We start from the raw sequence: 72,089 nt of genomic DNA, 5'->3' as shown, positions 1-72,089 counted from the left end.
AATATGGTTCAGCATAGACCCTGCTATTTGTGTATGGCCCTGAATCATTTGAGACACATTCAGAGAGTATGTAAAAATGTAGATTATCTAGATTAGGTATTCGATTATAGTTATAATATTCAGTTTAAAGTTTACTTCACCTACAATTGTAATATCCTTACGTTCAAACAATAATTCCCTGCTAAGTCAGATAGGTGGATGGGAAAGAGTAATTCATTGGTGGGAGGGTGGTATAACAGCAATAGGAATTCAACCATCCAAACGGTCGGGGGGGTCGCCTGGGCTTTTTTGAAATTTTAAATGAAATTGAATGATAGTAGGTCAACCTCTGGAAAATGTTTGGGGCTAATCTGCACACATTTTCCTATGCTCACTGCACAACATACACATAGACCTGTGTACTCTGGGTGGATTCAGCCTACAGGCGCTGTCCCTCCTGTCATATTTAGTTGGAATATGACAACCAAGAGAACATCATGGCATCTCATAAGGGGGAAGGCAAAGCCTTCCTCCTGCCATGGCCATCCTAATTAACTAAAAAAGGCTCCATGGATCCGCCCTGTTCTTTGTTGCTGCTGGTGGCAGCTTTAAATAATAATCAGAGTTAATTCAAGCAGGCTCCTGGGAGGTGTTGTTGCAGAACAAACAAAAGACAGGAAAACCCCAACAACCTTTGATATGCACTGTGTCAATCTGAAGCCAGCTCCTGCCTCTCAGTATCAAGGGCAATGATCTGTCATGTCTGGGACTCTGTATTTACAGCAGTCATCCCGCAGGGGGACACCCATTCAGAAGGTATTAGTATTTGTTTGGCAGTAACCAAAAGTCTGGTCTCACCACAGCTTCAAGGGAGATTTGCCGCTTTAATCAGGAACCACTGAGAGCTCAATTACCCAAAGAGACCCTATGATCCACAACAGACAGGACGATGGTGGGTACCCAAGATTGGTTCATTAAGGTCGGCTTACCCTACACCAATCACTGGGGCCCATTCGGATTAAAAGAGGGCCAAGCCCCTCTTTTGGCAAATCATCTGAAGACTTTGCAAGGAGCAACAAGAAGAACTCATGTGAACCCTAGTTGAAGGTACGGTCTGCCTTACAGCTTCCACCAGTGAAGGAAGGCTAGGGTTTCCAAAGAGGGAAGCGAAATCCCTCCCCTAAACATCTCCAAGGGTACAAAGGGAGATACTGAATCCAGAGGACCCTTCCAGCAGCTGCAGCACTGGTACCCATCAGCAGGCAGCATGCCCGCTAGGCTCTGCAAGCAAGCTTCCCAGGTAGGAAGTGCCAGAGAGTCTCTGAACCACACCCAGGATAAGGTGGTTGCCTGCAACACTCTCCTCAGCTTTGGGCCAAACTCCTTAAAGGATGACCCTGTGCCAGTGAAGAAGCTAGATGAAGGGCATCGACAAACATCGACCAGCATCCACCTTAAATGACTTTTTTGAGCCAGTTGAGCCCCTCAAGCTTCCACCGACTGCACCGTTGACTGTGTCACACTACAGTCACTAACGTCATCCAAGATGCCTTGACCAGTGATTCAGACCCGCCAACCAGCACTGAGACAATGATTCCTCACCCCGATCCACTGTGTAGGCCAGCCTGCAGCTGTCAATCCAGCCTTGCTCGCCAAACTGCCTGCCACCTGATACCCGCAGCTGTCTCCCATCTTGAACTCTGTCCCTGGAGCTGCAAAGCGCCCTGAAACTGACTTGACCCGATCAAACACCAAGAACTTCTACAAGCACAAGGTACATTGTGGTTGTGTACCCTTGGTCCTTTTCTGAAGGTCCCTAGTGACATTTTTCACGACCGATTGCTACCTTTATGGTGAAAAGAAGTATCCTTGAACTATTGCGATCAATTACTTTACTGAATACCCTCCGGTCAGTATACAGAGTGCATCCCTTTTCCTTCTTGAAACTGTCCTCTGCATCCCTTTACAAGGTGGGTTGTATTGTGTAGTGTGCTAGAACTGTCTGTTGAATAATAATAAAGTAGATATTTGTATACAAGCTTGACTGGACAGTCCCTATTATCCTTGGGTAATAATTCTATTTCAGCTGTGTTGCAACTAACCAATGATCCACGAACTTGCGGAGATAAGCCTGCCATTCCGTCAATGTTAACAAAATTGGACAAGGGGGTTTATAGTTTGTTTGTGTTTTAAATCTGTTCGGATCCCTTCTGGTGTATTGGATGCGTGGGGCTGATTGATGGTTTAGAATTCGTTATTCATCCCTGGACCACTGGTGCCCAGAAGTTGATTTGTCACACTCAGTAGATAGTAAATAAGAGCATGGATTGCCATTAAGGAATCAGCTTGTTGAGTAGGACGCTTACAGTATCATTGATGAAAAATAATAAATGCAAATCCTCCCCTATGTGAAGTATGATGGCTGGCCATACTTGTCTTGTAATGAGGAGGAACCAGATCATGAATAGATGCCCTTCAGTTAGCCGCTACTCTGTTTTGAAAAGCAGGTTGATTTTGTAATCTAATCAGTGCAAAAAGTTTACGAAACTGAGGATTTTGAGGGGTATTAATATATTCTATATATTGAGCACCATTTAATAAAGCATGGTATGACAAATGAAGGGAATAAGACCCTTCTCCCCAAGAGGGAGCCCCTTCCTGTGAGGCTAAGGAGGTGAGCCTGCTCCCCAATACCCCCCTGAGGGTTCTAGGCAAGATGCATCTCACCGGGAGAGACTCCCCCTTTGGGGAGAAGGACTCCTGTTCCTGTGAGGAAATCCCTACACCTGTACAACTTATGGCCTACACAGGACACCTTAATGAATCTGAAACCTGCTTATATCAAAACTGCGATGAGGAAACTCAGCAGAGACGCCATGAACTTACTAGAAGGGAATGTGTCCCTTTCAATAATAATAACCAATCTACTGAGATGAATACGATCATGAAGGGAGCTTCGATGAGGCACAGGAAGGAGAGATAAAAGATAGAGGAACACATACATCGGCTTAGGGAGATGCCGAGTGGCGTGACACCTACAAGAACTAGGAATCATAGAGACCTCAAGTTTCAAACTCAATCAAGTGAACAGAGACGAACACCAGAGCTATGACGTGTTGGCAGCTCAAGAACCCCAACGGTGAGAAACCAAGACGTCAGTGGTGGCAAGAGCACCGAAGGTCACCTGTGGTGGACTGCAGGTCAAACAAATCTTGCAGAGACCATCAAGACTGCAAAACCACAGGGTGGCCTGTCCCGAAGCCAAGCACCATAGTCCTGGAATGAGATGAGAGACGAGATGGAGAGAAGAGGCTGCAAGAAAGCTGACACCCATGAAGGAGAGGCATCGTCAGACAGGGCTCAAGTCGAGGGTATGCATGGGTGGACAGAGCCACCACACTTTTTTCAGAGGGTGGACGCTGTCCCCATGGTATTTTAGTGGCCTTGTGTAAAATAAGACACTTTTGTGCTCATTAAAGGTTTGCTGGTATCCTGGTGGTGATACCACCAGGATACCAGCAAATGAAAGTTCCCTTACCGGGACTTGGTCTTGCAGAATTACTGCCAGATTACAAGTGCCAGTAAGGGCAGTAAAACCCCATTCCATGGAGTCCCATAGAACTCAATGGGGGGATTTAGTAGCATTACCAGCACAGGTAATACACGTGATATTTGCCTGTAAGGCACCTCAGGTGCCCCACTGGCAAACTTGTACTTTGCTGGTGCAGTAACATGCCAGTAAATGGAATTACATTATAACCACACCAGCAAAGTCATAATGAGACTCAAATGTGACTGTATTTCAAAATTAAGATTTTAAATGTGACCAGGGGATTTGAACCACAGTCACCAGGTTCACAGATCAGGCACTTCACCACTACACCAAATAATCTGGTAAGAAATAACAAACAGCTAAAGGTGAAAAGTCACATTTCAGGACCACATTCACTATGGAAACCAGTGGCACTGATTCTTGGGGTTTAAAACATGAACATAACCTATGCCATATGCATAACCTTTTCAAACCTTATTAGAAAAAAATATCCTCTGTTGGCTTTTTGTGTATGTTTTCTATAATTTGTATGGTTATGCAAAGCCAATAGAATGAAATTTGCATCTGTCATCTTGATATGCTAATTCCTGGTGACATCCCATCATATATGTTAATGAGTCCCCCCACATTTATTTTAGGACTGGTCCCTTGTCGGCTGTCGAGACCCAGAGAGAAGAATTCTGAGGAACCTGGCTCCTGAAGACATACCCCATCAATACCGAAGGTAACCGGGAGTATGAGTCCCTGCTTGGCTGAAGAGAAAATCATTTTACTGCTCAGCCAACTCGTCCCAGTGTTAACCAAGAAACGAAGTTAAGATTTAAAGAAAGTGATTTCAAAATTGATAACATGAAAGAGCAAATGGCGGAAAATCTGAATATTAGAAGGGAATCTGAATATTAAAAGGGAATAACCAGTAATCGAAATACCCTGGAAAAAGGGAAAATAATGTAAAGTAACTTTAAAATGTGATAACTTGAATGAGCAAACCATTGTAAAGCTGAACAAAGAGAGTGAACAATCAATTATAAAAATACCCTGGAAAGGAAGGCAGGCATTATCACAGGGGCAGGGTTAGAGAGACAAAAGTGAATTGAAATATAACAAACCAAGAGTGGTAGTTAACCTAAGCCCCGAAAATATCCAACAGGACACTCTAAAAACCAAGCAAGAGGAGAAATACTATAAGGATCCCTTAAGGGAAGAGCCTAAAGAAAGAGGGATACTCACAAGATCAATTGAGGAATTACAGAGACTGATCAAAGAAATAACAAGGGAACATGTAGGAATCATATACTAAACTATAGACTGATACTAGAAGTATCCTGAGGAGAAGGGAGCCATTCTCTGAACCTAAGTTAGTTTATATAAAGGCAGGTCAGTTAGGGTAATTTGGACAGCAGACTTTATTATTTGGACTTTCACGACAGACTGACCAGCACCTTCGTTATTCAGTTAGGTAGGAATCCCCCATAATGATAAGCATAGTTAGGCCTTTAAAGTGTCTTCAAATGTTCCATTTGATAGTCTGCATCCTTCTTTTGATCCGGCGCACTGGTCAAATGATTTCTTTGCACTGAAATGTCAAGTCGTTAGTATTTGGCAAAACACAGTGTTCCTAGTCACCTAATTATAATTGAATACGTACTTGTGTATTACAATGAATGAACAATTCTAGGGCAGTTGTGTGTATTAATCTGCACTATTTATCAATTACTTCATCAATACGCAATTGAATTGCTAAGTGAAAAACAATTGTGCAGAAGTCACAGAATGATTGACTTCATGGGTAACCTGATGCAAAAAGATACATTACAGATTCGGCTTTTTGTCAGTCTGACATTCACATTATTGCCGCGTGCAGACAAGACATAAATAACCTATAGTAATGAAATAAACATTCACAGGGCAGATTCTTTCTGGGGAAATTTTCTTTCGTTTCTTGTGCATAAAACAATGTGAGTTAAACAAACTGAACTGATTGAGAGGACAGAGCTGACTCAAGGCTGAGTGCCAGTGAAGTGGTTGTGCGCCCTGAAGCAGGGTCTAGGTCATAGAGTAGCTCATGAGCTTCAGATGTTCGTGGATGATTGCAGACGTTTCAGCGATGGTGACTACATGGAATCGCCTTCGTCAGGACCGGAGGTATTTAATTTGACCGTGTCCACAAAGATATTAACAACGGTTCAATTAAAAATGGAATGAGAATCTGTTGGAAACATTAAGAACTGCCAACGAGAGTTATGGAAGAAAAAAGACCACCACATGTTGGGTGGTATTGGGGGGACCTGCTTGCCTCTGCTCAAAAGTACTAAATGTAAAGAGGAAAGTCTGGAATACTGACATGGTGTGTGAACCCTACACCCTAAATGGCTGTGGGTTATAAATAATGAGTTTGAAAAAATATATCTAAGTGCCCATTTAGGAACACTCTATGAAAATCTGCCGCCAATACATGTTTAAATGGCTCACATGTCCACATTTTACCTGGCTCACATGTCCCTTGACTGGAATTAGAATGTACATCTCTATGACCAGCCCTACGGATAAGCGGCCCAATTCACGGAATTCTTTGCAGGATTCAAAGTGACTTTGCACTGCTGAAAAGTGACTTTGCACTGTCGACACAAACCCTGATTCATGGAACTGTGCAAAGTGCATTTTTCCAGTGCAGTCAGTGCACATTTTTTTTTATAGTACAAAATTAACTTTGCATTGACTTTGCTCTGTAAACAGGTGACAGAAAACTAGAGTTTCGTTTCTGACTTACTTGAAAAATCTATGAGGTTTAGACTCGTAGAAATTCAGTGCAGTGCAGAGCTCGGGGCAAGACAGAGAGTGTCTGATGGTCGACGTCGAAGTTTGTTGTATACTAGTTGCTACGGAGCCACTGAGTTCCATGGCCTCTAGCATCACGGTGTGAATGACGTGGTGACGTCATTAGTGGTGTGACACATCGGCACATAAGAGGACTTGGTAACATGAGGTGCCAAAATGAAAAAGAGCCTAGCGTGTACACTCCTATTGTGCGATACACTTGTAAACAATGCGGGACGTGTCAGGAAGGCTAATAGATGCCTCCAATCCTGGATTAGTGCAGCTATGTGCTGGAGGGGGTCATGTCCAGATATGAGGTGAAAGAGGGGGAGAGGTGGGACCTTCTGCGTCCTAAAAGGGGTCGGGCTGGCAGTGAATGATAAAAGACTTCGGTAAAAAGGGGGGGACTCTTAAAATACCAGACCAGTTATCTGACGGAATAAGAATTATGTATATGAGTTGGTGTGTGTAATAGCATATACAACCTCTGAGAGGACCGGTGGGGTAAAGGTACTCTGGTATTCTTGTTCTTAGTGAAAACATATCAAAAGAATTATCCCAAAAATGTCAGAAACAACTCCGCCCCCCAATATGATGACTTGGTGGTGAGGACCCAAAAATCGAAACTTGAGAGAGAGAAGCTTATTATTGTATGCAAAAGTAGCTGATCATTAAGGCCAGATATGTGTGTACATGTGGTGGATGCTCCATGCCTCTATAGTCCGGCCTTTAATAACTTCCAGGGTCCACCAGAAATTGTTGTCTTGTGTATGTTGATGTTCCACGTAGTGTGCTACCAGTCAGGTTTTTGCACCTGGTTCACGAGCGATGTTCTGCTGAACGTACATGAATTGCTCTGCTGGTTTGTCCAATGTATCTTAATCCTCAAGGGCACTGGATGCAATGCACAACTTTGGCAGTCTTGCAAGTACAAAAGCGTCTAATGTGCCAATCTTGGTTCCCTACTTGAAAGGAACTCCTTTTTGAAGTGCACTTGTATGATTTGCAGCTGCCCCACAGGAAACGGCCCACTAGCGGGCACAGATCTCATCTCAATTGTCTCAAAGTTTGAATGTACCAGATACAAAGATTTTTATCATGTTTAAGAGTCATTCTGGGTATCGTTTTTTTTTTCTGGCATGCTGTGCTATACAAGCGTCAATATTTGTTGTTGGGAGAGATGTGGTCTTTCCCGCCCCTCTCACCAGTCCTGTATATACAGATCTCACTTGTGCTGAAGGGGGGAGACGTCCCCCCTTCCCACCCAACTGTAATCTGTGCTAATCACCTATTAATTACTAACAGGGAAAGCATTTAACCAAGCCGCATTGAAGTGCAGAGACTCAATTTTCAGTAACCCACGAGTTGCTATATTTTACTAGGCCTGAAAATGATCTCTAAAAGCCTATCTCTCCCTCTGCCCTCTACCTCACACCGCCAGCCCAGGCGCCCACCCCACTGCCTCCACTGCCTCCTGCCAGCGTCACACAAACCCTGTTCTCACAGAAGCTCAGCCATACATTGTTGCAACCTTTAGTGCCGTCCTTGCGCCATGTGAGACCAGAACAGACCCCCGCCTGAGTGCCCATTCATCTCCACTCACCTGCCCCTGCCAAGCTTCAGTCCACCAGTTCCATGCCCCTCTGCTCTTTGATATAGATACTCATTTGACCTCTTGTAGTGACCAAATGAAGACACCCACGAGAGACCTGACCCCAGACACTCATATATTCTTTCTAATCTAACACTTGTATATTCATATCATGAGGCATTGGGTAGATCAAAACCTCCAAGATGGGTACCTGGGTCGGGGACTCTTGGTTTATGGGTACCGGGGTGCAGAGGGTAGAAGACATACCTGTAACTTGTCAATGAACTCTGAAAAGCACCCACATTCCCACCAGACTTTTATGATTGTCATTTGTCTCATGCTCTCAGATTATGTCATTGTAGAATAGCTAGTCAGGGAGTGTATCATGTTCACCTCACGGAGATGAGCCCTGCTGACCAACATACGGCGGGAGTGACACCCAAGCAACAGCCAATCCTACATGGTCATCACCTACACATCTATACTGTACTAACGACTCAACCCAATTGTATTGTAGAATTGTGTACTTGTAACGTGACAACATCAATGACGATTCTCTATCTTATAATGTGCTGCCCTTGTAATGTTTGGCAGAGCACTCTCTGGGCAGCAGAGTTCTCTGCGTGCACAATTTATCTTACATAAAACTTTGTTCTACTTGCAATCTATCACCTGGTCTCATTCCCTACTGGGGTGTGTCCATTGTTCTGAGTATTGGATATTGTGTTGGGGAATGGGCACCTTCATTGTTTATCACTTTTTCTGCAGTACGTGGGCCATATATAAGAGCACAGGTGATTCTGATCTGTCTCTGGGAGTAAGAATTTTTTCCCTAGGTTTGTACCTAGTGTGCTTTCTTGAGTTACTTAATAATTACTTGGGGTATTCTTTTGCATGGAGTCTGGTGAACAAATCATTGGTTTTGAAGTAAAAGTCAGACATGTCTGTGCAGTTTCATCTCACCTATAGAAATTGTCTGTGAGGGCCATTTTCTTCATACTTCTCAGGTACTAACTGTTGGAGTTAAGCACTGTGTTTCTATTTGTCGATTTTCTGAATAGTGTGCAACTCAAGGAGCCATCATTGTTCTTCAGTGTACGATCTACAAAATGAATCTGACTGGAGTTGTTTTAAAGTGTGAATTGTATGCAGGTGTGCAAGAGTTTCATAGTATGCACGTTTGCAAGAGTTTTATAATTGGATAAATGAGGGCCCCCACATTTCCCCAACTATGAAACTCTTGCAGTTTCTCTGGTTTTCCATTACAAATGAAGAGGGTATCATCTTTGCATCTTTTCCATTGTTTTATGTAAATCTAATACAGGTTGCATTGATGATAGGCATATAGATTTTCAAATATGGCCATGAAAATGATGGCCATACTTGTAGCAAAGACTGCTTGCAAGGCTGTGCCTTTGGTCTGGAGATAAAATTGGTTGTCAAAATTAAGGAAGTTGTGTTTCAGTGCAACAGGCATTAATTAAGTAATACAATTGGTGGGGGACCCCATCCTGGATGTTCTGATGTGTGACATGGTCTAACACACTCTGCTGAATCTTCCTGGTGTAGGCTGGTGTAAAGTGCTTCTATGTCCATGGTAAACAATATTTCATTACTGGGGTCAAAAGGTATGCCTTCAAAAATGTCTATGCCTGCAGCAGTGTCTTTCAGGTATGAGGTAGTGGTCTGGCTTAAGGGTCTGACGAGGTAGTCCACACAATTGCAGAGGGGTTCTAGGATAGAACTACAACCTGTAACATATGGTCCCCCCAGGAGTTTGTGTGCAACTGTGTGTATTTTTGGCATAGCTTAGAACATAGGATTACACTCCTCAGAATTGTTTAGAAATTCAAATTCCAGCTTTGTTATATAATGTCTTTGGTACCCAAAGAGGGTGGCTTCTTGAATAATCTGTTTGATGTCTTAGGAGGGATTTTTCTCAAACGGGTTTAGTTGTCGGTGTCCCGCAAAAGCTCTGTGCCACCTGTCAATATTGTTCAATGTGAAAGACTACAAAGCCACCACCATTGTCAGCTGATCTTATAACAATGTTGTTGTTAATGTTAGACAGACAGAATTATGTAAAAGAAAAATCAACAGACATTCAAAACATGCCATTTTGTAGGCTATAATGAAAACAAAATAATGCAATGCAAATGAGATTCTGTATGTATATTGCCATGTTCCACAAGGTAAAGGACCGAATGTAAAGTGATTTACCAGGTTAGAATGTGTATTATAGTTCACACCATATCCACACTTTGTTAGATTGCAAATACAAGTAAACATGACAACAAGAACAATTCTTTTGTGCATCTAAAATAGCAATTGTCAACTTAGTTGTTTTTGCGTATGTCAGCTCTTTTGGGGAGCAGGAATTAACAAACCCATTCGCCATCACTTTGATAAATGTGTAAAATAGTTAATGGAGTCATCTGTGCTTATTTACGATAAATTTACCCAGAAAATTACATTCAAATGCCTGCATTGTGCATTCAAAAGCAAACATCAATGTGCTTGCATTTTTAAAATAGTTTGACTATACAGCAATTCAGTGTGAGTATGCTAATTACTGGTTACTTCAAATAAGTAGATGCCTAGGCCAGGTCATTGACTCTAAACCTTGATAGAGCATAAGGCCTCATGAAGAATGTGTTTATCCATTAAGCTGCCTATTAAAATGATTCCTTTGTTAAATTGAATGTCTTTCTCAGCTGGATTCTGCTAAAAAAAATGGGTCAAGATAACACAAATACAATTCAGATAGAAGCAATTACATGAAGTCAGTGTTAAATGTGCAAGACAAAATGACCATAAGATATCCATTTTCAGCTACAACGTCTGAACCCTTGGTTCAGTTTGAAAGCCGAATACAGATTTAGATACAACATACACACATGGATCACATGTATATAAACATTGCATTGAAGATTCCAGATTTTGAATATTCTTATGACTCAGATTGTCATTTTCAATACAAGCACCTATCCATACATAGCGAATGATAAGGAACATTAATAATCCAGTCCAATATTGATCCATCATTACTGAGGGACGGTTAATTTGTAGCTGGTGCATCCCCTTTTGACACAGAAACTGTACTGTTCCAATAAAAGCAATGATTAGTGGGCCTGGTGGGTTCGGAAAAAAAGCAAACCATTGCAGACCCTTTTCAAACCAGAAAATATATGTCAAATGATACTGCATGAGTAGTATATTCTGGGTATTTAAGCTCAAACACATAGGAAAAAGAGGTAAGTTGCTGGTTTCCTAATGCGACTGAAAGCAGAGGCCTTTTCCCAAAGCAGGTCCAGTTTACCTCAGAGCAACTTTGAGATCAGGTGCACCTGTTGGAAGGTAGGGCTTAGATGCCGGAACAGCCTGAGCCAAAGAGAGACCTTATGTGTTCTGGTCCTTTGAAAGACAAACAAGAAGTGAATGCAAGGATCCCAAATTATTTAGAAACATCTCTCAGATATTCATTACATTGCAGATAGCAATTAACATATTTCAGATAACTCTTTTTAACAGCTACATCACTGAAAAGGGGTTTAATTGTGTCAATGCCCAAGCAAGGGACACATCAATGTCATTGGGCCTCATTACGAGTTTAGCGGTAGCCATGCCTGTTTCCCAGGCATGGCTACTGGCAAACTCGCTACCAGCACCGCCACCCACGATTGGGCAATAAACAGCCCATTATGAGTTGAATGGGCCAGTAATTGCCATTCGCGGGTGACGGTACTGCCGGGCTTCCGATCCCCATTCTGTCCCATAGGGCAGAATGTGGGTGGGGAGCATGGTTGAACCGGCACCGTTGGTAACGGTGCCAGTGCAATTATGAGTTATGCTCTCGGGTGCCGCACAGCCCGCCAGGTCAGACCTGGTGGGCTGTCAGGATCCCGCAAGCAGAACTCGTAATTCAGCTGCACGGTATGAGCGGTGCCGGTACCTTACTGGCACCGTCAATACTGTGTCCACCTACATCATAATGACGCCCATCGTCTCAGACAGTGTCCAACATTTTACTTCAAATCAGTCCTAGAATTGATGAACTGTACTGAAAAGAGCAACATATATTTATAATTCCAAAACTTGTAGATGGTTTCAGTGAAACCAAGTAAATTGTTTGTTTCAAAGTTTATTTTGAAGTTTGCTTTACCTTTTATTTTCAGGAGGAGTTGGACACAGGTAGACATAATTTCGTATGCTGTAGATTGGGATTTCCAAAAGAAAGTTAAATCAAACAATCAATGTCAGTTTGTATGCCTACTTTCTGAAGTAGTGGAGGCTGTTTTCTAAAATAGTCTTGCATATTGGTTTTAGATGTATGGATGTTGGTATACATTGGTGCAAACTGGACTGAACACATTAGTAGACAAAAAAGGCAAGTTGCATTTTCCTTTCTGCGAACAAGTTTCCAGTATTTATTTGAAGCATTGTGGGTGATTTGCCCAGCATTTTAGGGTAGGGAACCATCTCAAATTCTTTGATTGCTTTTAAATAAACCAATATATTAAGATTAAAAACAGTGTGTTTTTTGTCCCAGAATGTGGTGTGGGAATGGTGTGGTTGAGTGCAATTAATGGGTGATATTTCTTTATAGCAAAACACTAGAAAAGTGAATATGTTCCATAGATAGATGTCATTACAGTGTAAAGTGTGGGGTTTTCAGCTCACACATTTGTTGTGATAGATGTATAACTCACAGTTTAATTTGGGAATTCTACTAACTACTAATTAGAATATGTCCTGGAATCAGACTGCCACTTTTTCTCAATTTAAGTGAAGAGTAGGACAAATTTGACAGTGGCAGTGGTCTCGAATTGCCAATATGTGAAGCCCTACCGGCAGTGGAGCCGACTTTCAAATTTCCCTGGGGTGCATTGACTTTAGGCCGGAATAGCATGTGTGCTGGGGATGCCTAGAAGGGGCAAAATGGTGTTGTTGGGTCAGAAAGTAAGTCTGTCAGTGGGGTTGAACTATCACCCAAGATTCTAGAGATGGCACGCACCATAGATTGTGTTAATTAAATGTGGCATTTGCATGCATCTATAAACATGCATACATGTATACAGTCCTTGTCATGTGTGTTATATTCCATTGAGGTGGATACAAGACCACATTTTTCCATTTATTAAAAAATGGGTAAAATAATATTTTACTGCATTTCTGTGTTGGGGAGCCAATGGTTTATAACATGTTTTATGTAAAAAAAACATGTTTAGCTTTTACTGAAACAGCGAAATACAGATGCATTGTTTTGGTTGTCAGAGTTTCATTTTTTACACTTCGAGAAAAACATCTTAAAATATTTCGCCACAAATATACAAACATTGCAGCATTAGTAATTTGCAATTTCTTGTATTCATTACTTTGATATGGTTGGGAATGCGTTTTCCCGGCATTTTTTAAAATGATACATTTGTTTTCTATTAATATGCAGACTTTGTGATTTCGGCTGAAAATCCTAGCAAAAGAGAGCGCCAGTATTTTCTTTTAAAGACATTTTTGTGCTATTATTTTTTTTTACCACAGACGATCTAATTAATGTGTATAGCCACAAATACAGAAGATTTACCAATAACAACATATGCAAGCATGAACGAAAGGGTGAGAAAAAGCTTTGAGTATTGGAATGATGGCATCTGAGGCATGCCCTGGCCTTGTTTTTCTGGTGGGTCCCCAAACCCCAGAGTACACGTGTACTTGGCTTCCCTTGCTGCCAGATAATGGTCATCGGCAAGCACTGACAGTGTGGTCTTTGCATGCCACCTATGACACCTCTAAAAGCATACTGGGTCTATGGATCAGTGGACTAATACAGCCACTAGAGAGGGACCTGTGTTATACCTCATAGTCACAGGTTCGAATCAGGACAAGTCCACTCAACCCATAATCTTTCTGAGGTCAATGAAATGAGTACCATTCAGTTGGGTAACAATATACATCTGTTATTAGTGCCAAGATGCCCCTTCAAGGGTGAACGTGCGCTTTGCAAATACGCCTGTAATGTTATACCTGCACAGTTGCGACATTATCACAATTTATACTCCAATATTTAACCAAACATGACTGCATTACGTACGAAGCCAGTACATATTTGAGATCAGGGGTGTGGCAAAATGTTAGCCACTCGAAGTGGACAATATCGCCATACTTTTCCATGTTTATACAGGACTCTAACACTATATAGCTATTTTTGAATGTTACAGTATTCCAAAACAAAATATGCTTACAATAATCATTTTGGTGCTTTGAGGGAGGGCTGGGTTTTGATGTGGAGCTCCATGTTGGATCATTGCATAAGGGCAAACAATTGGTGAGTGGAGTGTTTAGTGAACGTTTTGTAAAAGTAAATAATGAAGCTCACTTGACACTTAGACGGTTTTTGAATGTTGAGTGCCTTGCTGCAGATCTGGAATGCTGTCTTACATTCAGTGTGGCAACTGCTAATGCTCTCCCACATGGTTTCCAGTTATTCACATACTTGCCAGCCATCATGGTCCATGAAGCCGCTCAACAAATTCCTGATGAATATCATAATTCCTTTTGGAGCAGTTGTTGAATGGCACAGATGTTGACATGCTGATTCTTGTGTCTGGAACTGGCATGTTTAGGCAGAGCCAAGAATGACCAAGAGTGGCACATTTGACTTTTCAGCAGAGACACAGAACAAACTGATCATTCAATGTACTGGGAACATCTCTTCATCTCATACACTTGACTCCTAGTGGGGCATAGAGTGACCTTTAAGGTTGTCCATTTCACTCTCCTCTATGAATCTTATGTATTCCTTGCACACAACCTTGGAAATGGCTACATGCTTCAGAGGACCTGGGCTCCCCTTCTTGACATGTGCAGCTCTAAATCTGAACTTCTAGACCCTTAGAGACATTCCTTAGCTAGTGGCTCATCAAAACTTGTTTTTACCTGTTAATGCCAAATATCCTTTCATTTACTTCCAAACATATCCTTTGTAAGGGAAAGATGTAACTCTTAAGTGAACAATATCTTCAGAAGCATGTATGTATTTATGTATGTATGTATATAATTTTATATAGCGCCGGAAGCCCACAGGCAGCAGGGCGCTTAACATAAAACAATACAACCTATAACTTGATGGATATCACTACTCCTATGCTGACCCTAACAGAGCTGGTTCCATTTCCTGCGGAATAACCTAATGAGGTGTGTCTTCAAACATTTCTTGAAGAAAAGAATGTTTTCTTCTAGTCTCAACTTAATAGGGAGACTATTCCACTTCTGTTCAATAACACTCTGGTCTTGTTTCAAATTATGAATCCTTAGCTACCACCCTAAACTTCTAAACAATTTTGCACATTCATATGATATGCAAGTAGAATCTCTCCCCCTTAGTACACTGTCTAATTAGATTTTATAGTTGATATGTTCTAGATTCTGGATGAACTGAATGTTATTTCCTTTTGATATATGAATTTGTATTCAATCTATTGATATGTAACGATGTAATGTGAGGATGTTCTTTGATGACTTAATAGCCAAATAAAAGATTACAAAAGTGGGAAAAAATCATAATGCCTGAATTATCTCACATACCCACAATATGTGACTTACAGAGATCCTGGACTGTGTACGGGTCTAACATGAATCTGAATCTTGCAGACTTTTTTTGGAACATTTGTTCAGAGTGAGGTATGCCATGTGCAGTATTTTCACATGACAGGCCATGCTCCAGGATCTATTGAAGTGTGTTTAATGTTTTCAGATCACTTTGAACAATCGTCAGCTGTCACCTCGATGCCCAGCTCTCTACAACATGCCCTCAGCAGCCAATCCTCTGTGCCTTCTTCCTCTGTTAGCAGCATGTACATTAGGTCTGTGCAATAAGGCTTGTCCTCCATCAACTTCAACTCGCTGTGATGCGCATGGGTATTAAAGATCAAAGACACCACTAACCAGGATACCAACACCCTCTTCAATGCTCTATATTCATCAAATGTACTCCCCTCTAAGCCATATTTCTGCAGCAACACTTCAAATGATAGCCATCCCTTTGTCTCATATATTTTGCCTAAGTATCTGCCTCCACAAATGTACCAATTTGGCCAAAACAGTTGGTTCCCTTCCAGTGTAATCACAAGATTCAACCATAAAAAGTTCTCAGTGAACCGGATGGGTCACATCCCTATGTTTTAAATATCCCTGACCAGCAGTTCCTTAAAACCTTTGTTAACGAACGTCTTTCCTTTTTTGCATGTACAGTGCTGCCCAATACCTGCAAAGATTGCTTACCCATGTGGGAAGTCTTGCATTGCACCCAAAGATCTTCACTGATATCTGAAAAACATTTACATATGTGTCTCAATTAATAGGTGATGTGGTGCTTCTGAAAGTCAGTGAGTCCCAGACTCTCAATAGATTTTCATTGCTGAAGCTTCCTCAGTGCAGTATGTACAGGTTTCCAGTCCATATGAATCCCAATATTATCCCATGAGATGTTTGGGAAATGCACGAAGTACCGGCAAAGGCAGCATAGAGAGCGAATAATTCAGTTCTGCGGCTAAAACCATCTTAATCAAGTTAACTGTACCCCCATAGGGACAGTTTCAGAAATTTCCTTTTTTCAGATCATTCTTAGCCCTGCCATTAAGATGATCTGTCTTTGCTCTTACTATTACAATGATGTCATATGTAATTCAGATCCCTAAGTATTAGATCTCCATATGTCGTAATTACCGGCAAAACATCAGACCTGCTTCTGTCCTCTTTATACCTTGAAGTAACTCTATCCTCCAAAACAAATTCTGCAGTGAAACAGTCACATCTTTCGAGGCTCGGATGAGATCATCTGTATAGTGCCATCATTTTTGAATCTCACCACCAACAGATATTCTCATAATTAAATTACTGTTTCATATCCTGGCTGCTAAGGGTTTGGTTGTGATCATGAACAACAGAGAGGAAAGATCATCCTTTCCTTGTTCTCCTACTAACTTTGAATGGTCCTGATATCAGTCCAATTGTGAGTGAAGGGGTCATTTGGGAGGCATACAGTAATCTGGTAATCTTTATCAAGGCCTAACAGATACTCAGGTGAGACATTGTCTGAAATAGCTTGTCCTATTCTATGTTATGAAATGCCCTTTCACTATCCAACAATATCTCTGCCACAGGGTACTTCTTGGCATGATTCATCACTAGCTTGTGTAGTATCTTCAGCATAATTTCTATCACATTCTGACCCTTGACAAAACAGCATTAGTCATGGTGGACTTTCTGGGGTAAACCCCCTTCCAAACATCTTCCTAGAGATTTTACAAATATCTTGTAATCTGTATTGAGAAAACTAAGAGGCCTATAGCTGCCTTTAACTAGTCACCTGTTTACCTTGTTTCAGGGGGAGACATATTGTGGCATGATTCAGCAGTTAAGGCAGCCCCGCTTGTCTTATGGAGTCAGTAGAATTGCATGATGTGGTTCTGCAGCAGGATCTTGCAACATCTTTTTACATTTGGAGGGAAACCCATCTGAGCCCGGTGTCTTCCCATTGTTCAAGGAACTTATGGTCACCTATACATCCTCCAAGCTTATTGTTTAACCTTGTAATTATTGATTTTCCCTCTTTTAAGGTGTTAATTAAAGGTCCCCTATGATGGTTATCTGCACTTCCTCTAAAGAGTGCTGCTTGGACTCATATATGAATGAATCAAACTCTTTTTAAACAAATCATTTATCTTTCATGGAAAACAGGATATCCCACCGTTACTCAGTAAGCAGAAATAAACTGTTCACTCTCTAAGCACTTTTCTCCTTGTTAAAAAACTAGTATTCAACTAAAAGAGATTGCACTCCACCTGCTACGAGAGGAGTTTTTTAGATTGAATTTAAGTGTCTCTGGTATCCTCCAGCTTTCAAGTATTTTGTACACATATATAGCCCTTCCGCCTCCTTTACTTGCTTCTCCAAATCAGACAGCGGTCAGTTCATCTCCTTGCATTTCCTTCTTGTAGGTTCTATCAGGAATCCACCCCTTGTAGCATTTTAATGATTCAACATAGAGTTCAATAACTGATTTTGCTGGCGCAATTTTCCCCGATGAAGTCAGCTATCTCTTCATTAATGTGATCTCTGGTAGCTTCATTATCCATGAAGGGTATGCCCAGTCACCGTTGAATAATTTCTTGAGGACATGGTTGAGACCTAGGACCAGAGATCCCAGATCATGGTTGGAGATCAGGAAGTTGCCTGTGACACAATTACATAATGCCTGAGTCACTCTCAGGGATATTAACAAGAAGTCTAATCTGGAGCAACTGTCATGCACCTTCAAATAAAAGGCATCTTCTCTTATGGTTTGATATTGTAGACTCCCGAGGTCTGACACTGCATGCTCTCTGATTAGCCACAAAATGGTTCTAGGTGGATTGTCTCACTTTCTGACTGTTGTGCTATACAAATGGTCTATCAATATCATTATTCAGTACCTCAATAAATTCACTACCCAAAAACAGGGAGTCAATATATTTTGTGACTCTGTTAAATTAATGCAGGTCCCCGGATGTGGAAGCATAAATGTTACTCATTACCCTAGTATGGCCTCAGAACATAACCAAGGCAGAGACAATCCTCTGTCAACCATCATGCGCAAAGGAGAGTAGAGTCAATTGTAATGTTTGCACATCAAAATGGCAACAGCACTTTACTTGGAATCATAACTAGAGTAATAAACCTTACCCATCTATTCATGTGGCAACGTCTGTGCATCCTCTTTCCGTAGGGTGGTCTTCTGAAGAAAGGGCCGTATCAAAGCCCATTTTCTTTAGGTATGTTTAGGTAAGACCCAACTTTCTTCTTTTTCTAACGCAGGTCAATCTCTTGACATTCCAAGAGAAACATCCTATTTGACATTTAGCTGGGGCAGAAGCTGGCATCCATTCTGAGGCCCTGCAGTCACAATTTCCATTATGGCCCCAGCTCATCTAGCAAAGCACCCACTGCAGGGCCAAGCCCTTGCTCCCTAAACACCCCATTGGAGCACAGTAGCTAAAGACAGTGCAACAAGGATACTTGTGTAAATAGAATATGATTCAGAATTACATACAGTGGGGCTGCTCCACCTATCAGGCAAGTAATCTAACAACATGACAGCTTGTATGAAAGCAAGGAGATCTGTTTCACTAGATTATTTGTTAGCACTCCAAAAACACTTTATGGCTCTCGGTGATCACTGAGAACCTTAGACCAGATGCCCAGAGTCCGAAACTAAGGCTGCTGCTGAGCACTGCGCAGGATCCTGAAAGAAAGGTTAAAGTGAACAACAGCCCCGCCTATTCAAATTATAATCAATTAAACTTTAGTATAAACATTTCTAGACTTGACCCAATTAACCACACACCCTCATATTGCTTAGAAGAGATAGCCTGTCAACCATGGAATGGACCACCACCTCTAAGACATATATAGAATAAAGTGGCTGGAGTAAAGACTAAAACCATTCAGTGTCCAGTATCCAGGTGGATACTGAACACTGTTCAATATTCATCCATGCAGATGTCAATTTCAAGAATTGCCAGGGTGCTGCAGGAACACTAAGCAGACTAAGCTCAGCGAGCAGATATCAGTCTTGATACATGACTATCCTGGGTGACAATCCCAAATCCCTTAAAAATACCTACTGGCCGTACATCAGAAGGTGTAGTTTGTTTTTATAATACAGTGAAATTCAAACATAAAAATATGCCCACCCCAGAGATATTCTGCCCTAAACAGTCTCCATTTATCTATTGATCCAGTCAAGCACCACAATGATTTTCTGCCTTACGGTCACAGAGCCTAACGTCTGCAGTCGGATAGCAAAGAGGGAGAGAGAGAAAGAGAGAGAGAGAGAGAGAGAGAGAGAGAGAGAGAGAGAGAGAGAGAGAGAGAGAGAGAGAGAGAGAGAGAGAGAATGACACTTATTGCATATTTTCCATGATGGGCCTATGGTACATATACATACTGTAGTGAAAGTGTGTAGGGTATACCGGGGGGTGGGGGCAAAGAATTAACTGAGGAAACATATACAGCAGTCATATATTTGTAGAACCTCTAATCCCTACCAGGGAAAGCATTACCCACTTCAGAATCACACATGTGACAATAACACAAACGCAGAACTGAATGGGAAGTTAAAAGTGATTTTTGTAGCTTGTGAAGACTGGAACATTGCCATTATTTGGTGATGATAAAAAAGAGCATTTATTAATGTATTGCTTGACTGGAGCTTGATACCTTGTAATGTTGTTCATTACAAGTTGGGTGGTAATACAGCAGTTATTCTGCCGCAGCGTAATTACTGTTACTGCCGTGATGTCAGGCGTAAGCACCGCCATATTACAATGTGGCAGAAGCACGAACGCACCATTGGCAATAACATTATTTCTGTCTTGCAAAATTATTCCTGAAACTGGGTCCACAGAGGTAATTTGGTCCATATTTGGTGGACTCACTGTTACCTCTGTACAGTAGGTACTATTTCCGCTGACGGTAATTCCTCTGACTGTAATTCTGCTGATGGAAATAGCATCATCGCCAGAACAGGAAGCAAGGCGATGGCCATCTTTAAAAAAAAATCACTCTCAAGCTCCCATTTCCTGTTGCCATCCTAACACACAGGAGTTGTAAAAGATGTCACAGGAGAAAGTAAAGGGAAAGGTGTGTGATCAGAGGCTCTGAAAACAGAAATTCTGTGAGGCAGAGCTTCAGGTCCTCATTGACGAGGTGGTGGCTGATGCAGAGGATTTTTATGGCTCCTGGCACCACAAAACCTCGGTGCAGCCTAAGACCACCATCTGGGATGACATCTGCAAGAAGATGATGGTGTTAAAATGTATTTGTATAATACTGCCTTGTTATGAATACTGGCCTAAGCCCATTCGCGTTGCATGTAAAACCACATCTGAAATGTTTCGATTTTTGATCAATTGTGTTGCCATTTTAAGAATCATCCACCATTTTCATTTTGACTCTTGTCCTAAAATGGTAGACTGTGTTTTCAACTGCAGCCGAGCCAAACAACCTTTGAGTTGTGTCAACATCTAGACTAACCAAGAGCAGACTGTTTGTTCTATGCAAAAAAACCTTGTTACTCGAATGAGCTGCAACCAAAGTGTTGTCTGCACTCACAAGCCTCATCCTCATATAAACAATGAGACAATGTAGAACAAGCTCAGATTGTGTTTTTTTGCTGAACTGCATTGTAGCGATTCTTGAAACAAGGCTTACTTTGGATCAGAGAATCAATGTCACCATTGTAACTTCATGGGCTTGCAAACTTGTTAAATCTGTTGTACAATATTGTAATATTTGTCATGTGAACTGGACAAAAACTCTAGCATGTAAATTATTGGTTCGGAGAGGGGCTGGACAACGTTTGGAAAATTCTATAAAAGTGTCCGCATTAAGATGTCTGGCACTTTCACCCCTCACTGTGTCTGCTGGTACACACTGTGAGGTGTTGGGAGCCAGATAGCTATCTGTTTGCTTTGAATTCTGTACAAAAATGAAAGATACTTGTATCTTTTCGACCCGTGATTGGCTTTTTTCATTTTGTGGTACTAAACCTCGATATTTCTTTGGTCTTTCAGATGGAGCTCAAATAGGGACCCTCAAGATTGATGTCTCCTCGCTGAAAAGGAGACACGGCTATCGGATTGGGATCGGAGAGTGAGAAAAGGGGGCCCCCTTTGTATGAGACACCTCGACAGTACTGCATGATCCGATCCCTGAACAGTGAGCACGCGGTTCAAGAGGACATCTTGACGAGGGTCCCCATATCGAGGTGGGCTCTTTGCTCAAATTACTAACCACGAGGATCCTTTGTAATCCGATCGGACCGCCTTTGTATTTTGTAATCAGGTGAGTCATGCCCTGATTCCTAAGTATCCTGATATTTGGTTGTAGATTTGCACTCGTGAATTCAAACAATGCCAGGTAACACCAGCGATCTGACATGCCTGGGAAAATGTCTGCCTGTTTCAGGGGTTTATTCCGCATAGACAGATAATCTTTGGAATACGGCCGACCGGCGCCACCTGAGGATTCGCTGGCATGTACTATGTACTGTAAGTACAGCCTAGGTAGTTTAGTATTCAACGATATTTGGCACAGAGAAACTAGACATGCTTCTGAATTTCAGTGGCCAGTTTATGGTAGTTTTGAAATTGCCCGTATAGAGTATTTAGAGTCTATATTTTTAAAGGAAAAGGCTAGGCCTGCAGCATTTGATGTAATTAAGAATTGGAGAAAGGAAGCTATGCAGCAACTTAAGAGTAAAGAGAAACACACACATCGACATATGTCTAACTGAAAAAGCATTCTTGTATGATCAACAGAAACAGTCATAATCTATTAGAAGCATGTATAGGGCTTTTCAACTTGGGGTACAGTTGCTGTTCCCTTAATTCCATCTTTACCGCCAGTGGTAGTGTCTCCACTACCTATTTTACAAGATTTGTCTGAACATTCTTTTCCAAGTGGTTCTGCTCAACTTGCAGCAATTGAAGGGGCGACTGCCAATTCAAAAGTAGTGACTCGTAGTACAGTATCTAAAGCTAGAAAAAGATAATTTTATGCACGGGCTAAGAAATGTATAGAAGAAGGTGAAAAATCAGCTGTCTTGACTACAATTTCTGACCAAGAAAGTATTCTCGAACAAAATACTTTGAAAGAAGGGATGGGAATGCATTTGGCTGAAATGTGGAGTGATTTGACGGACATGGATGTCCCACAAGGGTTGAGGGATTTGAATGTCTAGGCTTACCCAAGGGACACTGCGGAGAATGTTCATGAGTATGTTGAGAGGGTTTTTGAGTTTAAGAGGGAGTTAGATCAGTTACAGAATTATGATATGGATGGCGATAGACTGGATGCTTTGTATGTGCAGAAACAATTTCTTCCTTCTTGTAAACCAATTAGTGAAGAGACGCGTATTTGCACAAGAGACTTGCTTAGATGGATTTCGGATGTTTCAATTTCTCTCATTGAAGTATATGACACGTTTAGTCAGTATACTCCGGCTATGCAAAGGAAAGTGTTACAGGTAATGGTAGAGTACCTAGAGGATGAGTTTATGAAGAAAAAGATTTGTTGTCCCACAGATTTGATGGTCATTTATAAGAGAGCATTTTCGCCCGATACTGCTTTGACTACTTTGTCACTTGATTTAGCCCTGTTGCTTAATGAACGTTCAGAATTGCCTACTTTTCAATTGCCAATGAGGGAAGTTCCTCCGATATTTGTTCCTAAAGTAGAAATTCCAGCTAATGCTGCTACAGACACAGCAGCCACTACTACTGAAGCTCATTATGTTTCACAGTTTGTTCATGCTCCATTTTCTAGACAGGAAGTGAATACCATTAGACAGACGAATCCAGATATCAGGAAAAATCCAACAGGATTTTATAAAGAAATTGAATATGTCTTGCATTCGTCAGTTTTCACGCTGGGTGATATCGACTTGTTGTTCCCTGTGATCCTACCTGCCGATTTATGGAAACAGATTGGAACTATAGATGATCTGGTAGGGCTGGGTGACACATGGCTTAACTTGATACGGATAGATGGAGAAAGGAATGCTGGTGAGAGACCGCCACAGCTGATATTGACACTGCCAGACAGAATAGTAACTAAATTGAAGACTTTGGTTCCAGAGAGAAGAATGGTTTGGGACAAGCTTACAGCTTGCATCCGGGGGAAATCTAAGGGCGCTACTGAATTTTTTAATCGGTTCTAACAAGTGTTTTCGGATTTTAGCAGTCAGGATTTGAGTACTGAGTCACGAAAAAGGCTGTTTGTGGACATATTGGTGCGTGGATAGTTGCCTGATATCCAATCACAAATTATGACTTCCGAAAGTGCCTGGCAAGCAAAATTGCAGTCTGAAGTATTGCACATAGCTTAGTGTTATGAAAATAGGGTCACTAATGAAATAGAGAGGATAGAAAAGAAGAAGGGAGACTTGAAGACAAAAGTACTGTTGCAGTAAATAGTAAGCGGAACCAGAGGTGGAAATACACAGTTTAGAGGTCAATTTGCCTCACAGAGTAATGCACAAATGGGTCCTGTACACATGAACCAATGTGCTTATTGCAGACAAGAAGGTCATTGTTGAGCACAATGCCCAATCCTTCAGCAGCGATTGAATAACACATATGGTACCAGGGGTAGACAATCCAGAGGCCGTTCCTGGGCTAGGGGTCCTGGTAGAAGTCAGTTCACTCAGAATTAACAGTCATTTTCACAAGATAGTCAGCAGCATAGTGTTGATAATAGAAACATTTTTGATAATCCTTCGGCTCTCTATCTTTCTGAGGACCTTGCATTTGATGATGTACTGTTCCGTTAAGACAGCCCAAATCAGAGTCTGGAACCAGTACCTACTCACGTCGATCAGAAAGGGGCCCTACGTAGAAATGAAGGTGGGGAATAGGAAGCATTTATTTTTGATAGATACAGGAGCACAGAAGTGTTCCGTTGATCATTTATGGGTTCCAGATATTCCACTGTCAGGGCACAACAACATTTCTGTAGGGTTCTCTGGTATGACAGCGGTTAGTCCGGTCTCTCTGGGACCATTCACCGATTCATGTCCATTTCTTTTGACAACGAATTGTGGCAAAACATTTTTGGGGTTGAATCTGCTGAAGGAATTGAATGCAGTAATGTATTGTTCTCTGGATGGAGTGCATTTGATGATTTCACCTCAACGAACTTCTGTTTCACAATTCTGACTAGGCCTTTACCGACTGAATTGGATAAAGTTCTAGTATGTTTATGGGTGGTTGATGATAATGACGTTGGTATTTTACAAATTGAACCAGTTAAATTGTGTTGGAACCAGGTGTTAAACAACCACGTATTCCACAGTGTAAGATTTCAGTTGACGGTGAGCAAGCTTTAAAGAATATAGTTTCTAATTTTGTACATCAAGGAGAAATTGAAGAAATTGCAGTAAGATTGTCTAATAGTCCAATTCTACCAGTGTATAAGAAAGGGGATAATGTAATTCCTTTCTGTTTTAATATTGATTTACGTGCTATCAATAAGATTATTGCTCCACAATTTCCAATTGTGCCTGATGTGACTACAATATTAACAATGATTCCAGCTTCAGCTACTCATTTTAGTGTTGTTGATCTAAAGAATGCTTTCTTTAGTATTTCTGTACATGTTGACAGTAGATATTTGTTCGCGTTCACCCTAGGGGGAAGCTCATTTACTTTTATTCGTGTGCCACAAGGGTACACTGAGAGTCCAAGCATTTACAGTAGAGCTTTGAAGGAACAGCTTGATACACTTGAGTTGCCTTCCACTTGTACGTTGTTGCAGTATGTTGACAATCTTCTTTTAGCTGCAGAATCAGAAGTTGCTTGCAAGGAGGGCACCGTTTTGCTGCTTATTCATCTTACAGAACATGGGCATAAGGCTTCATTGAAAAAGTTTCATTATTGTCGACAGGAGGTTGTCTATTTAGGCTATCTCCTGTCAATAGATGGGAGAAGACTAACACCTGAATGGATACAAAGCATCAAAAGCATGGGCCTCATTACAAGTCTGGCGGTAACCGAGTTGGAAAAACCGGCAAGTTACCGCCAGACTCATATTTCCATTCCACATCTGTGATTCCCGGAATTACCGGGGCATTACGACCCTGGTGACCCGGGAATTCCGGAGGCGGAAATCTGTAAGTCCTCATTCCCATGGAGTCCTATAGAATGGGGAAGTGGAAACACTGGCACCATGTTGTAATGGTGCCGGTGTTTCCATGTCCGCCTGCAGGCAGGTTGTGTTAAACCCACCAGGTCAGACCTGGTAGGAGTGACCCCTCCCTCCTGCAGAACTCGAGATCAGCCGGTCCGGAAAGAACAGTGGTGGCAGATTAACCACCACCATTCTTTCCGGACCGGCTGACTCGTAATGATGCCCATGTCTATCCCAAATACACAGAAAGAGGTCAGAGCCTTGATAGGCATGGCTTCATACTGTAGACAGTGGATCCCTAATTTCTCATTAATGATAAAACCCAATTTTGGCATTGACAAAGAAGGGTATTTCTTTGCCTTTACCATGGAACATGGATTGCCAGAAAACTTTTGATCTGCTCAAGGCTTTGTTGTGTTCAGCACCGGTTTTGGGCACACCAAATTAGGACAAGGCCTTTCTGTTGCATGTGCATAAATGTGACGGATGCGCTTTGGCTGTGTTAACGCAAGAGCATGGAGGGAATAATAGACAGTGTGGTTATTCTTCTTCCATGCTTCACCGTGTTGAATGCACTTTGCCAAGATGTTTGAGAGCTGTTGCTGCTGCCGCTGCATCAGTTAAACAAAGTGAGGGTATGGTTCTGGTCACTCCTTAACCGTGATTGTACCTCACTCTGTAGAAGTTCTATTAAACAGAACGCAAACACAATATCTCACATCAGCATGATTAACAAGATACAAGCTGATTCTATTTGCACCACATATCCAAATTAAGAGATGTTGTGCATTAAATCCGGCCAAACTATTGTCTCTTCCGCAAGAAATTGCTTGCAGTGACAAGATGTCACATGACTGCCTCTATTTCGCAGAACAAGAGACTAAAGGCAGAATTGGCTTAAGTGATACACCGTTAAAAGATCCACAAGGGGAGCTGTTTTACAATGGCTCCTGCTTCCAACTTCCGGATGATACATCCACTGCTGCTTATGCCATCACTACATTAAGCACTATTGTGGAAACCAAAAGAATTCTGCATAACTCTGCGCAGGCCGCAGAGATTATTGCATTGACTCGAGATTGTGAACTTTCTGAAGGGCTTATAGTGTGAACATATTTGCAGACACTCAGTATTCCTTTGGGGATGTTCACAACTTTGGTCGATTATGGGCAGAAAGAGGTTTCCTGACCTCGCATGGAACTAACATACAACATGGCACTTTGATAGTTCAACTTCGTTCAGCACTTGCACTTCCTACTCAGTTAGTGATAATGAAGTGCGTAGCACACCAGAAAGTAACAGATGATATGGGGAGAGGAAATGCTTTTGCTGACAGAATAGCCAAACAGACTGCCACCGATTTGCATTCCGAAATGTACATAACGAAAGAAGTCACTAACACTTGTGTGATAGACGTAGGGATTGGGAGCATAAAAGACATTTAGGCTCATGCCACTCCAGATGAACTTAAGCAATGGGCTGAGGGTTCAGCAAGTTTAGACGATGAAGGTTGTTGGGTAGATAATGCGAAACAAAGATGGATGCTGCCCAATGCTTATGTCACTGCTATGGTTACGATGGCTCATGGTCCCACTCACATATGCACTAAAAAGATTTGTAAATTGTTAGAACCTGTCTGGTTGAATGTAAATATCTTGAAAACTGCTGAGCATTTTGTCCAAAATAGCATGTTATGTTTGCAGCATAATGTGGGGAAAAGTACATCAACACTGAGGGGTAGTTTTGGTCTGCCTTTGATGCATTTTGAAGCTATACACTTCGATTTCATTGAAATGGAGTGTTGTCAGAATTACAAATATGATCAGGTAGTTATTTGTGCTTTCCGCAAATGCATCAAAGCTTTCCCAATAAAAGATGCCACAGCAATGACGACGGCGAAAACCATGCTGAAGGAATATTTTCCTAGGTTTGGTTTGCCGAGGTGTAAGCGACTTCAATTCAACACTACAGCTAAGTCAATGCCTAGTCTGGGATGCTGATGGAAGCCCTTATTGATGTATTTTTATGTCCAGTTCATTTACTCTGGATGACAACCCTTATATAACACCCCTCTCTCAGAATCCCCCCGACCCCGCTGAGCCAAGAAGTAGGTTTGTTTTGCAAATTTAAAAGGTTTATTTGAAAATTAAACAATATATATCTATCACACTTTTATAGTAAATTAATATTTGATAGCACACTTGTGAGGATGATAGTGATCAACAATGGATAATGTTACAGTGGTACACTCTTTTTGATGGCTTAGAAGTGATATAGAGAGGATGAAATAGCTGAGAATGCTTTTATGGCTTCAAGGACAATGCAATGATGAATGAAAATGCAGTACAGAAAATAAACTTGATATGACTTCAACAAAAGACAATGTAATCATTTTTCTTTGACAATTCACCGCCCCCCCCTCTATGCAAGGTAAAGAGATGGGAGGAAAGCACACAGTTCTCAGGAATGCAATCAAATATAATTCAGTTACCCCCTAGCAAGCTTAGAGGAAAACAGGTAGGAGTTTTAACATAGGCAAGATACTTTGATGTGGTTGCAATTAAGTGAAAAATATGTTAAAAAGGCGTTTAATTCCCTATAGGAGGTTCAGGGTGAGTGAGAGATACTTCAATTAATTCAGGATCCCTTTAGCAATGCTCTATGATTGATTGTCAGGTTGCACACGAATTTCAGCAAGGAAAGCAAGGACAAATATTTTTACATGTGGCTGAAATTAAGCAAAATGTCAAATCGCGGCAAATTTAGTCGCGTGCGTCGAGCGTAATTACGGAGGCACTATAAGGAGTAGGGAGTCGGTTCTAAGCTCGTTGGAAAGCTTAGAATCTTAGCTTTAAGATGACAGTTAAAACTAGCACAAACGGTTCCGGAGAAACGACCGATTTAATAAAGGTAGGTTTTCGGATTTGAAATTTTAAAGCTCAGAATGACAGATGACAGTTTTCAGTTTTAAAAATGACCGAATTACACGATTCTGGGAGGCAGTTCTAATAGGCTAAAATAGTTTGGATTAGATTATTTTAAACTAAGAGATTGGTTTTGGCACAGTGCTAGCTGGGTACTCACACTAGATTTTGGACAGAATTGCGACTTCGTCACCGATCGGGTCAGGATTGGCTGGACTTCTGCTAGTAGTTCTTCACAGCGATCTGGTCTCTGGTTCTCTCTGGTTCCGGATACAGCACTGCTTTCTGGATACTGCTACAGGTTCTTGCAAAAGTTCTTGGCAAAGAATTCAAACAGCTCGCCTGGCTGTTGAATAGTTTGGTTGGTTTTGAGGCCTGCTGAAGAGGATTCAGCTTGTGGATTCAGGCCTCTGCTACAAATTCTGGAGTTAATTTCTGGTCTCTGGAGATTGATGGATTTGAAGTCTGGATCTCTGGATGTGAAGTCTGAAGTCTCCCGGCAAAGCGTCCCGCAAGAAAGTGGAAAGTGAATGTCTCTACCTGGATTTCAATGTTCCTTTTATGTGTTTTGAAAATGGGTGTGTGCCTGGGCCTAGCTAAGCCTGCCCCTCTCACTTATCATTGCCAAGCTTTCCTCTCTCCCTTGATTGGGGGAAAGAAATGGAGTGTCAGAGTGATGCTGTAGGTTTTATGGTCAGAGGAACCTCCCCTTGTCAAATTGCACACAAACCTATTTCTGACTCAAATTCATATTTATCTATGTACCGTTTTTCTAATATTATAGGTCCAGTTAACATATTTTCTGTAGCACCAAACCATCCGATCCCTGTCTTTGTACGATGTTGTGTCCACTTATGACAGAATTCTCCCCTTTTCATCCAGATAACGACCTCTAAACCTTTCCAGATTTTACACAAATGTGCACCAGGGATATGGGTTTCAGATGATAAAGTGTCAGATTTTTAACATGCATACATTTGGAGTAACAACCTTTTTGTCCGCTACTATCCCCAAGAACATACCATAGGGTCCTAACACCTCTTGAAATGTGCACAGAAAAATCACAAAAATGATGACATTATTTATATAATTCTGACAAGTCCGCACTGTGAATTATCCATCTTTTTAAAATCATGCTCTGGCCCCAAAGGGTTGTGGTTTTCCAAAGCACATGGTGGAATTTCTGGTTTATCCACTTCCCCTAAGCTCAACTTGCTCTCACAGGCACTGCCCCTCCCAGTTTCTCCCAAGAGGAAGCCATTTTACGACCCCCCCCAATATAACATTTGCCTGAGTCCAGGACAGGGCTTTGTTCAACTTCCTGCAGTCTGCAGGTACCACTCCCCTAATTCAATCAGAGAGGTGTCACCTCCTTTTGGTGGGGGCAGCAGGATGCAGCCAGGCATGGGAAGAGTTGTTGAGCCAGTTCAACTCCTGTCGGGGGTAGTTGTCAGGCAGAAGTCAGCTAAATGTCACTTTAGTTCCCAGTTTTCTACATTCAAATCCAACTTACAATTTTTGCACATGCAGCTAGAATGCTGATTCTAACTTCAAAACTATGACATTTAAACAATTGCAACCTATGTGACACTCACAAGTAGGTCACTCATTTATTCTAAACATTTCTATTTTAGTGGCTTTAAACCCAAATTCACTTAAGCTGCTGACATCCCCAGCTATTTTTTATATATACATTAAATAATTACTTCCTTCAAGTCATTTCAGAATATAGTTTTACATTGTATCCACCTCTTAGCAAGTCTTTCCTTGGCCTGGTTTGGGTTCATTTGTTCAGTTTTACACAAAAGTCTGGTGGTTTGCAGCTAGAATGCTGATTCTAAGTTCAAAACTATGACATTTAAACAATTGCAACCTATGTGACACTCACAAGTAGGTCACTCATTTATTCTAAACATTTCTATTTTAGTGGCTTTAAACCTAAATTCACTTAAGCTGCTGACATCCCCAGCTATTTTTTATATATACATTAAATAATTACTTCCTTCAACTCATTTCAGAATATAGTTTTACATTGTATCCACCTCTTAGCAAGTCTTTCCTTGGCCTGGTTTGGGTTCATTTGTTCAGTTTTACACAAAAGTCTGGTGGTTTTAAAAAGCCGGCTTTCTGATAGTGGTGGGCACCAGTATTACATCCATTTTGACATTAAGAAAATGAATTCCCCACAGTTCTGGGTTGCTTTTGGCAATCAGCATTGCCATTCCCAATGGTTTCAGGCTACTGTGTGTGTAGCCCAATGGTGGTTTTAGGCAGTGCCCTCCTGTGCTCACAACATAGGCAAAATTGGGTGGCAGCCTATTCTTCATGTTTTCCCTGTGCACTCTCTGGGGAGTTCTGGCCATCATGATGTTTTCAATGCTAGTAATGCACAGTTTTATGGTAGGGCTTGGATGCATGGGTAAAAACATCCCACAAGCCCCCCCTCTTGAGATGGCCATTCTGATCTTTCACTGATGGAACTCGCAAGATTTGGGATGTTCGCCTCATCTTCTTCCAGTTCCGTAGATGGCACAGTTCAGCATCTTTTCCTCCATCCGGTTGGATCGATCGGTTCTCCTCGCCTGTCCTGATGGGAATATTGGGCTGTACCCCGGGCCCCTCGGATCTTTGCTCCCGGTCTCCGGGTCATTCTCCTTGGTCAATCTCCGTGGTTTCATCTCTCCGAGGATGATAAAGCAAAAGCGGCAATACCTATTCGTAGACATTTCTCCACCACTATTAATGGTGTGGCCAACACATGCATTTTATACATCCGGTTACATTTTTCAGTCTTGTTTTAAAAACAAGATATAACAAGAAATATTTTTGCAAGAATCATAATATTTCAGAGACTATCTACATGGGATAATTTAGGTTGGAACTGGATTAATCTGGAGCGGTCCCCTCTGGGATTCCAGAGGATTCCTCCAGTTGCTGCAGAGTGTGCCTGGGATGGCAACACTTTAGCTGATTAATATGGACCCACTTGTCTTCCCCTTCCGCCAGACTACCTTTGGGGATGCGGATCTTATACGCTACTGGGGAGATTTTGTCTATAATTTCAGAAGGTCCCTTCCATGTAGGCAAACATTTTTGCTGTTTGGCCTGGTTCCTTTGGAAATTGTATAGATAGACCCGGTCTCCCACAGTATATTCCTTCCTGGTGGTCTTCAGGTCGTAGTGGGTTTTCATGCTATCAGCTGATCTTTCTAGATTCCGCTGAGCATAGGCAAAAGCATGCTGAAGGTGTTTCCTTAAATTCTCCATATACTCATCAGTTGTGGAGGCATTTATCAATGTCTGCTCTTGGGTCCTGTAGAGCAAATGCTGGGGAAGCACCATCTTGCGTCCGGTCATCAACTCAAATGGTGACATTTTAGTTGCAGATGAAGGGGTAGATCTGATGGCCATTAGGACCAGAGGTAATGGGATATCCCAACTTGGCCCAGAATCTGCCACAAACTTTTTTTAATGTGCTCACAATGGTTCGGTTGTATCTCTCTACTGCGCCAGAAGACGCTGGCCGGTAAGCAATGTGTAGCTTCCTTTTAACCCCCAGTATCTCCCACATCTTTGTCATTACCTCGCTGGTGAAATGGCTACCTCTGTCTGACTCAACCCTTTGAGGTAGACCAAAACGGGAAAAGATGTGGTTAATCATCAGGGCAGCTGCTGTTTCTGCCTTGCAGTTTGGGGCCGGGAGATATTCCACCCACTTGGTAAACAAGCATGTGAGGGTCAACATGTACTTGTTTCCTCTAGACGAGCGGATTACAGGGCCTACAAAGTCGATATACAAATCTGACCATAGCAGTGTCATCCCCCTCTTTTGGAGAGGCGCCCAGTGTGTGAGGGATGTTGGCTGAAATTGTGCACACACAAGACACCCCTTCAAGTATTGGTCGAGATCCTGCCCCATGTGTGGCCAGTATGTAACCTCTCTTAAGATTTCAAGTGTTGTATGAAACCCCCTATGACCGGCGGTGGCCGCATCATGGGCGTGACTTAACATCAGGCTTCGGAATGAGGTAGCAACCACCCACTGATCATGGCCAGCTTGGGATTTCCTTACCAACAAACCATCTTGGATTCGGAACCTTTTTGGACATTTCATCAACACTCTTAGGTCCTCTTTCCCAATGTAATCGGTATCCGTCAGGGGAAAGTTCTCAGGGTCCTCAATGTGTTGGTAAAACTTACCAATTATTGGATCCCCCTTTTGAGCCGTAATTAAATCAGCATCAGGGGTCTCCTTACTCCATTGTGCAGTCGAAAGATCATTGTGAGCATTTGTCTGGGACCTAGTGATAGCAGTGACCTGGATTTCCCCCAACAGGGACTCTATTTCTATTAGATCCCCTTGAATGGCCCCGGTTTTGGCCAGCTGATCAGCTAAGTCATTTCCAGTTTTATCTGGTCCCTCTACTTTGGAATGACCCTTGATCTTTTTCCAGTAGATGGTCATCCCATTCGAAGTGACCAGATCATCAATGTTTTGAGTAAACTTCCCATGTTTCAAAGGTTTGTTATTAGCACATAACATGCCTCTGGTTTTCCAATTAACCAGGTGCTCCACGAACCCGTTCCGTACATAATCCGAATCTGTGATTATGACCAGTTCGCAGAGTTGATGTTGGACAGCAGTGAGGATGGCTTGATGCACAGCCATCAATTCTGCCACTGACTACTTCGGGGACCAATTTTGTATCCAGCGGAAGGTTCTGGAAACTCCTTCACCCATGCATTCCCTACGCCGGCCACCAGTTCTTTCTCCCCGTTGTTGTCAACATGGTAAGAGCATCCATCCACATAGACAGTGCGCATTCCCTCACACTTGTCTTCTTCAAAGACTTTGTGTGGGGAATTAAGGTATGCCTCCATGTTGTCCTCGAATTTTAGACTTTCGTCCTCGAGACAGTTTTCTCTGGCACAATCATGCAAGTCAGCCAGACCTTGTGCGAGGGGACTCTTCTTGTTTTGGCCATATCTGACCTCCACAGGAAAGCCTTGCATTGACAGAATCCAGGAAGTAATTCGGGAATTACTCACATTTCCGGCCCGGATTCTGTCACTTTGGAGATATTGCAGAGGCTGGTGTGGAGTCTCCACTATGATGTGTTCCCACTAGATAAACGGGTGGTAATTCTTCAATGCCCACACCGTTGCCAGGAGTGCCTTCTCACAAACGTAGAATTTTTCCTCCACAGAGGATAAAGTTTTGCTCGCATAGGATATTACTTTATTGACCTTGTCATGCTTTGGTATAATACTGCCGTCAAGCACGTGTTAGAATATCCTGTCTCCAGGAAGAACTCATTGTTTCTGACAGGGTAAGCTAGGCAAGGTGCTTGTGAGAGGCTTACTGCCTCGGATTTTTCTGGACCCCATTCCCACGTGACCCTCCCCTTCAGGAGATGAATCAGGGGTCTGGTGATCTCTGCGTAGCCCTCAATGAACTTTCTGCTGTAATTAGTCAGTCCAAGGAGGATCCTTAGTTCGCGCAGAGTTGTGGGATCTTTCAGTTTCTGGAGTGCTTCCATTTTCTTTTCCTGGGGACAGAGACCCTGAGGAGTAATCTCATGCCCCAAAAAATTAACACGGTTTCTACACCACTGTGCTTTCTGAAAGGAAAGTTTTGCTCCGGCGGCCCTCAACTGTGTCAGAACATAACGGATCTCCGCTATGTGTTCCTCCACAGATGAACTTTTGATGAGGACATCATCTACATAAGCCAGGTTACCCCTCGCACCCAGGTCGGGCATGGCCTTGTGTGGGAAAATGTTGAATTCATTGCCGGAGTTGATGTTAGGGAGAATTCTCTGTTTAGGCTGAATTTCCTAACCTAGTGAGTCCCCCAGCAGCTTTGCTGGATTTCTGGAGTTTGTTTTTTTCCATCCTGCCAAGAGTGAGACTCTTTTCTCCCACTCTTGGACATGTATGTGTGTAATTCCTTTTGAAATGTCAATGTGTTCGATGGTCTATGGGGTCTTTTACTCCATAGGGTCTCATATGTTTTTCTATGTGTGTTACACCGCACCCTACGTGCCGTAACACGGGGGCGCCCTAGCGGATCCCCCACCATAGACTCCATACCCGGGGACTGACTACTGTCTCCCCGGGCATGTAAAGTCACCATTGGCTTTACTAGTCCTAAATTTACTAACAGAACTAGTACAAACCATCTTATTGTGGACGTACTAGTAGGGGTAATTCGATTACTCCTGGATCTGTTACTCGAGGGGGCACTGTCCCGTCCCCCCTCGTCGAGTTTTGGCTGGTGGCAGTGGAAACTACTTGTTATGTTCGTCCCCGAACATAACCCTATGGGACTCGTCCCATTGTTGGAGATTGATACTTTTTCTCATTAATCTCTGACGTACCACCGATCCACTTATCTTAAATAGGTTTATCGAGTGGTATTTTCTGCCAGAACTCGGTTTGTAAAATGGCGTCTGTGTTCGTCTCTGTGACTCCTAAACCAAAGGTCGAGCCCTTTGTTCCACTTTTGGCGGGCTCTGTACAGAGACCCTCCAAAGTGGTGCCATTCTGTCTGGGTTACCACAGGGGTGTGGGAGGGGGTTTAGGCACCCTGGACCGAGTTGCCTTGCCAACTCCGGTCGCACTCTGGAGTTATTGGCCCAGGTGGTGAGCCTTCCCGCTCACCACTTAGCATGTGTTGATTGACAGCTAGGCTGAATGAATGGGGGTTTTCTGCATAAAAGCAGGGCTTTTGGGACTGGATCTTCAGAAGTCGCCACAGGACCTAAGAATCCGACGAGGGTAACGCTGAGCCGACCTGCACGACGACACCTCCGGTGGAGCCCTGCGGAATCGACTCACCACTTCCAGACGACAGAGGAGATCTCCCTGCCGGAGAGTCTCTTCGCCTGACTGGTGGGAACAACCAGTCCCCTTTGCTTTTTATTCACCTCAGGACGCAGTGGTCGAATTGTCCGTGCAGAGCACCTCGGCAACCGGATAGCCACTACCCCTGAACCGCGACCAAAAGGTGGTGCCTTGTGACGGAGCACTTTGCGGCTGGTCTCTTCCCTGGTGGTGCACCGGACTTCCTTTTCTTCGACGACGAGATCATCTCTACTCTTGGCAAAGACCCGACGTGCATCCACCACCAGGAACAACTGCCCCCGCCGGAGCTGCCCTCCACAACAAGGTACCGTGTCCGCCTGGCTTCCCTTTCGATCGGTTCGAGTGAGGTGTCTTAATCCTCGCCGTTCCGTTGGGTCGCCTCCAAGCTTTTCTCATTCGTTGTTCTGAACTGGTTCAATCCACTGATAACAATTTGCAATACAGACTTGAATGCATCTCCACTAGAGACTTTTTGGGACATCGCGCCTTGCCTCTCTCCGAGTGGGCCTGGCCTCTGAACTTTACGATCTATTGTGATTCTTGCCTTCCTGCCTTGCGTTTTATCCGCTAGGATCGAACTGTGTTGATTTCGTAACCTGCCTATCTTTTTCTCTCCCGTCCTAACTAATATTCGAGTGTCATCTGGGTTGAGGTATACACCTCTGTCTGAAAATAAGTGGTACCAGTAGAACCTAGAGTTGTCGATATTGCTAGGGGGATTGATCGTCTACTTCGTAGAGTAATTGTGTTTGATTTGTTTGCCGTGATTTGCCTTAGTGTTTTTCATAGACGTTTTGTTATAAATACCTTAATATCTTTACACTAAGCCTCGTTGCGTGTTTGCTTGTCTTGCTGTGAAGAATTGCCCTATTTTGTATACTCCACATACTGCTCAACTTTTCTTGAGAGAAGTCTGACTGCTCAGCCACAGCTACCACGTGAATCTGTGTGGTGCAGACTGCTACCAAGTGGGTTCACCGCCAACGCCTGTAGTCCTAAATCTTTTGCAGTGGTCCCAGAGGGAACTGCACAGGTTTCTGTCTAACACTGGTGTACAGCGGTGGGATTTGTATCGAGTATACAGTTTAGAGTGCTTTTCGACACTGTAGGATAACTAACCACAAAACTTTGCACAAAAAGCAACTTTCAAAAAACATGTCTACGATGGAAACTTACAGTCAAGAGTCTTTGTCAAGTGAAAATACTGAGAGTCTGCGAGCTCTCTGTAGGCAAGAGAATCTTCCTGTAAGAGGCAAGAAGTTAGAACTAATCGAGAGATTGCTGGCGAACCAAAGTCTGGGTACTGGTTCAGAGGAACCAATCTCTCCAGCAACTGTAGATAACAGTAATGGTGTTGATCTGAATCGTGATTCTGATGATAGCGATGAAGAGGCTGACAAGGACGGAGAGGCTAACGAAACTGTCTCCCCTGCTCCTCTACCTGCCTTACCAGATGTGGCTACGGGGCCCATACCAGGTCCCACAAGTAACCCTGCTTATTTTGAACTTGAAAAAATGAAGCTCGAACTAGAATATAAACGGTTCTTAGCTCAATCTGAACGAAACCAAGAGCTCGAGTTCAGACGGATGAATGCCCAGGCTGAGCAGAAGCAAGCTGAGTTAAGACTCAGAGAAATAGAACTTAATCACGAGTTAGAGATGAAAAAGTTGTCTATGGAAAATGCTTCTCTCTCCTCTGGTTCCTCTAGGAGCTCCAGTCCCAAAAGACCCCGGAAGCCGAAGGAATTAGCGGGTATGTATGAACCGAGATTGGATGTGTTGGATTGGTTAAAACTGTTTGAATACAATCATGGGATCCAGGACATCACAGGGAATGCGCTGCTCCCCTGGTTGTTCTCTAGGCTCCCTCCTGTTGCGACTGATGTGGTAATGGAGTTGGGGGAGGCGGATAAGACGGATTACGAAAGTGTGAAACTAGCTTTAATAGCTAGATTTGGGAAGACCCCTTCCCAGTATCTTAAGAGGTTTAGAACCCTCAAAAAGCATGATGGTACCCCTTGGCCTACCTGGGTGAGTGAAGGGTTGAAAAACTTAGAGGGATGGATTAAGGGTTACAAAGTGAACACTTATGAGGGTATGAGAAATCTTTTTATGTTGGAGTCTATTTATGATGCCTGTTCTCCTGAACTCAGACAGCACTTGGCTGATTCGAAGGAATTGGATTCCAGGGAGCTAGCTAAGGCTGCTGACTTGTGGGTTGCCAACAGGGCTACTCATAAGGATTCTGGGGCAACCCAGAAAAAGGATGAGGGAAGACAGCCTAAAAAAGACTCAAAAGAGAATTCTAATAACTCCCATTCCAAAGAGGGCCCCAAACAAAACCAGAAGGGTAAGCCACCGGGAAAACCACAGCAGAATAGTGTGTCTTCTGGTGCCAAACCGGAAGGAGGTCAGAACAAGCCATCATTCCAGAAAGCATTCAGTAAATGCTTTGTTTGTGGCTCGACTGATCACGTGAAAGGAGATCCCAGATGTAAGGGTAAACCTTCAGGGGTCCAGCTTGTCTCCTTAGCCTTCGCTCCAGAGGAGGAAGTCCAAATGGCAAGTGGAAACTTTCTACTGCTAGCTGACAAACCCATTGGAGTCTCAGCCAGCATTTCTTTAGTATCTCTGGGGTTGTGGGAACAACAGAATTTAGATGTCTATAATTCTATCCCCGATAATACTAAAGAGTATTATAAGGACAGTGTCCAGGTGAATGGTCAGGAGACTCCTGCCATTAGGGACACTGGGGCCAGCATAACTGTGGTGGATAAATCGTTTTTTCAGGCCGAGGATGTTGCTAAGGCACCCAAACGCCTCACCAAGTTAGCTGGAGGGCCTGTGCAGATGCTTCCCCAATTACCAGTTCTCATCCAGTGTAACGACATGACTGTGAAGATACCTGTCAGCATACAGAGTGAGGTACCAGGACGCGTACTGTTAGGTAACGATTTGAAAACTCTCTGAGTTGTATCGCCTACTCCCAGACCTCCTAGTAAACGGTTACAGGAGCTAACCAGACCCGCAAGAGAGAGGACCATGCGCGTAACTCTCCAGGAGATGATGAAGAAAGATATCACTCCTGCTCCACTGGAATTGTCGGCCGCTGTCTCCAAGAAATCAGAAGCGAAAGGGAAACCTAAGACTTCTATCCCGAAACCAGCAGCCAGCATTCCAGTGCAACCAACACGGACTTCCCCTCGGTTGTCCAAAGTTACACCCGTAACTCCACCTCCAGCCGAGGCTGAGAGGGAGGTACAACCCTGTGTGGTAGAATTAGACTCTGAGGAAGAGCTAATGGAAGGCCAGGAACTCATTGGAGATCTGGATCCTGTTGACCATCCTGAGCTGCAGTCTTTACTGGCAGAAGGTGGACCCAACAGGGCAGACTTCAGTAAGGGACAGAGAGAATGTCCAACTCTGGAAGGTCTTCACCACCAGGCAGAAGCTCAGGTTGAAGGGCAAGAGCCTGGGAAATACAGGTTGCACTGGGAAGATGGCCTCTTCTACAGTGAACCGACCGAGTCTGCACCTGGAGACTACAAACGACTTGTAGTACCCCAAGAGAACAGACCACAGTTCTTGCAGTTAGCCCACGAGATTCCTTTGGCTGGTCACTTGAGTTTCAAGAAGACTAAGGAAAGGCTCTCGCTCTACTTCTATTGGCCAAAGATGGGGGCCGAAGTAGAAAAACACTGCAGGAGCTACCACACCTGCCAGATCTCTGGTAAGGTTGGATCCAAGAATGTGGCACCGTTAGTGCCTCTCCCAGTTGTGGGAGTCCCATTTGAGAGAGTAGGGATTGACATCGTTGGTCCCCTTGATCCTCCAACCTCCTCAGGCAACAGGTTTATGCTTGTTGTAGTAGACCATGCTACTAGGTATCCTGAGGCAATTCCTATGAGGACTGTTACAGCTCCGGCTGTGGCTAAGGCCCTCCTTGGTGTCGGGTTTCCTAAGGAAGTAATCTCTGACAGGGGGTCAAACTTTATGTCCCACTACATGAAAGCCATGTGGAAAACCTGTGGAGTTACTTACAAGTTCTCAACAGCTTACCACCCACAAACCAATGGGTTGGTAGAACGGTTCAGCCGAACCATGAAGAGCATGATAGGTGCTTTAGAGGAACCCCTTAAGCGTAAGTGGGACCTTCTACTGCCATGCCTTCTCTTTGCTTATAGAGAAGTCCCTCAGGAGGGAGTAGGTTACTCTTCCTTCGAACTACTCTATGGTCATCCCGTCAGAGGTCCATTGGCCCTGATTAAGGAGGGGTTGGAGAGTGCTCCTTCCCCCAAGCCAGTCAGAGTGACTGACTACGTGATAGGTCTCCGGAGGAGAATGTCGCACATGATGACGGAAGCAAGCGATAACTTGAAAGCTGGACAAGCATTGGTCAAGCACTGGCACGATCAAAAGGCTAACATGGTTGAGTTCGCTCAAGACCAGCTCGTTCTCGTTATGATCCCAACAAGGCAGAGGGCCTTGCAAGATAAGTGGATGGGACCCTTCCGAGTAGTGGGTAAACTCGGAGAGGTTAACTATCTGGTGGACTTGGGCAATCCCAAGGAGGCTCCGACAGTCTTTCACACCAACCGACTTAAAGCGTATGTCTCGCGACCTGATGTAAGAGCATTGCTTCTAGCGTCATCCGAGGAAGAAGAAGAGAGTGAAGCTCTTCCGGATCTCCTCAGAGGCTTACCTTTAGATGAAAAAATTGAAGGAGTGAATCTCTCCTCCAATCTGACACCCGAGCAACAAGAAGAGTGCAAATCTATGTTGAATCAGTTTGCCTCCCTGTTCTCGCTTTCACCAGGCTTGACCCCTTGGGGCCAGCACGACATACTCACTGGTGACTGTCAGCCAGTCAAAAGCAGAGGATACCGCATGTCAGAAAACGTACGAACCAACATCAAAGGTGAGGTCAGCAAGATGCTCGATCTCAGGGTAATAGAGCCCTCTACTAGTCCATGGTCTAGCCCAGTTGTGTTAGTATCAAAGGCCGGATCTAAAGAGCTTAGATTCTGCGTGGACTATAGAGCTCTTAATGCAGTCACCAAGACTGGTGCCCACCCTTTGCCAAGAACAGATGAGTTGGTGGATAAACTTGGTGCCGCCAAGTTCCTCAGCACATTTGACTTGACGTCAGGCTATTGGCAAATAGCCCTGACAGACCATGCCAAGGAGAAAACTGCATTTTCTACCCCCGTTGGCTTATACCAGTTTAAGGTAATGCCTTTCGGACTGAAGAATGCACCTGCTACGTTTCAACGGATGGTAAACCAGGTTCTAAATGGGATGGAGGACTTCTGCATGGCATACTTGGATGACATCGCAGTGTTCAGCAATTCCTGGGAAGAACATGTAACCCACCTGAGAGATGTTTTGCAGGCTCTTGGACGAGCCAATCTGACCATAAAGGCAAGCAAATGCCAAATTGGACAGAGTAAGGTAGTCTATCTTGGGCATGAGGTAGGCGGTGGAGAAATAAGGCCTTTGCTCAGTAAGATTGAAGTTGTGCAAAATTGGACAACACCGACTACTCAAACCCAGGTGAGAGCCTTCCTAGGCCTCACTGGGTATTACAGGAATTTCATAGAGAACTATGGGACCATAGCTTCTCCACTGAATGTAATCTCCTCGCCCAAATTTCCTAAAAAGGTTAAATGGAACGAGCAGTGCAATCAGGCTTTTGAAAACCTGAAAAAGGCTGTTTGCCAAGCCCCAGTACTCAGAGCTCCTGATTACCGCCAACACTTCATTGTGCAGACAGATGCTTCAAATGTAGGAATAGGTGCCGTACTCAGTCAACTGGATGGGAAAGGTAGGGAACACCCCGTTTGCTTCATCAGCCGCAAGCTGAAGGATCCTGAAACAAGGTGGGCAACAATCGAAAGAGAGTGCTTTGCTATCGTGTGGGCTCTGAAGAAGTTTAGGCCGTACTTGTATGGTTCTACTTTCGTCATTCAGACTGACCACCAACCCTTGAGATGGTTAATGCAAATGAAAGGGGAAAACCCAAAACTACTGAGATGGTCGATCTGCCTGCAAGGGTTTGATTTCACCATTGAACACAGGTCAGGGTGTCACCACCAAAATGCTGATGGTCTCTCTAGGATGTATGTCATCGACTAGAGGTATGAGATTCATCCAGGAGTGGATTAAATCCTCCTGTCCTTTAGTCTGGGGGGGCGAGTGTTAGGGAGAATTCTCTGTTTAGGCTGAATTTCCTAACCTAGTGAGTCCCCCAGCAGCTTTGCTGGATTTCTGGAGTTTGTTTTTTTCCATCCTGCCAAGAGTGAGACTCTTTTCTCCCACTCTTGGACATGTATGTGTGTAATTCCTTTTGAAATGTCAATGTGTTCGATGGGCTATGGGGTCTTTTACTCCATAGGGTCTCATATGTTTTTCTATGTGTGTTACACCGCACCCTACGTGCCGTAACACGGGGGCACCCTAGCGGATCCCCCACCATAGACTCCATACCCGGGGACTGACTACTGTCTCCCCGGGCATGTAAAGTCACCATTGGCTTTACTAGTCCTAAATTTACTAACAGAACTAGCACAAACCATCTTATTGTGGACGTACTAATAGGGGTAATTCGATTACTCCTGGATCTGTTACTCGAGGGGGCACTGTCCCGTCCCCCCTCGTCGAGTTTTGGCTGGTGGCAGTGGAAACTACTTGTTATGTTCGTCCCCGAACATAACCCTATGGGACTCGTCCCATTGTTGGAGATTGATACTTTTTCTCAATAATCTCTGACGTACCACCGATCCACTTATCTTAAATAGGTTTATCGAGTGGTATTTTCTGCCAGAACTCGGTTTGTAAAATGGCGTCTGTGTTCGTCTCTGTGACTCCTAAACCAAAGGTCGAGCCCTTTGTTCCACTTTTGGCGGGCTCTGTAAAGAGACCCTCCAAAGTGGTGCCATTCTGTCTGGGTTACCACAGGGGTGTGGGAGGGGGTTTAGGCACCCTGGACCGAGTTGCCTTGCCAACTCCGGTCGCACTCTGGAGTGATTGGCCCAGGTGGTGAGCCTTCCCGCTCACCACTTAGCATGTGTTGATTGACAGCTGGGGGTTTTCTGCATAAAAGCAGGGCTTTTGGGACTGGATCTTCAGAAGTCGCCACAGGACCTAAGAATCCGACGAGGGTAACGCTGAGCCGACCTGCACGACGACACCTCCGGTGGAGCCCTGCGGAAACGACTCACCACTTCCCGACAACAGAGGGGATCTCCCTGCTGGAGAGTCTCTTCCCCTGACTGGTGGGAACAACCAGTCCCCTTTGCTTTTTATTCGCCTCAGGACGCAGTGGTCGAATTGTCCGTGCAGAGCACCTCGGCAACCGGATAGCCACTACCCCTGAACCGTGACCAAAAGTTGGTGCCTTGTGACGGAGCACTCCGCGGCTGGTCTCTTCCCTGGTGGTGCACCGGACTTCCTTTTCTTCGACGACGAGATCATCTCTACTCTTGACAAAGACCCGACGTGCATCCACCCCCAGGATCAACTGCCCTCGCCAGAGCTGCCCTCCACAACAAGGTACCGTGTCCGCCTGGCTTCCCTTTCGATCGGTTCGAGTGAGGTGTCCTAATCCTCACCGTTCCGTTGGGTCGCCTCCAAGCTTTTCTCATTCGTTGTTCTGAACTGGTTCAATCCACCGATAACAATTTGCAATACAGACTTGAATGCATCTCCACTAGAGACTTTTTGGGACATCGCGCCTTGCCTCTCTCCGAGTGGGCCTGGCCTCTGAACTTTACGATCTATTGTGATTCTTGCCTTCCTGCCTTGCATTTTATCCGCTAGGATCGAACTGTGTTGATTTCGTAACCTGCCTATCTTTTTCTCTCCCGTCCTAACTAATATTCGAGTGTCATCTGGGTTGAGGTATACACCTCTGTCTGAAAATAAGTGGTACCAGTAGAACCTAGAGTTGTCAATATTGCTAGGGGGATTGATCGTCTACTTCGTAGAGTAATTGTGTTTGATTTGTTTGGCGTGATTTGCCTTAGTGTTTTTCATAGACGTTTTGTTATAAATAAATACCTTAATATCTTTACACTAAGCCTCGTTGCGTGTTTGCTTGTCTTGCTGTGAAGAATTGCCCTATATTGTATACTCCACATACTGCTCAACTTTTCTTGAGAGAAGTCTGACTGCTCAGCCACAGCTACCACGTGAATCTGTGTGGTGCAGACTGCTACCAAGTGGGTTCACCGCCAACGCCTGTAGTCCTAAATCTTTTGCAGTGGTCCCAGAGGGAACTGCACAGGTTTCCGCCTAACAGTTGAGGTATCCGAAAGGAGTTCGGGTCCATGTGTACTGCTGGCCCCCAAAGGTAAAAGCCAGTTTGTATTGGTCCTCCCTACTGACAGGCACGGTCCAGTATCCATTGGTCGGGTCTATTTCTGTGAATACCTGTGACCCCTGAATCTGGGCCAGCCCTTGGTCAATGTAGGGCAGAGGCCATCGGGAAGTATGGACCCGTTTGTTGAGCTCCCTAAGGTCGGTACAGAGTCTCCACTGGCCGTTTGGCTTCAATATTCCCAGCACTGGATTATTGAAGGTGCTGTGTACTGGACGGATTATCCCACGGGACTCAAGGTTCTTAATTATTTCAGTAAGGGACTCCATGGATGCGAGAGGCAAACGATATTGCTTCACAAACACTGGAGTCATTCCAGGGTCCGTGGGAATGGTTGTTGTGCGGATGTCGGTGCGACCACAGTTATATGAGTCTACTTGGAAATCCAAGAAAACTTGTTTCAACTTTTGCTTCTGTTCCAGAGTCACACAGGCATCAGCTAGGTTGACTCTCTCTTCCACCATCTGCCTGAAGCCTGGAAAGACTTCTGGTTTGGCTATCTCAGCGGACTCCTCCAGCTGGGTGGAGAAGTCCTTGGTCAGAGTGCTGATTTGGACTGGAGGCTTCAGGTGGGAAAGGCAGCCCTCATGGACCTGGAAAATCACCTCATCCCTCCTGAAGTCACAATTCACATCTTCCTTACCATAAGGGCAAGAAGTGTACACCAGGAAGTTCCCCACACGCTGGGTGAAAATCCCTTCTGGTATTGTATTGTCCTCACTGTCACTGTCAAAACAGTTCTTGGGGATTGGTCCTAACAGTTCATTTCCTAAATCAATGGAGAAATGTCAGACATCAACCGCCATTCCAATAATGGTGCCTGCGGCTAGAGTCTTACTCTGTAAGTCGCTGTTATCCACCTCTATTGGAATGGTGTCATATTCTATGTTCACTAATGGTGTTGGGTTTACCCCTAGCCCTTGTTGTTGGAGAGAAGCATTTAGATGAATATACGCATAAGGGTTTTTCAATTTTTGTCCTCTTTTAACTTTCACTTCCAGGGAGAATTGTCAGGTCCTTTCTGGGATGGGGACTTCCTCTTTAATCTGAATTTCAACTGCATAATGTAGCAATTGAGCTGACCTAAATGCTTTTTCTGAATCATCAAAGCCCATGGGATTATCCGCTAATCGGGACCAAGCTTTGAAGTTTATTAGGTCCAAACTAATGGCAAATCGATTGAGAATGTCACTGCCTAAGTAAAAGGCGGCAGTGACGTCTCGCAGGACCCAACAATTATGGACTATGCTCTTGTTGCCAATAGAGATTTTGAGCATACACCTGCTTGGCAGGAGATGTTTCGAATTGGGTGTTTCCAGATCCATTTCCCATTTGTCTATCAGTTTGAATGTGGGAATGGCTGGATATTTTGAGAGTTGGCAGAACATGTCTTCGCTGATGAAGCTCTTACCGTGGTTCACACACACTCGAGCGAGAAGAGTGTCCTTCCCATCATTTAACTGAACAGGGATGAACAACTGCTCTCCAATCTGCTGAATATCAGCTAAGCTCTGAGCTGATTTCACATCTTTCTGGACTATAGGAGTGGGAGTGTCTGATTGTGGATTGGTAAAGAATTTCAGAGAGTTTCTTTCCAGTGTGGAATACCACCTTAAACTGGAAGGAAGGTTGATTTTCAGAAATAGAGAGGACCCCCCATCACCCGCCTGTTTTCCGACTGCTATTACTGTCACGTCTGGAATTTGGTTGTTCTGGAAATGAAATTCTACTTGGTCAGATTTTTGTTCAACCATGTGGCAGGTGCCATTTAAACTAACATGGACACTCTGTTTTAATTTTATTGGTCGGCTAGTCTGGGTCCAGAGGACCTTATTTACACAATCTATTAGGGGTGACAACCTTCTCAGGAGGTCATTCCCTAGTAAACAAGGGGTGCCCTCTGGAGTCACTACTATGACCGGGTGTTTTACCTTGTGTCGCCCAATATTGATGTCCAAGTCTGCAGTCCCCTCGACAGGAATTTCCTTCCCATCAAAGTTCTGCAGTTGTCCAGGAAGAGAGGTGAGAGGAATACGGTAATTCTCCCCCCTTCCTGCATTCCGTTCATCAAAGGCCATTTTGGACAGAAGGGTAGCTAGGGATCCAGTGTCCACCAGTGCCAAAATTGTACCCTGCCCCTGTACTTGTACCGGGGCATAGTATCTTCCCTCCTTCTCCTCAAGGGGGCACAGATAATGCACATTTTTGGACAACTGGTGGGCTAATTTTCTGGTTTTGGACATTGCTAGCGAAGATATTTGGGCAGAATTCTGTGAAGAGCCTGGGGAATCTGAAAGAAAAAGTTGGCAACTGGAAATGGTTTCGGGTTCTGGGCCGCCCCCCCCCCCCTTCTTTTTGGAGGCAGTCATCAGGATGGGTTTGAACCATGGGATTTTGGTATTGTTGGTTCTGGGATAGAATGATGGGCGGCGACAGCTCAATCCCCACATCTACCCAGTCTTTTGATTCGGTTTCAGGTTCCCCTGGTTCTGGTTCTGGGCCGCCCCTCCCCTTTTGGAGGCAGTCACCAGGATGGGTTTGAACCAGGGGTTTTTGGTTTTGTTGGTTCTTGGATAGGATGATGGGCGGTGACAGCTCAATCCCCACATCTACCCAGTCTGGGTTGAAATCCCTTGGGACCCATTTTTCCTTGGGAGGAGTTCCCCCATCTCTGAAGGAGAAGATCCTTTCCCCAGGATCCTCTGAGGATCTCTCTCCCACAAATTGGGTCTGTTTGGGTCCTTTGTTTCTCCTACCTCCTCTCTGCTCCTTGGGTGGCAGACTTTCAGGGGTAGGAGATTTTGTTTCCGGTTCCTGGCTTTCCAGGGGCTGTTTACAAGTTGGGAAGAAAGCTTCCTCCAAGGCTTTACACCCCCCTTCCCCTTGTGCCTCCTCCCTGGGAACCAGTGGGTTATCGGGGTGCTGCCCCCGTAATTGTTCTGGAGCACCAGGTCCATAGTTTGAGGCATTCTGCGGTGGCATGCTCATCTGAGGGTTCTGTTGAGCCCTCAATATGTGACCCAGATCCCGTGCCATATTTTGGACCTGGCGCTCAAGTTGGGAAACCCGTTCAGGTTGATACGGGGTTCTGTTTTCTCCCTTGGGCTGATCCCGGGAAGGGTAGCTATCCCTTCTCTGGTAATACCCCGGGTTGGGAAGATTTGGGTACCCCTCCACCCTTAGCCTCCCATCTCCCGGATTAGTTTGTCTGGGCTCTGGGAATTGGGGAAAGAAGGATGGATGGTTTTGGGGCTGGAAACCTTGTGGATACCTGGGAAAAAAGTTCTGCCCAGTGCTTGGGGAATTTCTGCCCTCCTGTGGGAAGTTAGGAGGGAAGTTCCCTGGGTCAGGTGCTTGGCTGGATCCCCCCCTTTGGCTGGAGGAGTCCACACATAACCTAGGATTGGTTGGTAGATAGTCAGGGGAGCGGTGGACCCCATTTGTGGGACTACCTCCTCGACTCCCTGTCTGTGACTGGCCCGAGGGCCTTCTGGGCTGTGAATTATTTGGTGCAGGCAGGTTTTTAGGCCCCCCCATCTCCAAATCTAAAACGGGGGCAATCTTTACCTCTGCCACCTTGGCAGCAGCAGGGGTGCTGTTGGTTTTGGGGTTTTTCTGCGCATTACTTTTATTTTCTATGGGCTTCTGCACCTCATAGATCCAGGTGGCTTGCTCAATGACCCAGTCTAAAGATCTTTACTCGTGAAAATCTCTCACGACTGGGTCATTATGTACTTGGGAAAAGCATGGAAAAATGTGTTGATGAATTCTCTGCTGTCCGTGCGCACCCTTCTGGTGGTCTGCGCAAAGGCATGCTTCAATTCTTGCATGAATTCTTGTGGGGCCTGGTCCTCCCCACATTGCAAATTGTAGGCTGCCTTGCGAGCCTCTTGGGGATTTCTATGTACAGAAAAATGTTTCAAGATGGCCGCCCTATATGTGGACCATCTTGAATGGTTTTGGTCCTCCAGCCCCGCAAAGAAACTGGAGTATTCAGGGGAGAATGTCCATTTGACGTACTGGATGCAGCTACTGCTGTCCTTCAAATGGAAAGTCTCCATCATTTGCTCCTAGAGCTCCAAGTGTTCCCAAACAGAATACTTGGCGTTCTTATGATAAGGCGTGATGACACTCCTGATTGCCTTAATCTGTTTTAAGGGGTCCTTATGCAAGGCCCTTTTCACCTTATTGGCCTGTTTGGTTCGGGTAACCCTGGTCCATTCATCCTCTGATTCAGACGCACTGCTCCCAGAGGTGCCCGTCTGATCCTCCAGGTTTTCCCAGATTCTGCGAGGCTGGGAATAGCTGGCAGAATGTGGGGACCTGGTCTCCTGTGTCCTGTGACGCTCAGAGGAGTCTTCAGATCCCTCCTTGCTACCAGGATTTAATGGGTACCCCCCCACTGACCTAACTGGGCAGAGGTTTTCAGTATGCCCTTAGTGGGCCTACTCTCCTGGGGTTCCCCACTAAATTGCACTGTACTTAGGTGCCCATACCCGGGTGTCCACCCATCCATACCTGGGTGGTACTGGCCTATGAGCCCCATACTTTTGGCTGGATAGTAATCTGCCATTCCTGTGGCCCTGTGCTCATGCGCGCCAGGGGACATGGGGGTGGCAGAGTCCAGGGACTGAGAGAGATGAAGGCCTCTGGTACTAGAGCTTCTGAGGTTAAGCTCAGGTGTTTCTCTTTCCCAGCGAACTTCATCTCTGTCAGCCCCTGCTCCCTGTTGCAATGCAAGAGCCTGCGCTTTCAGTTCCTCAGTTAAGGCCTTACTAGACTCTATCAGTCTCTCCTGCATGGCTACCTGTTGCTGGAGCCTATCATTGTGCTGACAGAGAGCCTCATTTTCTCTCTGTGCCTCATGATTGGTCCAGGAGTACTGGGCTAGTCTCTGCTGCAGGAGGGTTACCTCCTGAGTCCCATCCCTAGTGGCCTGCTCCTTTCTTGCCAGAGCCTCCTCCACCCTCCTGGTGTGACCTAGCAAGCCCTGATGCTCTTTTTGGAGGTCACCCAGCCCCTGGAGGGCCAAGTGATTTTCTTCAATTTTTCTTTTTAAATGGCAGACTTCCTGGCCTAAGGTATCCCTTTCCTGACTAAGAGCCTGCATTTGTGACGCCAGGTCGTCCCTTTGCCTTTGAAGGGCACCAGCTTTCTGGCGCTCCTGATCAAACTCTGCCTGGGTATCCAGGTCTTTCAGGATCAGTTTATTGCTCTCTCCCTTTTCCCTATCTAGATGGCTTTGCAGGGTGACTACCTGCTCAGCACATGCCCTATTGAAATCTAATTGTTGCTCCAACTTTTTCCAGCTGTGCAGTAGGGAGTCCAAACCTTCTTGGTACTCCTTCTGCAAGGCCAGAAATCTGGTATCCTGGTCAGACTTTTCCTGTTGCAGGATACACATGTCCTCTTTGATTTTAATGAGATACTGTCTGCTCTCATTTTCTGACTCCTGGCTTCTGTGCATCCTCTGCTCAGAAGAGACCATGTCAGATTGGGCCTTCTCTAACGCGATCTGTTGCCTATTTGCCAGATCTTGGCCTTCAGCACATTTGTCCTGCATGGCTCCCATATATAGATACAAATATGCCGCTATCCTAACCATCTTGTCGTGTTCAAATTTAGCTTTAGGAGCCATGTATAGTTCACTCAGGGCCACATGTAAGGGACCCTGATCTCTCCAGATATCTAACCCAGTTGCAGTGACCTGTCGTGTGATTGCCTGCAACCACGCATCCTGGCCCTGCTCAGTCCATTCACCTCTCACAAATAGCTTATGTAAGAAGTGCTCTCTGGCTATTTTGATGTCTACCAGTGTCGTCATTCTGGAATTTGAGTTCCTTCCTGACTTAAGAAGTTTGTATTTTATTTTGCAAAACAGACCGTTTCCTTAGAGCGTTCCTTTGAGGGGTGCTTTCACAGTGTAGAACAGCGTGGTGATCTAACCGGATATGTGTATCCGGTCAGTTGACACACTGTATTAAGCTGCACAAGTGGTCATTCTAATCCAGAATATCCCGGACGAGCCCCCACTATGTAAGCAACTTCAATTCAACACTACAGCTAAGTCAATGCCTAGTGTGGGATGCTGATGGAAGCCCTTATTGATGTATTTTTATGTCCAGTTAATTTACTCTGGATGACAACCCTTATATAACACCCCTCTCCCAGAATCCCCCCGACCCCACTGAGCCAAGAAGTAGGTTTGTTTTGCAAATTTAAAAGGTTTATTTGAAAATTAAACAATATATATCTATCACACTTTTATAGTAAATTAATATTTGATAGCACACTTGTGAGGATGATAGTGATCAACAATGGATAATGTTACAGTGGTACACTCTTTTTGATGGCTTAGGAGTGATATAGAGAGGATGAAATAGCTGAGAATGCTTTTATGGCTTCAAGGACAATGCAATGATGAATGAAAATGCAGTACAGAAAATAAACTTGATATGACTTCAACAAAAGACAATGTAATCACTTTTCTTTGACAATTCACCCCCCCTCTCTATGCAAGGTAAAGAGATGGGAGGAAAGCACTCAGTTCTCAGGAATGTAATCAAATATAATTCAGTTCCCCCTAGCAAGCTTAGAGGAAAACAGGTAGGAGTTTTAACACAGGCAAGATACTTTGATGTGGTTGCAATTAAGTGAAAAATATGTTAAAAAGGCTTTTAATTCCCTATAGGAGGTTCAGGATGAGTGAGAGATACTTCAATTAATTCAGGATCCCTTTAGCAATGCTCTATGATTGATTGTCAGGTTGCACACAAATTTCAGCAAGGAAAGCAAGGTCAAATATTTTTACATGTGGCTGAAATTAAGCAAAATGTCAAATCACGGCAAATTTAGTCGCGTGCGTCGAGCGCAATTATGGAGGCAGTATAAGGAGTAGGAAGTCTGTTGCAAAGCTTAGAATCTTAGCTTTAAGATGACAGTTAAGACCCGCTCCTAGCACAAACGGTTCCGGAGATACGACCGATTTAGTAAAGGTAGTTTTTCGGATTTGCAATTTTAAAGCTCAGAATGACAGATGACAGTTTTCAGTTTTAAAAATGACAGAATGACACGATTCTAGGAGGCAGTTCTAATAGGCTAAAATAGTTTGGATTAGATTATTTCAAACTAAGAGATTGGTTTTGGCACAGTGCTAGCTGGGTACTCACACTAGATTTTGGACAGGAATGCAAGTTCGTCACCGATCGGGTCAGGATTGGCTGGACTTCTGCTAGTAGTTCTTCACAGCGATCTGGTCTCTGGTTCTCTCTGGTTCCGGATACAGCACTGCTTTCTGGATACTGCTACAGGTTCTTGCAGAAGTTCTTGGCAAAGAATTCAAACAGCTTGCCTGGCTGTTGAATAGTTTGGTTGGTTTTGAGGCCTGCTGAAGAGGATTCAGCTTGTGGATTCAGGCCTCTCTGCTACAAATTCTGGAGTTAATTTCTGGTCTCTGGTGATTGATGGATTTGAAGTCTGGATCTGTGGATGTGAAGTCTGAAGTCTCCCGGCAAAGCGTCCCGCAAGAAAGTGGAAAGTGAATGTCTCTACCTGGGTTTCAATGTTCCTTTTATGTCTTTTGAAAATGGGCCAAGCTTTCCTCTCTCCCTTGATTGGGGGAAATAAATGGAGTGTCAGAGTGATGTTGTATGTTTTATGGTCAGAGGAACCTCCCCTTGTCAAATTGCAACCAAATCTATTTCTGACCCAAATACATATTTATCTATGTGCCGTTTTTCTAATCTGTAGCACCAAACCATCCGATCCCTGTCTTTGTACGATGTAGTGTCCACTTATGACAGAATTCTCCCCTTTTCATCCAGATAACGACCTCTAAACCTTTCCAGATTTTACACAAATGTGCACCAGGGATATGGGTTTCAGATGATAAAGTGTCAGATTTTTAACATGCATACATTTGGAGTAACAACCTTTTTTTCCGCTACTATCCCCAAGAACATACCACAGGGTCCTAACACCTCTTAAAATGTGCACAGAAAAATGATGTTATTTATATAATTTTGACAAGTCCGCACTGTGAATTATCCATCTTTTTAAAATCATGCTCTGGCCCCAAAGCGGTATGGTTTTCCAAAGCACATGGTGGAATTTCTGGTTTATCCACTTCCCCCAAGCTCAGCTTGCTCTCACAGGCACTGCCCCTCCCAGTTTCTCCCAAAAGGAAGCCATTTTACGACCCCCCAATATAACATTTGCCTGAGTCCAGGACAGGGCTTTGTTCAACTTCCTGCAGTCTGCAGGTACCACTCCCCTAATTCAATCAGAGAGGTGTCACCTCCTTTTGATGGGGGCAGCAGGATGCAGCCAGGCCTGGGATGAGTTGTTGAGCCAGTTCAAATCCTGTCGGGGTAGTTGTCAGGCAGAATTCAGCTAAATGTCACTTTAGTTCCCAGTTTTCTACATTCAAATCCAATTTACAATTTTTGCACATGCAGCTAGAATGCTGATTCTAAGTTCAAAACTATGACATTTAAACAATTGCAACCTATGTTACACTCACAAGTAGGTCACTCATTTATTCTAAACATTTCGATTTTAGTGGCTTTAAACCCAAATTCACTTGAGCTGCTGACATCCCCACCTATTTTTTATATATACATTAAATAATTACTTTCTTCAAGTCATTTCAGAATATAGTTTCACATTGTATCCACCTCTTAGCAAGTCTTTCTTTGGCCTGGTTTGGGTTCATTTGTTCAGTTTTACACAAAAGTCTGGTGGTTTTAAAACACCAGCTTTCTGATAGTGGTGAGCACCAGTATTGCATCCATTTTGACATTAAGAAAATGAATGTCCCACAGTTCTGGGTTGCTTTTGGCAATCAGCATTGCCATTCTCAATGGTTTCAGGCTACTGTGTGTGTAGCCCAATGGTGGTTTTAGGCAGTGCCCTCCTGTGCTCACAACATAGGCAAAAATGGGTGGCAGCCTATTCTTCATGTTTTCCCTGTGCACTCTCTGGGGAGTTCTGGCCATCATGATGTTTTCAATGCCAGTAATGCACAGTTTTATTTTAGGACTTGGATGCATGGGTATAAACATCCCACAGAGGGTAATTTGGTCAGACAATGGTCCCCATTTTATCGCTGCTGTTAAACCTACAAGTACGCGCGGGATTACAGATCGATAAAGAGTTCCATTCGGCCAGACACGCTCAGAGTGCCGGACTTGTAGAACGCCATAATGGTATAGTAAAGAACAAAATGGCAAAGATCTGCGCAAGTAGCAATTTGAAATGGCCAGATGTCTTACCGATAGCTCTATTGTCCATGTGGATGACTGCACAAATGAAGACTGGTCTCTCTCCCAATGAGATAATCATGGGGTGACCAGCCAATATTTGGAATGTACCCAAACCTAAGCTGTTAAAAGATGTAGAGCATTTGCTCCTTTCTGAGTACTGTGACCAGTTAACTCAGTACTTGTATTTGATTTATCAACAGGTGCGAGAAGCCCTCCCAGTAAAATACGAGGGCACAGGTCATCGACTCCGACCTGGCAACTGGGTGCTCATCAAAGCATTTGAAAGAGCCTTCTGTCTCGCACCTCGTTGGAAAGGCCCGTTTGAAGTCCTATTGGCCACACAGACCGCTGTACGAGTGGAAGGGAAACAACACTGGATTCACGCAACGCACATCAAGAAGATACCTTTTCTTCTGCCCCACAACAAAGGGGAAGAGAAGGAGATTGTTCACTCTGTTCCACATCACAAGTCTGTTCTAATCAACACCGAGGGTGTCTGGGAAATCCTTCCTGAGCCCGTGGAGCCTGGGGAGACTGCCGCTTTGCCTTCAAGTTCTTCTTCGGATCTTTCTGCACCATTGAGCAATCTTGCTTCTGCTTCATCACTTCCTTCAGGAAGTCTTAAGGTACGATCTGCGTCCGAGACACCAAACTTGCAGCAAAATAAATAAGAGGTAGGGACCGGCAAAGTTAACTTCAAGCAAGATAGGCCATGTGGGCAGGAGACACCGACGGATGTACTAAAAGAGCCTAACGGTGACGCTTCTAAACGGACTCTAAGAAACAATGGCCTTTACTCAATCTACTTGTGCCGAACAAGCTATTGGTATTGTGGCTGACAAAGAATCTGTTCATCAACGATCATGGTCCCTGAGGACCCATTGTTTTTTAATCACAGTACTGGTCTGTTTAATAATTGTATTTGCGCTTGGGTTATGGTACATGGAAGTGGTGCGTCCACTTGAGACTTTGTTACTGAAATTATCTCCACTGTGTCCCCACCTTTCGTGCATCTGCACACTCTTCCTCGGTGAGTCTCCCTACATAGACAGGGTTATCATAATACCACTCTTCTATTGATCATGAATGCGACCCATGCGATTCTGAACAGAACAAATTGCTGGGTGTGTTCACACTTGCCACAACATGGGGAAAAGGGACTGGGCTGGTATATTCATCCTCTTCCTTTAACTACTGCCTGCTACGCCTCACTAAGGGCACTATTCTTTGGTCGTTGGAATGATAGTATTTCTGGGAACTTCGATGGGAAGAACCTAAACGAATTTGAAAGACGAGTCCTAACACCGTTGGGATGTTGTCTTTTTGTAAATAGAAGCAAACCCAATGTTGCTACTCTTAGGCCTTCTGATAGACTCTCTTGACCTATTCAGTCACTCACTTCTTTCAAGATGGCTCCCGTAGGTAACCGGGATGCCATGCCTCTTTCTTATACTATCAATCATGGCCCCAAGTATGTTCCCTTCTGTATACAAAGTGATGGTTCTGAACCAATGGGTACATTTGAGGGTTGTACCAAGATTGCAAATCTAACCAGTGAGGACAAACCTTTATATGTATGAGACCCTGTTTACTTTGTTTGTGGGAATGAAGCTTATCCTTAGTTACCTAAAGATTGGCAGGGTACTTGTTATTTGGGTATCTTGTTACCAGGGGTATAAGTGGCCAGCACCTTTGAAGTCTCTAGAGCTTGTCCAAGGCGGGATGAGAATGGTGATACTACTTCACAAGTCTGGGTTGATGAACAAAAATAGTTTCTGCCATTTTGGGGCAAATAATGAATTCAGAATATCAGAAGACTAGCAAGGATACTGGAGAAAACCATCAATAGAACCACTGATATTCTGTACAACATGACGCTAGAGCAAAAGGCCTCCAAAATAGGATGGTGTTAGACGTCATCCTGGCTGAGCGTGGTGGGGTACGTAAATTGGTGGGATCTGCGTGCTGTGTTTTCGAACCTGACTCCTCCCCTACCATATTCAAGGCAATACAAAATCTACATACCTTGAGTACGGAAGTACATGTCCCAGAGGGAAACTGAGATCTTAGTGCTTGGTTATGGGACTTATTATGTTCATGGGGTTGGAATTCTTTGCAGTCCTAATGATAGTTCTTGGTGTTCGATGTTAGGAAGAAGTTGTGCACAAACGATAGGTACATTAGGACCAAAAGTACATGCGCCCAAGAACTTTGCGAGCGCTTTTGTAATGAAGAATATTACTATCAAGGGACTTATGGCGATCAATATGTCTGAAGAATGTGATTCAGGATGTACAGACATTCAGACGTGGGGTTTTGAGTAAGGTGAATATTTGAGTAATGCTCTTGTCTTAGGCCAAAAGGAGGGATTTTTTAAACTGCATTCGTATAATACCGCCTTGTTATGGATATTGGCTTAAACCCATTCGCATTGCACGGAAAACCGCGTTTGGAATTTTTCAATTTTTAATCAGCTTCGTCGCCATTTTAAGAATCATCCGCCATTTTGATTTTTACTCTTGCTTGTGTCCTAAAATGGTGAACTGTGTTTTCAACTGCAGCCCAGTCAAACGACCTTTGAGTTGTGTCAACATCTAGGCTGACAGAGAGCAGACTGTTTGTTCTATGCAAAGAAACCTTGTGACTCGAATGAACTGCAATCCCAGTGGTTTCTGCGCTCACAAGCCTCATCCTCATATAAGCAATGAGACAATGTAGAACAAACTCAGATCGTGTGTTTTTGTTGAACTGCATTGTAGCGCTTCTTGAAACAAGGTTTACTGTGGATCAGAAAGCAATGTCACCATTGTAACTTCATGGGCATGCAAACTTGTTAAATCCGTTGTACAATATTGTAATATTTGTCATGTGAACTGGGCACAAACCCTAGCATGTAAATTATTAGTTTGGAGAGGGGCTGGACAACGTTTGGAAAATTGTTTAAAAGTGCCTGCATTAGGATGTCAAGCACTCTCACCCCTCACTGTGTCTGCTGATACACACTGCAAAGTGTTGGGAGCCAGATAGCTATCTGTTTGCTTTGAATTCTGTACAGAAATAAAAGATACTTGTATATTTTCAACCCGTGATTGGCATATTTCATTTTTTGGTACTAAGCCTCAATATTTCTTTGGTCTTTCAATGGAGTAGAGAGGACTGCAGGAAGAGGTGGAATTACCTCAATGGCAGGGACTGCCTCCTCCTGTCGAGACATCAGCAGGAGATATTGGCCATAGGAAGTGTTAGAGAGGACCCCCTAGTCATAACCCATGGGAGAAGAAGGCAAGCTCCATGCTCTACATGGAGGGGATCAAAGGGGTCGGAGTGTGGAGCCGGGGCCAGCAGCCAAGTTGTATCCAGTGAGTTTGAATGTCTCTCTTACCCCTGGCAATGCACATGCCAAAGGAATATCCCAAGCGTGGCCCTTAGCACGGATGGGCCCAATGGACAGACGAAGAACCACCACATGCTCTCATACATGTGCCCTGATGGTTGGCTGTTTGTACCTAAGCAGGTTTCTGGTGTCTTCGTCTCTTTCTTTATGGTGTCATCTACCTGAGTACTTGGCTGAACAACTGCCAGTCTTACTGTTCTTTGGTGCTGTGTTGCACGTTATTTCAATGATTAGGGATGTATCATGTTGCATTTTGGTACTTGTATTCATGTGTGTGTGTGTGTTGGTAGGCTGTTGTGACAATGTGCATGTGCATATTCATACTAGTCCTGGGTTGTAGGCTGTCATTTGTGCGGTGAGAGTGCAGGTCCTGCATGCACATGGCCTTGCCAGGGAATACATTTTGCTGTTGTGCCCATGCACCCCCCTTCAATGTGCTTTTCTGTAGTGCAACAAATTGACATTGTGATGGCAAATTTACTCACCCACTTTCCACATCCATTGTCGTCTGTGCCTTGGATGCAGGCAGTGTACTATTACATAGGACCATGGCATTGTGGGTGAAACCAAGGATGCGGGCACAGCAGTGTGTGATGTAGAGGTCTGGTGTTACGCTCACCTGGCTCCCACAGGGGCGTCGGTCGGACCGGGACAGCTGCGGTCTCCATCCACGTGATGCGTAGTGCAGCGATGACTGACTGGATCTGCCCTCCTAATCTTGTCTGCTTAACCCGTAGAAATATTCTCCTGCAAGTGGAGAGATGGATTTACCCACTTGTGGATTCAAGTGATGGCACCCCCACAGTCCTCCCCAACTAATCACCTCCGAAATGCCCTCACAGCAATCTCACCTTATATTCTTGAAAGATGAGCTCTCCATCCTGCGTGGATTTGCAGGGGCGTGCTGATTCCAGTTACTTCACTGGTTTGTAGGCTCGGGAGAGTTCCGGAGAGTATTGACTCTGAGGTTCCTGGTGAGGACCAGTAAGTATTAAGTTCATAGAGTTCAATATGTCCGATGTTCACTCTTGTTCCTCCCTTCCTTTCCTGTCTTGCAGCTGGCTCGTGAAAAGATGCTCTTGTGGCAGCTGGTGGCGCTCAGGTAAGAGTCTGTATTACCCGGCGCTGTCCGGTAAATGTTGCACGAGGAAAACTTGTTGTTTTGTCTCTCTTTACAGATGCGGCATGTGAAAATATGGAGAGTCACAAAAGGATGCCTCCAGTGGTAAATCAGGTAAGTCTATGGTGGTAAGAATTATATTTGTTGTTTCCCTCGACTCACCTTGTGGTTTTCTTTTGTCTCCTAGGTGCCGAAGTTCGGCGAAGAAATGATGGCGGCTGCGGCGACCCGAAGGATGCTGTGAAGACTGGTGAGTATGGCGCGGCGTTGCAGCTGGAGGTGCAGCGCGTGCAGAAATGATGTTCTTTACAGGTCTGGAGACAAGATGGATCCAGAATCAGGTGTGGAATAGAAATAAGTTCGTTTTCTGACCTTGTCCCTTTCTTTCCTCTTTGTTTTAGGAGCTCTGGATTCAAGGCAGGCGTGGCAGAAGACTGGATGCAGGCTGCAGGCACGGTGAGTGTTATGCTGCTGGATGCAGAATAACGCAAAGCGTGTGTTGCTGGTCGGGCGTGGTTTAAATAGCCTCAAAAGTAGTCCCAGGTAAGAAGTCCCTAGAACCACACCCGAGTAAAAAATAGTCCCTGTAGAAAAATAGTCCCTTTCAGGCTTCATGTTGGATTGGAGTCATTTGCAGCATGGTCTGCCTGAGGTAAGTAATGACTATGAGCCTGGCGCCTTAGGTGCCAGGACTGATTCCTACTATGAGCCTGGTGCCTAAGGCGCCAGGACTGAACCCAGATAGCCCCTAGCCGGGGCTGCTGAGGTTTTACTAAATGTCTAGATGCCTGCTCCTGGGGCTGATGGGCTTGGTCCAGATGCCTGGGGGTAGGCATCATGACAGCACTCCCCTCCCAAGGCCCCTCCTAAAGTTGTTCTTCCCCTGGGCCCTGGTTTGTCTTGAAATTTCTGATGGAATCTTTTCACCAACCGAGGTGCATGGACGTGGTCACTAGGTTCCCATGACCTTTCTTGTGGTCCGTAGCCCTTCCAATCGATTAAATAAAAACGTTTTGTTTTAACCATATTGGAGTCCGGGATATTTTGTACCTCGAATTCAGGTTCTCCATCTATCAAGATGGGGTCGGGTGGTTTGGTTAATCTTGTTCCTGGTTGAACTGGTTTTAAAAGTGAAACATGAAAGACAGGATGAATGCGCATATTAGAGGGTAATTCCAATTTGACGGCTACCGGGTTGATAATGGCCTTAATAGTGTAAGGTCCCAAATATCTAGGGTTAAAAGTCTGAGTTCCCTTCAGAGGTATGTGTTTTGTAGCCAGCCAAACTTGATGCCCAATCTGGTATTGTGGAGTTTCACTTCTATGTTGATCAGCATTTTTCTTATATTTCTCTTTTGCTTGTTTCAAATATTCTGTTGCCTCTTTAAAGGCTTGTGTAATAGTAGAATGCAAATGACTAACTGCAGGCATTTCTAAATGCTGAGGCGAATCTAGTTCTGTGGTTCGAGGGTGATGTCCATATATGGTATAAAAGGGGCTTTGTCCGGTTCCTGAATGTACAGAGTTATTGTATGCATACTCGGAAATCCATAAAATATCTTTCCAATTACTTTCGGTCTGGTGTAGCATGCAACGTAGGTACTGTTCAAGGGTCTGGTTGGTCCTCTCCGTCTGACCATCGGTCTGGGGATGGTGACTGGTTGATAACCTCACGTCGATTTGCGCCAGTTGACAACATTTCTTCCAAAAATGTGAAATGAATTGACTACCTCGGTCAGAGACCAATACGGATGGAAATCTGTGTATTCAAACAATGTTTCCGAGGAACTCCTTGGCCAGATTTGAAGCAGAAGGTAATCCCTTTAGAGGAATAAAGTGGGCCATCTTGGAAAAAAGATCCACAATAACTAGAATGGTGTTAAATCCATTACATGGAGGTAGATCTGTAATAAAGTCTAACGATAAGGTGTGCCATGGTGTAGGTGGAATATCCAAAGGTTGTAAGAGGCCAGCTGGTTTTTTCTTCTGACTTTTGTTTTGGGCGCAAATGCCACAAGACATTACAAATGACTTTACGTCTTTTCGCTAGGTGGGCCACCAGAATTGTCTCTTAATATTAGCTTCAGTTTTTGCGATACCTGGGTGTCCTTCCATCAGGGTGTCATGATAATTGGAGATGACTAGTTCTTGTTGTTCCTTGTGTGGTAGAAATAGTCGCCCTTGATAATAAGGTAGGTCATTGATGACTGAGTAGTCCGGGCCTTTCTTCACCCAGTCCTGCAGGGCTGTTAGATAGAAGAGTTGTTGGATCTTTACTTGAATATCCTCTAGTGTCTGTAGAGTGGTTATGCCAAGAATTCTTTGTTCTGAAATTAGAGGCACCGGTTCCGGGTTCGCATATGCTTCTCCCATCCCTATTCAGGATATGGCATCTGCCTTGCCATTTTTACAACCTGGTCGATAAGTGATCACGAAATCGAACTCGCCAAAGAACAATGCCCATCGAAGTTGACGCAACAATTGGGCCTTGGCTGTTTTTAAATACTGCAAGTTCCGGTGATCGGTGATTACCGTAATGGTATGCCTGGCACTGAGAAGATAATGCCGCCAAGCCTTGAAGGCAGATTTTATGGCTAATAATTCTTTATCGGTAACCACATAGTTTAACTCGGGTGCCAAGAACTTTCTGAACCAAAATGCTGCTGGGTGAAGTTGACCGGTTTCAGGATCCTTCTGGGATAGGACAGCTCCCATGGCTAAACTGGATGCATCAGTTTCAACTATGTATGGAAGTTCGGGGCGTGAATACTTTAAGACAGGTGCAGACGTGAATTTCGCTTTCAGCTCTTGGAAGGCCTTTTCAGCTTCTTCGGTCCACAAGAAGCATTTGTTTTTTCGCAAAAGTGCTGTGATAGGGTGTACAACATGTGAGAAATCCGGAATGAATCTGCAGTAGAAATTAGCAAATCCGAGCATGCTTTGTACACCTTTAACTGAACTGGGTGACGGCCACTTGAGGATTGTGTCCACCTTTCGAGAGTCCATTTGGACTCCTTTTGGAGTAAGGATAAATCCAAGGAATTCAACTTCCGTAGCATGAAAAACGCATTTTTCCAATTTTGCATATAACTTGTGCTGGCGTAGTTTCTCAAGGACTGCACGAACGTGCTTCACATGGTCTGATTCTGAAGAGGAGTACACTAAAATATCGTCTATGTATACAACAACACAGACGTCAATGAGTTCACGAAGGACATCGTTCATAAAATACTGGAAGGCTGCTGGTGCGTTGCACAACCCGAAGGGCATCACCTGGTATTCGAATAACCCGTACTTAGTGCGAAAAGCAGTCTTCCATTCGTCGCCTTTCTTTACACGTACCAGATGATATGCCCCTCGGAGATCTAATTTAGTGTAGATGCGAGCGTCCTTTACTTGGTCTAGTAATTCGGGGATCAGAGGCAATGGGTATCGGTTCTTAACCGTGATCTTATTTAATGCACGGTAGTCTATGCACGTTCTGAGGTCACCTTCCTTTTTAGGCACGAAGAACAAAGTTGAAGATGCAGGGGACTTGGATGGACGAATGAAGCCATTAGCAAGGTATTGGTCCAAGTATTGTCGTATGTGAAGGTTTTCGGGTTCCGTAAGGGCGTAGATCCTACTGCATGGAGGTTGTGCACCGGGTATGAGATCGATTTGACAATCATATGATCTGTGAGGTGGTAGGGTGTTTGCTTGTTCCTTTTGGAAAACATCCTGGAATTCTTGATATTCCTGAGGTAACTGCATGACTGGAGTAGCGACTGTGGCCAGGCCTTGGTTCAAGGGTTTTTTTGGGTAACAAGTATGTGCACAATCCGGGAAGGTTATTCTCTTCTCTCGCCAATCAATACAAGGATTATGTGTTTCCAACCAAGGTATCCCCAGTATTATTTGGAACTGCGCGGCTTTGATTAAATCAAACACAATAGTCTCTCGATGCCCATCCTGACCCAATAGTGCCATCTCTGCGGTGGAATGAGTTACAGGCCCAGAGGCAATTTCTGTTCCATCGACTGTGGTGATGACATCCGAAGTGGTCTTTTTGCAGAGAGATAGATTCATCATAGAAGCCAACTCGTGGTCCACATAGTTTCCTATGGCCCCGCTATCAATGTATGCCCTCACTGCGTGCATATGTGATGGCTGCCTTGGATCTATAAGGACCATTGGTATGATGAAGTGCGAGGTCTGAGTATCCTTCTTCAAGCTCTGCAAGCGGACCTCTACGCTTGTTGGGCGTGGTCGTTTCCCGAATCAGGCTCGGTTTGATTTTTATCAGCAACTCCGACTACTTTTTTAGATGTTTTTATAGGGCAATCCCGTAGAAAATGTCCCGAGGCCCCACAGCACAGACACAATTGCATCTGCCGTCTTCTTTCTCTTTCCTTTTGATTTAAGGGTCCCTTGACCCCCCGATCTGCATCGGTTCTGATACATCTGTTCCTTTGAGGGTAACATTGGGTTTAACCAATACCCGATTCTCGAACTTAGCTTGATTAGTTTTTCTATTCTGAAGTCGGTGGTCTAACTGGACCACTAAGTCTATATATTCTGCACAATCCTGAGGTGGGTTCACAACTTGGGCCAAAACGTCTTTGAGTTCACCCCGAAGTCCACGATGAAATAATGTAATTCGTTTTACCTCTGGCCATCCGGTTTCCACCACTAACCTATTGGAAGTGGCGATATAGGTTAGTAGATCCTGGTTACCTTGTCGTAATGATAAAAGTTTGTTATCCAGGGCCTTTCCCTGTGAATGTCTGGCAAATAGTCTTTCCATGCTCAATTGAAAACCTTGAAAATCACGAAGAAGAGGGTCATCCTGGTTAACTAATGGAATTGACCACTAAGATATGATAGTACAAAGACTACTTTGGTTTGGTCATTCGGAAAAGCTCCAGGTCTGCATAAAAAGTGCAAGCGGCATTGGTTCATAAACATTGGTTCATAAACACGGCGAACTTTTTTTGGGGCCCCAGCAAAACGTTCGGGTGGAGCTAAAGGAATGCTCCCTGGTAGAACCACTTGCACAGGATTGCTCGATGAAACAGGAGTTGGATTCCCCCCGAGTCCAGGTAATGGTGTTTGCCCAGCTTGGTTTTGCAGTAATTGTCTAGCAAGATCATCAGTGCGCTCCTTTGACACAATCAGTTCTCTCCTGAGGGCATTAGTCTCTTGGCACGCGGAGTGCACTTCTGCCCTAAGTTCCCCTAACAATAGGGCTAGTTGGTCGTTTTCTGAGGTTTCCATAACGCCTGGGTGGGGATTTGCAGATAGGCTTTGTGTTCTGTTACGCTCACCTGGCTCCCACAGGGGCGTCGGTCGGACCCGGACAGCTGCGGTCTCCACCCACGTGATGCGTAGTGCAGCGATGACTGACTGGATCTGCCCTCCTAATCTTGTCTGCTTAACCCGTAGAAATATTCTCCTGCAAGTGGAGAGATAGATTTAGCCACTTGTGGATTCAAGCGATGGCACCCCCACAGTCCTCCCCAACTAATCACCTCCGAAATGCCCTCACAGCAATCTCACCTTATATTCTTGAAAGATGAACTTTCCATCCTGCGTGGATTTGCAGGGACGCATTGATTCCAGTTACTTCACTGGTTTGAAGGCTCGGGAGAGTTCCAGAGAGCATTGACTCTGAGGTTCCTGGTGAGGACCAGTAAGTATTAAGTTCATAGAGTTCAATATGTCCGATGTTCACTCTTGTTCCCCCCTTCCTTTCTTGTCTTGCAGCTGGCTCGTGAAAAGATGCTCTTGTGGCAGCTGGTGGCGCTCAGGTAAGAGTCTGTATTACCCGGCGCTTTCCGGTAAATGTTGCACGAGGAAAACGTGTTGTTTTGTCTCTCTTTACAGATGCGGCATGTGAAAATATGGAGAGTCACAAAAGGATGCCTTCGGTGGTAAATCAGGTAAGTCTATGGTGGTAAGAACTTTATTTGTTGGTTCCCTCGGCTCACCATGTGGTTTTCTTTTGTCTCCTAGGTGCCGAAGTTCGGCGAAGAAATGATGGAGGCAGCGCCGACCCGAAGGATGCTGTGAAGACTGGTGAGTATGGCGCGGCGCTGCAGCTGGAGGTGCGGCGCGTGCAGAAATGATGTTCTTTACAGGTCCGGAGACAAGATGGATACAGAATCAGGTGTGGAATAGAAATAAGTTTGTTTTCTAACCTTGTCCCTTCTTTCCTCTTTGTTTTAGGAGCTCCGGATTCGAGGCGGCGTGGCAGAAGACTGGATGCAGGCTGCAGGCACGGTGAGTGTTACGCTACTGAATGCAGAATAGCGCGAAGCGTGTGTTGCTGGTCGGGCGTGGTTTAAATAGCCTCAAAAGTAGTCCCAGGTAAGAAGTCCCTAGAACCACACCCGAGTAAAAAATAGTCCCTGTAGAAAAATAGTCCCTTTCAGGCTTCATGTTGGATTGGAGTCATTTGCAGCATGGTCTGCCTGAGGTAAGTAATTACTATGAGGCACCATGACTGATTCCTACTATGAGCCTGGCGACTACGGCGCCAGGACTAAACCCAGATAGCCCCTAGCCGTGGCTGCTGAGGTTTTACTAAATGTCTAGATGCCTGCTCCCGGGGCTGATGGGCTTGGTCCGGATGCCTTGGGGTAGGCATCATGACATCTGGATTGCAGGTCACCTGGATGTTCAGTGAGTGGTAGTACTTCCTATTGCAGTACACCGCTTCATGTGACTGGGGGCCACCAACACTGCATGGGTCCAGTTCAGGGCTGCAATGACATTTGGATTGTGTGCCACAGCATAAAACGGTGCTTTCCTAGCATGCTCCCTAGACGGGGTGGTGGGCAGAGCGACATACCAAGACACATGGTGCAGCAGGGCCATAGAGTGCTGAAAGGTGCCAGTTGCCAGGAATTGCAGGACAGACCGTAGCTTTTGCAGTGAGTGCACAGCTGTCCTGATGGTAATCCTGCTCTCAATGTCCCCCTGGATTTTGGTGTGCAACTTTCCTATGGTATCACGGTTCAGCCAGTACTGGGTTACCAGCTGGATATCCTTGAGTGTCCAGGGTAAGGGCCTGACCCAGGGTATGGGTGTTCGCCTTCTATGGCGTCTCCTCCTCCTTCACCTCTCTGCACTCTGTGACCTGGGCTGATTTTCCTGACTCTGTAGGTCCATGCTCACCAGGAGCAGCTGCATATCCCAGGATGCAATGGCTAGTGGCAGCTTGGTGTTGCAAAGTGTGATTGGGGAATGTGTTTGCCTTCTGTAGCACTCTTACTTGGATTGAGTGCACTTGTGTTGCACCTGTGGTGTCATTTTTGGCACATTTCTGCATTTACCTGCACCTGAAAGGTGGAGGTCTCTGCGCTGTGTTTTTGGTGGTATTACCGCTGGACTTCAGCGATATTACCTTCATGTCCCAACTTGTACAGCAACTGTAATACAGCTTTTGTGCTCCTGCTGGTATTTCCATTAACTGTAATTCCACTGACTGTATTACATATACTACCGAACTCGTAATGATCCCCAATGTGTGTGTTTATTTCTCTAGGCATCCCTTCACACATCTCCTTTATATTGTTTATGTCTCTGGCAGGTTACTCTGCATATCGCTTTAAACATATGTGGGACAGCAATCACTTCTCAGAATAGGCCACTCCACCCTGTGGGCGTGGGCATACATACTCTTTACTTCCGCCTGCAGGGACCACCAACATCCTTCATGTGATCCTTGGGGTACTGTTCTCGAAACAAACAAACAGGAAACAAAGCCTCATGCTGGAGCATCCTTGAACTCTTTAAGCGGTATCAGTACAGGCCCACATTATCTCATCATAAGGGCAATGCCTTCCATGGATCATTCTTTCTTCCCTCCAAGTTGGCCCTCCTCATCAATGGAACAAACTATATTTAATCTTCACAGATACAAGAGACAGTCATAAAGAAGCCTTCTTACCTATGTGATGCCATCATGTCTATATTTTATTTAGGTCTGTTTACCCCATTCTTATGCCGTGTGCTATTAACAACATTGACCTTTTACAAAGCCTAACCCTGGATTAGGCAATGTCTGGACCTGGCTTGGCCATTCTCAAAATGATCATTCTGGAACCCACCTGTAATATTATAAATAGACATCTCCACCTTAACCAAGCTCAGCTACCAGGATTGCCCGAGCACGTTGTTGAGTTACTTATTCAACCAACACTACTGCCTTGGAAAGACAGACTATATGAAATCAAAACACACACATCTCTAAGTGTTTTTTTTTCTTCATTAGAATCAAGCAAATATGTTGTGGACCAACATCCGTCAATGCTAACATGAAACTGTCTGCTACTTATGCATTCCTTCCCTCTTTCTGCAACCAATTCTGCTTTTCCTACCTCGAGCCTTTAACATTTCCATGCTCTTCTTGCCACCAGACTAAGGGTTGTTTTTCCCAGGCGGGGCTATAATACACCAATTGCACGATAGGTGCTTTGAAAGTACTATAGTGGTGATTTTGGTATTTGACAAAAACATATTAACACAGCATAACACAAAGTAATAAAGGAGTTGACCCACTGGAAAGGAAGTCCAATGTCATCTCTTTTGGCTTGTCCACTTCTGTGCCCACGACGTTCTGCACTTACAGGTCATTTTCGATTTCATGTCAGTACGTTTTCAGCAGAAGGGTATCCTTCTCGTGCTAACAGTGACTCAAAACAAAGTTGCTCTGCCACTCCAACTCCTCATTAAAGAGGTGAACTGAAATCATGTATTGGTGAGGGGATAGTATTTGGCAGCTCATGCCTCAAATGTATTAGCTTACCTTGAGCTGGCAGATTCAGAAAACAATCTCCTCTGGGTAGTGCCTCCCATGTCAAGAATGCTAATATAATCCCACTCACTACCTCCACCTCCCCCCTCCTCAAGATCACATCCTGGCTAAAGAATTTGCAGACATCTACACAGAGGGCAATTGAGATGGTTCTCCTTTGTGAACTCGTAACAGGGTGGTAGCCAAGGTTCTTCACACAAGGATGGTGGTTGGCAGACTGCTATAGACCTTCAGTTCAACAAAGACCTCCAAAAGAAAAGTTCACAGTTGCAACTTCAGATCAAAGTATATGGGACCTTTTAGAATAAGATGGTATGATATATGGTAGGGTTGTTCATTTAGCAACAACATTTCAGGACAATGTAACAGTCCAGCTCAAATGAAGGATCCCACATTTATATTTTACAAATTCCTGAAAAAATGAAAGTTTAAAGGTTCTAAACCACAACGATCACACCTCCACACTAAGGGACAGCAAACAGACTATTTTGTACTATTGCTGACATTTTTAAATTTAAAATAAAATGATCGATACATACACCTGACATAAAATAAGTAGATAATATATTTCACTGTTTACACATTAAAGTGCAAGTACATTTCATTCCTTTGGGAGTTAAATGACGTCCTCCTCCTGCCAACTCGGTTGTGTTTATCTTGCAAACCCTCATCGCACAGAGAGAGCAAGATGTTGAGAGCAGGCATATATAACAGAGTGGCCATTCTTTGATTTCTTGCAAGTTTATTGACTGTTTTAAATATTCTTTATGATTTTCTTTCAACCGCCCCACCCCGACACACAATTTCTCTCGAACTCTGGTTGTGGTCTTGTCCTTATTGTTGCTGGCGAAAAATCATACATTTGTGGCATTTCAACCTTTCAAATATCTTGCCTAATGTCCAGTAAAATGGATTTCAGGTTTGTAGGTTAAATTAGTGTGCGTAAATGCATTCCCCATCTTGGGTAACTGCAATTCCTTTAGCACAGGCCAAGAGCCACAAGCCTTCACTGCGTGGGTACATGATGTCTTGAAATGGCAACCTTTAGGTGTAAAACCTGTACAGCATACACCGAGGTAGAATTTTAAAAGCCTACACCTCGAATATGGTGTGATTCAACATACTATTACTTTAGGTGGCAGGATATGAGAATGTAGCATTCTACACTTTCGGACTTCAAACCTAATTGCATCACAGGGATTTTTATTGTAAATTAAATTCCATTCCCTTGAGAGTTTAATCCCCTTGAACTCCTGCAACTCTGTTCCGTTTACTTTGAAGGCTCACAGTCACACCAAGAAAGCATGATGAGCATTTAAGTGAAGCAGAGAGTTAGGTCTATGCTTTATTGCAAATGTGCAGACTTTCTTTTAAATATTCTGTATAATTTGCTTTCAACCCCCACCCCCCCCCACTTTCTCTAGCATTTAGTTAGCAACCTTGTTGTTGATGTTTCAGCCAATAAATCATACATTTGTGACAATTCAACGGTTAGTGAACATGTGTTCTGCCTGATTAGGTACCTGAAGTCCCTTAGATACAGGCCAAGGTTCACCAACCAGTGTTCTGTTAGAACGGAAACTCTTTCTAATGGCACATTTTATTCTTAAAACGTGTACTCCGTACACGTAGCTGGCTTCTTAACCGGCTACACCTAGAATTGGGACACTTCTTTGTAATCTAGAGTGTTACATGTGGTGACAGTATGTGAGAATGTAGAGTTCCACCTGCTTGGGCTGCAAACATACATGCACTGCAAGTGTTTTGTTTGTTTCTAAAGTAAATTCCATTCCATTGGGCGTTATATCCCCTCTCCCTCCTGCCAACGCTGTTCTGTTTATCGTGTAAGCTCTCAGACACACCAAGGAAGCATGAGGAGAGCAGAAAAATTAATCAGAGAGGTAGTTATGTTCTTTATTGTGCATATATACATTCTTAACACAAATCATCTGTATAGTTTGCTTTCAAACCCCCATATTTCCTCTGCAAATTAGGTTGAAGCTTTGTCATTGGCAATGCAGCCCACAATTTAGCAATGTGTGCCAATTCAACTTTTGTAATATCTTCCCTAATGCCAAGCAAACTGCAGTTCAGATGTGTACTGTTTACAAAGGAACGTTGTAACCATAGAAACAATATAATGTAATGCTGCCTGCCTGTTTTCATATTGTTGCACTGAATGGACAAGCAGTATGTTTTGGGGAAGAAACAAAACATTTATATTCAACGACACGCCTTTATATGTTATTTCAAATCAAAATGTATATGAATGAGTGTTCTTAAGGATGCTTTATGTTTATGTATGATGTCTTTATTGAATTTAAACTGACTTGCTGTAGCATTAACACAGGTTTAGAACTTGTGTTTTATTTAGTTCATTTTGTAAATATCAATATAATTTAAATTTGTACCCAGGAAGGGTGCAAAGTATCTGAAGTCATGTGCATGAGTTAAGGTTAGAATGAATGTAAAATATATGTGACAAGTAGCCACTGAGTTGGATTACAAGATATCATAGTGGGTGCAAAAACATACAATTCAAGTTTTATGTTATCTAGGAAAACTGGTGTAGCCCCTACTATGAATAATATGCTTTTCGTATTCTTTTAAAAGAATAATGTCACCACTTCCCTCTATATGACTTAAAAGAGAATGTATTCAGGTATACTATCTACATTATTTCACAAGAACTTCAATTTATATTATCTGGGTCATCCTGATGGCTAACCCACATGTTTATCATGTTTTTCATGCCTGTGATATTCATCAACAATGTGTTATTCCCTCTCTCACAGGGGCAGTTACTCTCATGGTCAATCATCTCTCCTCTTGATGTGGATGCACCTGCTACTTTTCTTACTCAATTATTTGCAGCCGTAAGAGAACAGCTAGGCTAACCAGAAGCTGGCGTGTCTGTTGGGTACCTGTGTGTATGTCTGATTTTCTTTAGCCTGTTATCCTATTGGTTCTCCGCCCAAATGGGATGATAAGCCTGATCTTTACAGCGCCCTGGATCATGTTCTTGCTTGTGTATCCTGATTGGTGCTTTAGTTTCCTGGTTCATTGTCTTTAGTAGTTTCCCCCATTTACTGTCTTTCATTGGGCCAAGATATTGTAACACTGCCATACTCTCTTTAGTTTAAAGTACAATTGGTACCCAAACTTTAGGCACTGTACTCCACTTAGCCCCACAATTCCCCCATTGGCTGTGAGTGTGGTAATTCACCCCGAAGGCTTATTAATAATCACATTTTGCACCTCAAATTCACCATGTGGAATTGTCACATGTCCATTTGCTCCTCCTGCTGAAAACACCCTTCTTGTCACATCATAGGGTATTGGCTGAAAATAGTATCGTTGACAATAAAGTACATATCAACACACATTTATAAATTATATCATTGTTACTGTTCGTCAGTCTTCTTTTAAAATGCAGTGTGACTGATGGGTGTGAGATGCATAGAAGTTCAGGTATCAAACACGTGCTTGCACATGTAGTCCTATTTTTCTTAAAAATGAAATGTAACTATGGGGGCTATAAATTCCTTTCGCGTGTGTAATGTGTTTTGGTGAATTAGGCGTGAGGGACCAAGCCCTTATGGTGACAAGTCTTTAATTTAGGTTTAAAAATTGAAAGGGGGGCCAAATGCAGAAAGGACAATAGTCTCCCTGGTTGGATACATGAATGGAAATGTAGAGCCTTAAAATTAAAAGAGTGATATAAGAACCCTACCTATGATTGGACAAATACATTAAACTACGCACAAGAGTATATTACATTGCACTATTTTATGAATTTGTTATAATATGTGTGTGTAGTTCTATGTGCTCCTGGTTTTGAACGGGCAAGTCGTTACAAAGGAAAGCATTGTTATTTAAATTGTCATGTGTTTAGAGTTTGTATGAACTGGTGAACAGAGGATTTATTGAAGTGATTGTGGCCTTTCAACGAGTGGGAGAAACACATTTGAGAGGTGTGTGTCAGAGGTCGGATTCTCTCAAGTGGGTTTCTCTAGACACTTTTGTCATGCAATACTTCCTGGAAAATGAGTTAAAAGATCACACCATTTTTGCATTTCTTTATAATCTATTGTCTGACATTCTGGAGTCTTTAAAGACATGTGGAATCTATGGGAGATGATATCCACAGGAGAATTCTTAGCACTGGTAATGTTCTTTCTGATGGATGATAACTTCAGCCAACTGTTCCTTAACCAGCCCTCTTCCTGCACCTCAACTGATTGGTACACATGTTGATTCCTAACAACATGACGTGTCCTCTTTCCATGATAGTTCTATGATTATGTATGACCTCTGAGCGGTTTGGAAAAAGAGTCGAACTGTGGGGCCATGTGTGTATCTCTGTATCTGCTAGATCCTTTCCAGCCCTAGTAGCTCCTATGATGCCATCAATGAGTCATGCTATGCCCCCCTAATTGTTGTTTAAAGATGTGCAGCAGTGCGGGTCTATTTTTCCCCTAGTGCTGTTCAAAAGATGAGCCATCTCTGGGCATAGTAGAATGTTTCAATACTTCAGTTCAAAGATCTTGCATCAACAAAGAGCAGCATTTGAGTATATTTAAGATTATACACTACATATGTGTTGTAACTGTTCTCAGCAAACCCTAAACAGAAAGGGGGATTAAGAGTGAAATGTACATTTGTGTTCAACTGATTGATATTATCATGCATTATGAAACCATGTCATGCCATAGAACAGATTTACAGAGCTCTTCAGGGTGGCTGCCAGCTGTTTCAATTACAACGCCACTTCGTCTAGGAAGATAAGTATGTGTGGGCTGGTAAGGTCAATCACCTAAGAGGTGTACACTCCTAAGCAGTCATCCTCTGGACCAGTCTTGACTCAGCTGTAACTGGTGACTTGGGCTCAGGTGCACTTCGGCCTCCTCAAGCAGTCATCTGGGTGTGTGATTCACACAGTGGTAGAGTGGACCTACTAATTCATTTTTAACACACTGATCACTCAAATGTGTATCTGTTTGAAAACATATTAGGAAATCAGAGGCAATGCTGAAGTTGTCCCTCATCATTTCTGGTTTCTATTAATAATGTCACTAACAGTGACCATAATAATTGTGCTCACATAATTCATTTGTATTACCCATTCTTTACTGGCTCAGCTTGATAATGTGTGTTTTTCAACGATAAGGGGCCTGATTCATGGAATCCAGCGCAGAAAAGGAGCAAGCGTTGCATGCTGAGAACAAGCGTGCGCCATGCATGTGCCAGCCGTGCCGCAAAGAAACAGTTGCGCGGTACACGTATTCATGGTTTTCCCGAGTCATCACTAGACGTGGCGCAAGGAACATCAAGCAGTGCCAGTAACACCCCAACAAGGCCCCACGTGAAGCAAAAAGCTAGTGAAATACCTAACACGGTGCAAACCCCCACGCCATCCCTGGTCTAGCATACAGCCCCCCCCAGCCAAATCGTGTGAAAAAACGGTGCAGACGGGGTGCGTGCTGAGTTTCCACGTGATTTGTCTGATGTGCGGATGGGGTACGCGCTATGTTCACATGCGATTTTGGCTGGGGTGCAGACGGGCTACGTGCTGAGCTTCCACGCAATTTGGTGCTGTGTGGACGGGGTACGCGGTGAGATTCCAAGCGATTTTGCGGGGTGTGGATGGGCTATGTGCTGAATTTCCACACGATTTGGC

The sequence above is a fragment of the Ambystoma mexicanum genome, chromosome 6p, assembly GCF_040938575.1.
Source record: "Ambystoma mexicanum isolate Mex_15411 chromosome 6p, UKY_AmexF1_1, whole genome shotgun sequence".
In the NCBI taxonomy this organism is placed as follows: domain Eukaryota; kingdom Metazoa; phylum Chordata; class Amphibia; order Caudata; family Ambystomatidae; genus Ambystoma; species Ambystoma mexicanum.
The sequence above is the reverse complement of the archived record's forward strand: the minus strand, read 5'-3'. Positions refer to the sequence as shown.